The sequence below is a fragment of the Serinus canaria genome, chromosome Z, assembly GCF_022539315.1.
Source record: "Serinus canaria isolate serCan28SL12 chromosome Z, serCan2020, whole genome shotgun sequence".
NCBI lineage: Eukaryota > Metazoa > Chordata > Aves > Passeriformes > Fringillidae > Serinus > Serinus canaria.
In genome coordinates, this window is record NC_066343.1 from 18,680,981 (window position 1) to 18,749,069 (window position 68,089).

Here is a 68,089-nt window from a genome sequence, read left to right on the forward strand (position 1 = left end):
CCGCAGCGCTGCCAGGCGCAGTGGGAACGCGCACGGTGGGGCCTGGCCGCCGGGGAGACTGCGCACGGTAACGTGGCCCCGCTCTTGAGGCCGGGTCGGGGCCCTGGGGAAGGGCGTGGAGCGGGACCTGAGGAAATAGAAGCCGTCGCAGCGGTCCTGGCAGCAGTGTCTGAGTGCGTGTGTGCGTGCCTGTGCGTGTGTGTCTGTGTGTCTGTGTGTGTGACTGTCTGTCTCTCTGTGTCTGTGTGCCTGTGTGCTTTTTGGTTTAGAAACCACGATTATTTTTTTCACACTCAGAATCTTCATTTCCACAGTGATATCTTCTGTTCCTTAAGCCTCTTTAAAATTGGCTTTGATTGTTGAGGTAAAGTTTCACTATGTTTAGAGATGGGTGGGACGAAGATTTAGAATAATAATATCACACCAATCACAAGAATTTCTTGTGTCTGTATTTTTGGTAATAATACTGATTTTCTGTACAGTATTAAAGTTCGATCTTTTACTTTAATCGTCTTAGTAGTGGGAAGTATGCTCTCTGGCATTTTTTTTTCTTTCTTTTTTTTTTTTTTTTTTTTTAATCTTAGAAGGCGCAATGACTGTCTTTGAAAAGAACCTGCATCAGGACATGGTTTCTCAGCTGCATAACTTTGCTGCTGCTGGAGACACAGCCAGGCTGAAGGTGCTGCTCAAGCACTCCCCATCACTGGTCAATGCAGCCGCAGGGAATGGCTGGACAGCCCTCATGTACGGCGCTAGAAATGGACACCTCGAGGTTGTGCAGGTTCTTCTTCAAGAGGGGTAAGCTGTTTAGTAGAGCCCGTTCAAGAGCTCTGTTTTGCACCCCCTTTTTGCCCCTATCAGTTTTGTGTCAGAAGTAAATCTACCAGGCAGATAATGGCAGAATTTTCAGGGCTAAAACTCAGGAAAATGTATTCTGTATCAGTTTCTAACTGGGTTCTGCTATTGCATCATGCTTTTCATATTTGCTAAGAAAGTCTAAAAGTTAAAAGCATCTCTAAAGTTACTCCTTTGACATTCAAGGATATGTTGTTACTTTTCACAGAGGCCAATAGAACAGAACAAAGTTCGCACCCTAATTCCAGCCACTGTATTGAGAGTAAATTGGGTGTATTTGATCGTTCCACTTAAATTTTTTCTCTAAACTTGATTTGTAATCCACTTGAATCTTTGTTAGTGTAGAATGTTTGCTGGCTCTTCAGTAGGAAATCACAGACTCACCTTTTCCAAAATTACTTCAAATGGAAAATGCTTTAAAACTAAGTTAGAATCAAATGCATTTAACTGAGTTTAACATTAATCAAGCCCAGGCTGTTCCATTCTGAACTCCTAGTTACAGCGAAAAGCAAATTTAGTTCATTCTGTAGTTAATGACTAACTTCAGGCATAGCATTCCACATCTTCCAGTAATCATTCCACCCATTTGTTTTTTTTCAGTCATACCCAAGACCTGTAGCCTCTGCTGGGGCTCAGAGCAGGGCGTTAGTTGAACCACTGGCTTCTACTATAATCAGTACATTCCAGTATGTAGAGGGTATCTTAGTGCAAGGTTTTGTGTATTGAGGAATCTTTTGAGATGTTGGGAAATTTATCAGTAGGTAAATAGGATAACAGTTTTTTTTAACTTAAGCTTTCCTTAAAAAAAAAAGTGAATATCACTTTTAAATGTCCTTTTCATGGTTGTTCTGTTAGGCAATTGAATGTAGTTCATGAACTGATGGTGTACCCTCATAGGTCTTCTTTTAGTTAATGCTTAGAATAATTATTTTGACAATTATAGTTGCTGGTTACACCAACATGAATGTCTATGAAGATAATATTTCATAACATTATAGAGAATAATTCTAGAAATCTAGTCAGTTGGTTTTGTGTCACAGAATTGTAGCATCATAGAATGTCCTAAATTGAAAGGGACCCACAAGGATTAAGTCCAAGTCATAGTCCTGCACAGAGCTGTCTCCAAGTATCACACCATGTGCCTGAGAGCATTGTCCAAACACTTCTTTAACTCTGTCAGCCTTGGTGCTGTGAGCACTACCCTGGGGAGCCTGTTCCAGTGCCCAACCACCCTCTGGGTAAAGAACATTTTCCTAAGAGCCAACCTAATCCTCTCCTGAGAGAGATTAATGTCATTCCCATGAGTCCTGTTACTGGTCATGTGAGGAGTTGCTTTAGCCGCAAAAACTTGTAATATAAGTTTTGAATAGTTTTCTAAACAGTATACTCAAATTCTCTCAAAAATTACGGAGTTTAATATAAAATCTCAAAATGGTCTTGCCTGTGGTACAGTTAACTGTGTATCAGCAACATTAATATTACTGGCATCTCCTGGTTTTAAAAACTGATGAGTCTAGTATTTATAACATAATTTGTAATTTACAGTGACATTTCTGTCTTACTTGCCATGTTAACATTAGCAAATAATTAAATTGTGTTATTTTGACCTCCCAGTCAACCTCAACCTATTTAAAGTTTCGGTTTCTTTTTGGTTTTAGTATTTAAATGTATGTGATGAGGCAGCATTCCCTTACCTGTTTCATTTTACAGACTTCTGGGTAACTTAAAGATCTCTACAGGAACCAGCTTCTGGCACTAATGAGAGGCTGTATTCTTGATTCTTATTTTATGGTAAATCGTCCAATATCCTGAGTTAGAAGGGACCCACAAGGATCAACTCCTGCAGTTGCGCAGGTCTTCCCAAGAATCCCGCCATGTGCCCATGTTTGAAAGCATTGTCTGAACATTCCTTGAACTCCGGCTTTGTGTCCTGTCACTGGTTATGAGAGTCAAAAGATTAGTACCTGCACCTCTGCTTTCTCTTTTGAGAATGTTGGACACCCAGTGAGGTCTGTCCTCAATCTTCTTTTCTCCAGGCTGAACAACCCAATTAACCTCAATGAAACATTTTCTGGTAAATGTTTTTTGCTGCTTCCAGTAGGTTCTAGAAAGTAATGCTTGTTAGGCTTCTTTTTTTTCTTTTTTTTTTTTTCCCCCCCATTTTGATTACTGATTATGAGGAACAGACCTATGGTCTGACTTTCAAAGCTCTGGTTTTGAGCCTTTTTTTAATGATACAGTACGTGGAATTTTAATAAATTCATTGCCTTTGTACTACTTCATGTATTGTGGTGAATGATAATCTGAAAGGATCAACAAAAATGTGAAATAAAGCCTTGGCAAAAGAAGAAGTAAATTATATTTTATTACCGTGATGCTAAACATTTTGCCTAAAGTTTATCCCAGTATAGAGTGTCTAGAAATTCTTGTACCTTAATAGTGTCAGATGCATATGCTGTAAGAATAATACCAGCAACAGGACCTTTGCTAAACATATTTACTCTGGTAACCTCAGCTCTTTTCTGTTTATTCAGGTGTGACACATCCATCATTAATAAATCAAGGCAGACGGCTCTGGACATTGCTAAATTTTGGGGGTACAAACACATAGCTAATTTGTTGGCTAATGTGAAAGGTAATCAGAAACCTAGTTTTTTGTCAAATGATGTGAAAGAATATGAAAATTATTTCGGCATGACACTTCTTGACAGGAGGAGTGATAAAAGAACAGATTCTAAGTGGCTAAGTAAAAAACAAAGCCATCCAGCTACAGTGTACATCCTCTTCTCAAATTTAAGTCCCTTGGTTACTTTGGCTGGGGGAAGAGAGAGCTCACAGCAACCAGAAGTAAAGCTTTGCAGGTTGTGCCACAAGGATGTTGAACAGTGCATGAGCCAAACTGAAGAATGTACCTTGATTTTTCTTGGAGTGGACCTTCAGTCTGACATGAACCTGGCGGCTGTTTGCAATGGAAGAGTTCAGCAAGAAGATGAAGATGGGTTAGTTGCTTGGTTTGCTCTTAGCATAGATGCTTCTTCTGCTGAAAAATTTAAACAGAAGCATGAGGACTGTTACTTTCTTCACCCACCGATGCCAGCACTACTGCAGTTACCTGAAAAAGAATCTGGTAAGGTAATAAAATGCAGCAAGTACAAAATGTGAAATCAGAAAGATACACTTTGGTATTCCCTGAGGTGTAATTCAAAGAAAAGACAAAACACTGCAAAGAAATTGTGTTTTCAGTGTCTTTAGAAATATTTTGATTTTAAAAGCCTGGTAGTGGTTTTGTGCAGGATTTTGTATGTAAGAACTTGTGCATTTGCAAAGGACTGGTTTCTGCAATGACTGTATTAGACTGTAAAACCTGTTGATCATCATGGGTTTTAAACAGTACTATTCAAATATTAAGGCGCAGACATTATAAACATAAAGGAAAAAATCTGTCATTACTGAGTTTTCAGTAATCAAATTCTAATTAAAATTAAAAATTACAAAATTATTAATTATGAGAAATTAGAATCTAAGTCCTTCGTAACAGTGTGTTGGGTACTCATATGACAAGGAAATGTTGAAAAGTCAGGATGCCAAAGTGAGTTAGTGTTAGTAAGGACATTACCAACAAATGTTGTTAATGACTGCTGTTGCAGCAGTTTTGTTTTTACTAAGTATAGAATGAAAGCTGGACTTGAACTTTAAGTTTAAATGGAACAATGCTTTATTGTGTCAATACCTGTAGTAGCCATAAAATGGTCATCTGAAAAAGACTTGATACATATAATTTTGGCAGTTTGCCAACACAAAGTGACTTCTGTGAGAAACAGGGTATATTGATCTGGATGAATTTTTTTCTGAATGTATGTAAATTGCCCTGTAGCTCTTTAATACTATGTTCTATTGCATTTGCTGTGCTGCAAAGAAAAGGGTGTGCATAACTCATACTGCTCAGCTTCTCTTATAGCCATGATTATGATTCAAACCACACTCTGATTTTTTGTGTTAAACCTCAGTACTTGATTTTTCTATGCTGTTAAAAGCTTAACATGAAATAGTATTTGATCTTGTGCATTCTCAATGTATTGTTTTAAAGGAGTAATCGCCCAGGCGAGATCTGTTCTAGCATGGCACCAGCGTTACCGGTTCTGCCCAACATGTGGGGGTGCAACCAAGATTGAAGAAGGGGGTTACAAGAAAACTTGCTTAAACAAAGATTGTCCTAGTCTCCAAGGAGTTCACAACACATCATATCCAAGAGTTGGTGAGAATACTCGCTCAAACGAGGCTTGCTTTTAAATCAATTGCTTATAAATTACTATGCATGTATATCAATTTATTTCTAGCTATTTCAGCTGCTTACTTCTGTCCTAGGTCTTCCATACTTGTTTCTCCACAGACTATGTGTGTCTCAGCTCTGTTTAGGATTAAGTAGTTCAGGCTTCTCTTTCTTGCACTAGTCTGTGATACAGAATTGCTGTGACAGTGCAAACCTAATTTCAACAAGTAATATCATTTAGAAGTTCCAGCAGTATAAATGAGATATCGGCAGTAAAAAGGGTCACATTTTACTTTTTTACTTAAAACTAGATGACAATAAAAAGGGGAAGAAATCACAAGTTAATAGGGTTGGTTAGACCAATAGGAGAAAATATTATGTAAGAAAGAAAGAAATTCAATGACCAGAAGTTAGAAAATTTGTCAAAGTGCATCATCATAAGAGAAACTGATAGCAAAGAGTAAATGAAGTCAAAGGTGGAAAGTAGTCAGTATTTAGACAGTATTTACGTTGTCAGCAAAGTTATCCAGTTATTTGATGTTTAGTCAAAAAGACATTCTTCAGAAGATAATAATAAATAAGTTGGTTGCAGAAACTGTTGATATATGCTGGATGCATAGGTTAGTACTGCTGATTAGTACTGACTCTTAGCAGATTGTGTCCTTTGGTTACAGGTAATTTCTGTCCTGCATTTCAAGCCTTGGTTAGTAAGCTGCTTCTTCTAAGCATGTATGTGGCACAACCAAATAAAGAGGTATCTTGCAATGGATGGTAACCCCAAAGTGAAATGAAATAGCAGCTTACTCTGGGCACAGACACAATTATTATTTCGATATCATTTTTGTCTTTATATGCATTGGTATGGAATAGACTAGAAGTTTTTACTGCATTAAGTCTCTCAAATGTTGAAATATATTCATTTCTTGTCCTTTGCAGATCCTGTTGTGATAATGCAAGTCATCCATCCAGATGGCAACCATTGCCTTTTAGGTAGGCAGAAGAGATTTCCCCCAGGAATGTTTACCTGCCTTGCTGGATTTGTAGAACCTGGTGAGTAATTTCATTTTCCTTTATCAAATGTATTTTCTCAATGAAAGTCTTATACTTTTACAGTTACAGAGAAATATAATTTGTGTTATCTCAAACTGAAATTTTTTTGCTTCCTGATAGATGAGTTATTAAAATAAATACACTCATTCTGTACTTTGCAGCTGCTGATTTATTTTAAAAAAGCAAAGAGAAACTTGAGTAAATAAAAATACTGAATAGTTTACAAATCACGTAGTCTTAAATCACTACTTAAATTAAAAAAAAAAGTTTTAAAACACGTCACCTTGGCTGGTGATACTTAGCAAAGGATTTTAGTATAGGAAAAAGTAAGTGCTAAAGTGTAAGTTAAAGCTAACATTAAGTTAAGCATATGCTTATGTGTTTAGGGCCTGATTGATTCTGTGGAAGATAAGCAGAAATTTCGTAATTCTGAAAGAAAGATAAAGAGATTTTTCAGTAGCTATGTCAATCAATAATAGTTGAAATTAGTTACAGTTATAAGTACCTGCAGAACAACTTGCAAAATATTCTTCTATTGTGAATAGATCTTCATCACCACTGAAATTATAGTGAAGAAATAGTAAACATGTGCAGGTTGACAGAGAGTAACAGCATGAACAAGTTTATTCAGGTATCATTTGAAAGAAGTCAAGATATTTATTTCTGATGGATGGACCATGTCCTTTAATTAACCTGTAATCAGCGGTTACAGCACAGTACATGTGTGTCTATGTAGGCTGGTGACCATCAGCATTCAACACACATGCATGTACAGTTTTCTATGGATATGGAAACAGAGCTGTCCATTGCAGTTAAAATTTACAATATTGTCTACATGTGTTAAGACAATGAAGAAGGAGTCAAGCAAAGGGAATAATACAATGCAGAAATGTAAGCACGTATTCTAAATATCTATTTTCTTACTATTGTAATTCTAAATACTGATTTTTCAAGTTGCAGTACCTGCTGTTGCAATCATACTGAAAATCCAGAAATTAACACAGTGCTAGTTACAAATGAATATTTCAAGAATAATTATAGGAATTATTTATTTTCTACTTAATTTTTGACATTTTAGGTACCGTGATGATGGTTTGTGTGTATAATGAATTATCAATTCAGGAAATAAATATTTTTATGGAGAAATTACTACACTTTATTTTCAAAGTTTCATTTTGCTTTTGTGGCTGTTTACTTTATTAGACTTTTGTGTCTTGTGTTGAGGTCTTTGCCCTGATCTGTGAACTAGATCTTTATAGATAATTGCCTTGGGCAGTTTCAAATCTTTTGAGTCAGTTCAAAGCACAGCGTGTGATCGTTGCTTGGAGTATTTTCATGAGCTGCTTGCTCTTTGCCCTTTTTGATTAGGCGAAACCATAGAAAATGCTGTTCGAAGAGAAGTAGAGGAGGAAGCTGGAGTCAAAGTTGCCCATGTTCAGTACGTCTCTTGTCAGCCGTGGCCAATGCCCTCCTCCCTAATGATTGGCTGCTTAGCTGTTGCAGTGTCCACAGAAATTAAAGTTGACAAGAATGAAATAGAGGATGCCCGCTGGTTCACTAGAGAACAGGTAAAGTTCAATTTCATTTTCTTCTTCTATTGATTAGTCTGTGACTGTACTGGTTCTGGCATACAACAGACGCTTGCTTTTTCAGCAAGTCAAATAAGCATGTGTACTCTTCATTTTGTTATACTACAGTTCCATTATATTGTCGTTGTAGGTTAGACACAACTAGAAAAAGACAGGTATTCACAGTAACGTCTGAGTTACTTGCAAGCTCATTTTATGATGTTTTTGCCAGTTTGCTCTTCACCTTTCCCTTCTGTGAGATAGTCAAGTTATTTTAACCCATGTCCTTAGCAAGCCTGTGCTTTTCATGTAGTAGTAGTATTTAATAGCATTATTCATTCATATACAGTGTTTCCAAACAAGCATGCTACCAGATTTGCTGTGAGGGTGAAAGTAAAAGTAAGGACTCTGGGAATTCATTAGATTGAATTACCTTTTTTTCATGCAGTACTATTTTAATACTCTGTTATTAAATGCAGCTTACCGTGCATTAATAAGAAATCCTACACTTAGCTTCCATCGGTAGTTAAAATATAGTCACATAAAGTGGGTGTCGTGGTTTGAGAGGATAGGAGTTTTTTGGGATGCTGTGGTAAAAACCAGTAGGTGCTCAGATTTGAATATTGGCATCTGGTGTGGCCACTGAGGACATGGATACGCCTTTGAGAACACAGGAGGTTTAAAAGCTGAGAACTCCTGAGGGAAGATCTCTTGGTTCCATCAGGGAAAGAGGTCAGACGTCGCCTGCCTGGCTCTGAGCTGGGCAGGAGAGGGGAAGCCATGCGGCCTGAGGAGCTGGGCCAGGCCTTGGACAGAGAAGGAACTTGAAGGCCCCTGCAAGATGGAAGGGTGGAGGAACCCTGAGAGGCTTCAGGCAGCCCACAAGGGAGAGAGAGCTGGTGTCTGTGCCTGTGCCACCTTGAAATTTCATAGCATGGCCAGCGTGAAGGAGAAGGGGGCGGGGGCAAAGGTGCCTGGCTGAGCAGCCGAGTTCTGGACAGGCAGAGCCTGAGACTTCTACCTTGGATGATGGAAGCCTTACAAATGCTGATTCCTCCTGGAGTTGAATGGGAAGAGAGACAGAGATGAGATAAGAGGAAATGGGCCATGAGAGAAGCTGAAAAGAATCTTAGGTGGGAGGAGGTGATGGAGTGGCCTTTGGCTGGACTTTTCTTGTATGGCCATGGACAGAACCATTTTTCCTGTGGCACAGAGACTGCATTTAGGGGGAGGCAATGGCTTGGAGCCAAGAGAGTGCAGTGATGTGATGTGAAGGAGTGTGTGAACAGAGATGATGGGTGAGGAGGGTGGTGGTGGTGCCCTCCATCTTCAGAGAAGAAGAAGAAGATGATCTCTGTTCTCAAGACCCCTCGGCCCCAGGGGGTGAAATTGGAGGGGGGACAGGTGTCCCAAAAGTGAGAGACTGTGCTCTTTTTAGAACTGGGCAAAGCACCCTTTAAAAAGGAAAACCCTAGAAGCAGCTCTGGTCCATGCACAGTGGTGAGAGCACTGGGCATGGAAGGAAGATGTCAGGATGGCAGATGATCTCCGGGCGGTGCCACGTGTGACATGGAAACACAAGAGGTTTCAACTGTGTTTCCTGGGGAAGCCAGGAAAAGTACAAGAGGAACTCCTCTCTCCTTGATGAATTGAGAATTAATAATCTGAAGGGTGGTGCTGGACTGAGAGTGGGTGATCTGAGGGGTGAATGTATTGGAAATTTTGTGGGGGGAGGAGGAATTATTTTGGAAGGTTTTCATCCTGAGTTCTGTGTGTTTTCTTTTATAGTTGTAGGTTAATAAAGTTTTTACCCCTTTATTCCTAAGCTGGAGCCTGCTTTGCTCTATTTCTGATCACATCTCACAGCAGACACCAGGGAGGAAGCATTTTCATGGGGGCACTGGCATTGTGCCAGGCTCAAACCGTGACAGTGGGGCAGAAAAGAATTTCACAGAAGTATTTCAGTTCATGAGTAGAAGGAAAGATTTCTTGCACAACTTAGTTTTCACAGGTTTTCCTACAGGCAGCTTAGAAGCTAAGCTTTTAATAACAGTAGACATCTGCCTAGCACTTCAAAGTGTTTTGACTGTAAGTCACCTTGAAGGCAAAGTTAGTCACCTACAATCTCAGTATGTTTCTGTTAATACTGGGAGCATTATTTTAAAGGAATATCAGTTCTGAATGCAACTAGTCTCATGCAGATTGGCAGACAGCTGGAAATATGCTTCAAAAATGTATTGAAAGTGTATTCACATGTTACTTGCAACTGCTTCAGAAGACCAAGAAAACACATCTCTGTGGCACTACATGTAAACATTAAAATAATTATTTTTGTCACAGTGTAGAGCACCATCTGGTGGTCCTTGCCATAAAAAGGTTTCACAGAAACCTTAAATAGTATATAAGCAGTTTCCACAGTTCTGTTAGGAAGAAGGTATCCTTTGGAGCACATTAAGCTCAAAAATGTCATCATTCACACAATGTTGGACTTTCTCTGCATTTACCTTGGAGAATCTCTTAGTAGCTCTTTAGTAGGTATAGCAATGGCAGACTGGTGGATAATTATAGGAAGATAATTTCTGCATTAATACAATGTTAGTTTCTATATATTTTATAATGCCATCTTCTAAAGATAAAAAAATCTGCTTTTATTGCAGGTTGTGGAAGTTCTTGTTAAAGGAAACCAGTGTTCTTTCTTTGTACCACCAAGTCGAGCTCTTGCACACCAGTTGATGAAACATTGGATTGGAATGAATGCTAATCTTTAGTTCAAATAATTGATTTATTTAAGTTACTTATTCTGTTGAATGCTTAATTAGGAATAAATTCGAACTGTTTGTCTAGTGACTGTGTAACCAAGTAGTTTTCTGAGCCTTTACGCTGGTTCATGAGCTAAATTGTGCAAATCTTTGTAGGCGTTTTCAGACCTGAATTAGATTTGGACAAAACCCAATAATTATCCCAAGCAAGCAAGCACCAAATAAGTAGAATTGGTACCTTGTTGAGTACAGCCTATGTTTCTTATTCTAGAATGAAATTATTATGCCTTCTTTACATTTTTTATGTTTGATTTGGTCTTCTCCCACTGGAAGGAGTCACAGCGTTACAAAGATGGCTGTCTGACCTTGCCTGCTGTTTGAATTCTCTACCTACATCCTCTTCTTTGGCCTTAATTGTTTCTCAGTCTTACATATCTCCATTCTTTAAATTTGACCTGTCACAAAAATCTACATTCAGTGCTGAAAGCCTTGCCAAGTATGGTTATTTGAAAGTTAATAGCATATGTAACTAGTGAATATGTGGTACTTTGTATCTTTTACATTAATAACCTAATTTATGTTCACGCTCAAAGCAAAGCATTTACTCGTCCATTCCGACTTGGACTGCGCTTACCCAATTGTATGTCAGCCTGAATTTAAAGGTATAGCACAGTACTTTGTTTTTGAAAAAGGTGTTGGAGAACCATCCCTGAATGCTTGAATATTAGTGTTTTTATAAGATAATAATGTATTTATTGATGCTAGGCAGTGAGTAATTTCATTCTCTGATAATTAGAAATGAAATTATAGAATAATAGAGAAGGAGGAACAAGACGTATCTCAAAATATGCACAAAGTTCTTTATGGAAATAAAGATGCCAAGATTGTTACTGCTATTAAGAATCTTACAGTTGAAAGAAGTATATTAGCTGCAGCTATAAGACTGCAGGGAGAGCAATATGGTAATTAAAATATTTATTTATGTGTTTTTAATGCTATAATTCAGATTTGTGCCTTAATTTATCAAGTTATTTAGGATAGTGCTGATATTCTAAAAAGAAAAGTATACTGATTTAATATTAATTTCATTGAGTAGTAGTTCATAGTCTGTCATTCTGCAGTCATTGCAGTGATATCAAAGGAAATTCATATGACCTGAGGAAATTGTAGTGACAAATGTAAACTTACTATTTTATGATTTGTTTATTTGGGGTAATTTTAAATTGTTTTTAACAGTGAATGGTGTCACTTTTTTCCCAAATTCTCAGCAACCTGGAATCAGTAAAACTGATTGTACAAATCCTGATTGTTCTTTGTTTTCCCCATCCATATCACACTATGCTCGGCATTTTTCATGGTTTTTTTTTTTTTTTTAAGGCAGTATGTAAGAAACTTTAAAGCGAGAAGTCTTCCTGATTTGGAAGTATTTGACATATTATGTTGCTTCATTTTCTTCCTTGTTTTAGCCATATGAAAAAATAAATACAGGTTATCTCTTGTCTGGCAAGGAGAAGGAAACAATACACTGCTTCCCTTAAAAATTGCTTTTACAGAGAAAGTGAGTTATGGAAAGCTGTCATAGGCCACATGTACCAGCAAGACTGTATGGTAACAATGGCAGTTATCAGTTGCAGGTTGCTCATAGAATAAAGGAGAATATTGGAAAATATGCAAAAAAGTGGTGGAAGCTAAGCAGTTAAAGGAAGTTTCAACTAGTACTGTGGTGATTGCATTCAGAGAGATGAGCAACAAAGGAATGAGGAGCCAGATGGAAGAGGGAGGATAAAGCATGGAGCAAATATAGGTAGCATAAAAATAAGTAGTTTATGGCTTTGAGGTAGCTAAATGTACATGACTAAGACCCATAGGAATACTTTTGAAACTATTGGAATAGTTTTTTGTGTAGAAAATTATGGTGAGTGGCTATAGAGTTGTGCTTCCAAAAGTGAAACACAAACACAGTATTCCCTAACCAATACTGATTAATAATCTGCCTAATTTTTTTTTTAGAATCTGTATACCAGTATATATATGTGCAGTTACAGTCCTAATAAATATATTTAAAATGTACTTTTCTGTATGAAGAAAAACAGAAAAATAATTATATGTCAGAAGGAACAACACTTAAATAATCTTTGATTTGAGAGTAATCTTTTAATGATCTTTCAAGTTTAAGAACTTAAGTGTGTCAACAATTTTTAGTCTTTATAGATTTTCAAAATCTAAGCCAAGCTTTTGAAAAAGGTTTTGAAGCTTTCTTTTCCTTTTTCCCTTATGAAGAGAAGAATTTCATTTGCAGGGAAGAAGACAAATCTAAGAAAACTAGTTAGGTAAATTTAATCTATTCAAGAAAATATTTTTTCCTGGCTTTTTATTGCCTAATTTGCCCTATTTGTAGGTCAGGGTTTGAATTTATTTCAAAATTACCTATACATTTTTTGAAGGGCATTTACTGTTTGCAGTTTACACAGGAAATGTCAAATTGAAGAGCCAAATCCTGTGGTTATCTGGCAACTACAGCAATCCAGGAAAATTAAATTTAGAAGCAATTGAAGAGTGTAGTGGTTCTGACAGGAGTATTGTATGGGCAACACCTCCAGAAGATCTCAGTAGTTCAACTTACTTAAAAGATAGCAGCAGCTTTGGAAGCAGATTGTTTCTTGCCCCAGAGTTAATGTAGTAGATAAGAGAATAGTGTTGCTTACTAAAAAGAGTGGGTTTTTCTGCACTGTGAGTAATGGTTTGTCTCTCTTCTCCCTTGCTTGTACAATGGCATCAGACCAAAAAGAGTACTCATGATATCAGATGTACAAAGCAGAAAATTATGGAGATGACTTTTATCCCAGTTTGCCTGTGTATTAAAGAGAACTACTTTCTATTCAATACATAATTTGAAAATATTATGTATTTTATCTATTTTTATAATAATTTACAGATAATAGAAATAGTAGCTTAATAAAGCAGGAAAAGATAATTAGGTCTTTGAATACAGACCAAAACTGATACTTCTAATGAAACTATAATCTCATGCAATGTAATGACATTTTATATAAGTATAATACTTGTTATGATATTTTTATAAACTTTGCATTTGTCCTAATAAACATACTTCTTTTAACTCATTTTGTATTCAGGATATATGTAAACATGTGAAAAGTAGAATCATTCCAGTGTTGATTCTATAATCTGAGCATTATATTTTTTATAGGAGGATTGGCAAGTCAGTAAATGATTACGTTGAAGTCTGCAGGATGTGAGGGAAAAATGGGTGGATGTCAACAAGGTGATTAAAGGTAGACCAGTCATGGTGCTTCATGGAATTAAATATACTAATCAGATTCTGAGCTTAGCAGACAGAAATAGAAAAAGAAGTGGAACAAGGCTGTGAACATTGCTCCCTCTTTTATCTTTAATTTTAATTAGGTATCTGATTGATTAAGACTTTTCAGACCGAGCTGGCATTTTGTTGCTGCTGGATAATTTACTTGTTATTTTTGTTATCTGCTTTAGCTGTAAACAGTTAAATAAGTGGTAGTCCTTTATTGCTTCATTTGAAGAATATGTAAATACTGTATATCATTGCTGACTGGGTTTGATGGTACTGACGGGGATAGGTCTAAAGAAAAAAAAAATTGAGCTTGTCATCCTATTAAGCCTTAGCAAGACAGCCAACTCATCCTTCATGAGCTTAGAAAAGCAAACTGTTCATTCAGTCAGTCTGTAACAGCAAGCATCTGAGAAAAATGAATATTGGCTCGTGGCAGTGGTAAGTATAAACCATTTTCTGGTAAGTTAGACTATTTTAGTTAGTATTCTGTAGCTACTAATTGTTACAATTCATCATAGATTTTGTTAAATAGGAATTCTGCAGATTTTTTTTCACGGTAAGAAAATATGACTGGTTTTTTCGTAAATGATAGATTTTTAGGATGGATATTTGATTCCTAAATCTGTATTGGTTATCTTATTTAGCATATAAGTACTTTAACTCTAGTGGTATATCATTTTGGAAATTAAAGCCTACCTGTATGAACTTGCGTTTGTTAGAAGTATTACCTTTCTGCAACCAACATTTCACACTGGATTATGAAGAGTGCTATGGTAAGATTACAGAATTAGTAGTCAAAAAGGAATATTGAGAGTTGAGTTGAGAGAAGAGGATGCTGTTGACTAGGGAAGCTTACATTTTTATTTTTCAGCACTTAAATAAGCCTGGATAGAAATTTTTTTCCTCCTACCATTTCATCATCCTGCAAACTCATCTAGCTTTGGTAAGTATATCCCTACTTCTTTCTAAGGAGAGAAGCATTCTAACATTCAGCCAAGAAATATAGGTATTTTCTCAAGACCTCTGCCAAAGCTTAAAAAGAGTGTATGAAGTAAGTGTCTCAAATTCTTTTGTCACTCTAAGTCGAAATTGCTCCTTACTTATTTTGTGTGAATTGCTCGTCAGGAGAAAGTGACCTTGGAAACTGCATGATCAGAAAATATGGTTCCCAGAAATCAAATCCTAGAAGTTAGGATGGGGTGACAGATTTTGCCTATATTGCATTCTATGAACAATGCAATATTTTTCATACATAATGGTAGTTTATATTTTATACTCCAGACATTTTGAAAATAAAAAAACTACCTCATTTTGAGATAAAATTTTTATAGTGTCCATTTACTCTGCAGGGTTTTTTTGGTGGGCTGAGTTTCAAGTATAAGCAAATATTTGAATTTACCTGGTTTCTGTTAAGAGGGACGAGGAATTCTGATGCTCAGATAAATTGGATTAATTCAGAGACTGAGAAAGAATTATAGTGTTACACTGACAGCAACATCTTTCAGTATAGAAACTACGTTTCATTATTGGAAATGGTTGTTATTGTTCATGTATGTTATAGTGAGATTTCTCCTAGTTTTCACTATCAATTGTTGCTTCACTTCTGCAGGATATTCCCATAGCTGCTGTCATTTTTGATATTGACAAAGCATGAATTCCATAGATAGCACTCTAAATACCAGAATGACAAACTCACTGACATGAACAGGCTAACCCAACTGATAACTCAGTTTAGGAGGTTTTCGTTTGGTCTCTGAAACAGGAATAGCAGATGTCCAACAATGCAAACAGAAACAGAAGTTTATGTGATTTTCAAAATACATTTTCAGCGCTTTTGATGAAGGAAAGTTATTTTATACAGTAGAAGAGAGAGGTCATGCCCAGCAAATTCTGTTCTCTAGTTATAAATATGTTTTTACGTATATGATAATAAATACATGAACATCCATTGTCGTAAAGTGAGGAATATTATTTAGTAATTACGTTAAAATAATGATGGAATGTATTATAGACTATTTACAGGCTACCTTCTAGTCTGTTGTAGTGTAAAGCAGTGCACATTTTAAAATGAAGGTAAAAATGAAAAATGCTGCTGCAGAAGTTAAGTATCTCCAACATCTAAAATAAATTTTATCTTTGTAAAAACGTTATTTTGTCTTCTGTTGCAAAAGCTCAAAGTAATTAACCAAAAAGCAAAATTGCTAATAAGTAGACAGGAACTTTACAGGACATGAGTTTTACATATGATTTAGCAGAATTAAAAAAAAAAACCAAAAAAACTGACTTCACTTCTCCCTAAAAGGGTAGAAATGCCTATGTATATACAGCCCATGATTGCTAATCTGTATTTCACTACAACTTTGCTGGCACTTGCATTTTTAGTGCTGAGTTAAAATAATCTTGAAAACATTTGACTGACTGCGATTGTAGTAGCATTTTCTGAATATAAAGTGAGGCGCCTGCAGGGAGACAGCTTTAATATATTGGAGGGAATAATATAACTATTATTTCTTTTCAGAAGATTGGTCAAAATCTATTGAACAATTTATATTGTGTCCATTTCTGCTTGTATAAAAGTAAAAAATAATGCAAAATCTAATTACATGGGGTTTGGTTTTCCTAAATATGTGGATTTATGGCATATCTTAGTTGTTTAGACAGTAACCTTCCATCTGAATCAGAACCAAAGATATACTGACTGGTGTTTGCAATCTTTTCGTAGTCTGAAAAAAAAAAGGATCCTGATTTGGTGTGCATATTAAAGTGCCACTGTAGCAGTGAGGAACAAGTGACATGGACCCCCTTATGCATCCGAAGGAGATCCCTTTATTCTAAAAAATCACACCCTTTTTATACCTTTAATCTCTACCTGACATAACTGAAACCAAACTGAGACTTAACAGAAAGAAGGCACCCATTGGCTGGTTCAGCTGCAGGGCTGCTGTCCATGCGTCCTATCATCTAATCAGCTTCCTGCTCATAAGCTGTCCATGTGTTCCTCCGGCCAATCATCTTCCAGCTCATACACTGTCCACGCATTTCTCCAGCCAATCACAATCTCACTTCCAGCTGTCCCTTTCCTCACTCATGACTGTAACCTCTCAACTGACTTCCAACTGTCTAGCCTGCAACTGTGCCATGCCCATGGGACCTTCTGATGAGCATAAGCCTTAGCAGCTTTAATAATTATAACCCCATATCCTGTATTACCCCATAATAATATATAACCCCATAAAATCTTTTTATTAAGCAACGAAAACCTACTAGGAAAAACCTAAACAACTCCTAAGACATTAATAACAGTGACAACAGTAACTTCAAAAACTAACATAGGCTTATAAGGTAGTAACTATATACACATCAATTCAGGATGGCGTGACAAGAGGCCGCACACACCATGACAGAATCCACTACATATGATGGGCTGTGGAGAGGCAGGCATTGCCCCTCCCCCAGGTCAACAAGTCTGGTAGTCCTTTCCATTCTGCAGTCAGTAGGTCCTTTACCATCGCAGGAGGTTTTAGATGGGCCTTTGTGTCAAAAGGATACTGCCTTTTACATGCAGTTTGTCCTGTCTCATAGCAATTTTAAAAATTGAGAACCTACAAGACTTTAATTCATGAGGGTACCCCAACTCCCCCCTCTTGCTTGTTTTCCAAGCATGGATTTTAAGGTTTTATGAGCACACTCAACAATAGTACAGTTCATGGCAAAATGGTTAATCAGTGGGGTCCCAGAAAACACCTGTTCCAGACTGAGCTCACTAATCCATGGTTTTTTGTGTGTTTCCTTTGGATGCTCTGTTCTCAGAGCTACGTGTATACTGCCATATATCTACTGAGTTCAAAGGGCTATGTGGTACTGTTACAGTCCCTGTAAATGGCTACCTTCTTCCTTTTTTCTAGACATTTTGCAGACATTTTTGTAAAGGCCAGTTTTTTCAGAAAAATACATAGGTGAAACTAAGCAAGTGAAGACAGGATCCATTCCAGCTGAGGCAGAGAGTGAGAAACACTGCTAAGACAGGCATTTTTGATAACACATTCTTTATGTGTTTGACGTAAACATTCTTTGACATGAAATATGTTTTATAGCACTTCAGAAATGTATGTTCAGAAATTATTCAAATACAACTCTAGTGGAACCTTGATAAAGAGAAAAAAGCAAAACTAGAAGGTATTTCAATAAGATGTATTTCAATGAGATAAGTAAAAGGTAAATCAGTGATGAGCCCTTTTTGCCTACTCTCTGTGGAACTCAAGACTCTCCTATACTACTCATTCTAATGACATTGTAAATTATATGTGGGGCACCTACCCCAGTGTATGAAATTTAAAGCAGGGAAAATGCCACAAACCACAATCAGTACAGAAAATAAAAAGAAGAAAACAAGTAGTAAACCTTGGCATTTGCCTAGACATATTTGAGAATCTCAGATGACTTTGGATAATTTTATTTAGAGTTTCTATGGTTTTAACTGTATCAGTTACTTCAACGTGAGGCACTGAAACAGGTCACTCAGAGAAGCTGGGGATACCCCATCCCTGGACGTGTTCAAGGCTTTGAGAAACGTGGTCTAGTGTCTCCCTGGTCTGGAAGGTGTCCCTGTCCATGTCAGCAGTGTTGGGATGAGATGATCTTTAAGTTTTTTTCCAGCCTGACCCACTCTGTGATTGTCTAATTCACACTGGAAAGCTCAAACTTTGGTAATTAGAGGAGAGGAACTAAGCAGTGAGAGACTGGACCACTCATAGCTAGCAATTTGAGAAGAAAAGTCAAAGCAATGATTAGTATGGAATAGAAGAATATTGTGAAATACAAATTGACACAATGGAAACAAATGAGAATTAAATTCAGTGTTACTAAGTTCGTCTAGAGACGGACAAAAAAGTAGGATTCTGTGTCAAAAGGGAGGAAACAGTTGGAAGGGTTTAATGTTGAAATGCAGAAGGAAAGAGAAGTAAAATATTCTTGTTTGAGAAAGACCTGTTTTGGTATGCTGTGACATCATTACTCTAAAGTGTGTGAGCACTGTAGAATTCAGTAGGGAGGTATTCAGTGAGGTGCCACTGAACATATTAATAGCCAAAACCTTCATAGGTTTTGGCTATGAATAGCATAGCATTCTGAATTATAAGAAAGAGACTTACAACCTCAAAGGATAGTTTATATCATCCTGAAAGAACTTAAAATATTTTTCAAATTTATTGTGTAGTCACACTATTCTGATTCAGCATTAGCAAATATATTCTCTGTAGTTTCCTTTCTTTTTTTCTTTTTTCCTTTCTGACTTTCTCATCTTTATAGGTTCACTGAACATGGTTGTTTAGAAAATGAAAGAACACATGTAGTTTCACATAAAATCTCCATTATATAAATATATAAACAGGAGCAAAATAGCTCCTTTGTTTTCAAATTTACTTCCAATCAGTGTTTTTAAGACAAGTTTTCCTGCATAACAAGATGAACTCAAAGCCATTCATTACATTGGGTTTGTTTTTTTTTTTTTTTTTGCTTTCATTATCACAGAGCTTGTCATCATCTGCATTAACCTGAAGGAAAAAGCATTACAGATGTTATCAACAATGAAAATAAATACGTTCTCGACAGGGATTTACCTGTATTTATAGTGGGATATAAATATAAATACAAACATTTCTAGATTGATCTTTTACTCAAAATTATGATGTTGTTATTCTGAGCTAACCCAAGCACTAATCTATGTACTAAAAGTAATTTATCATGTAAGAAACTGTGTCAATGGACTTTGGCTTCCAGCCAGGCAAATGCTGAATGCCTCTATTCCCAGTTAAGCTAATTTGTCTCTTGTGCATCTAGTGTCCAGCAGTGGACAAAATACTTCCTAAGGCAAGGTCTTACCCTCCAGACCTGATGCATACAACTAATCCTTGCTCGAGTCAATAGGTCTACTTATGAATAAGATTCAAGTTGATGAGATTCCTAATTCTCTTGTCACATCTCAGCCCCAGGACCAATGAGAAAAAAATAGACCAAGACAATGTGTGGGTCGAACGAACAAAAAGCAAAGAAGGGGTGCCTCTTCTGATATGGTAGACCTTACAGAAGAAGGGATAAATGAACATACAGAAATGTAGTATGGGCTGCAAAATTATTTGCATATGCATTAAGTTGTTTTCAATTTAAGTTGTTTCCAATTAAGTTGTTTTTTTGAAATTTAAGGTATCAACAATTTAACACACTGTAGGTACGTAAAAGTAATATGTAAATACTATAATTAATATCCAAGAGCTGATAGATTGAATAATAAAAACATTAGTTAGTAAAACTAAGCACAAGCGAACAGTGCAAATAATCATTAAAATTTTTATCTACTTACTGCCAAATACAGAAATTATTTTAAAAAATACAGCCTAATCATCCTATTAATCTGTATCATAAATCTCGTTTTCAAGAATAAGGCAAAATCTGTAGTCCTACTTTAATAAACAACTGTGACTTTTGGCCATTTCTGTTGCTGGTTTCACAGCTTCTTGCTCAGAGTATTAAATTTTAGAAGGTATTAGACCATTTCCCAAAACCCTCCCATGGAGAGAATCAGCACTATCTACCTTCAGTACTTTCAGAGTGTCCCATGACCCCAAATACACATAAATTTGAGTAGTAGTAGAACTGCTGATCATCTCAGACACAGAATTTATTCTGTAAAATTGAATTATATCTTTGCAAAACCTGGCAAAACTGGACATTTCAGCTATGAGGAGAAACTGAAATTAATATGATTTTCTTTATACCTGATCCACAGTCCTTTCTATCTCCTTAATATTCAAGCATCTTTCTTGCAGTGATTCCTTTGGGTACTTTAGGTACTTTTTTATTCGTCAATCCATCTTCAGCCAAGCAAACCTTATCCCCAAAGCCCTCTTAATTCAGATCCACTGCTAACTGATTAAGATATGCCTGTTATTCTTTCCTAAAACTGAAGCCTTAAATACTTAATCTAAAAATGTGTCTCTGAATGCATTCAGCATTCAGTATAATTCAGAATTTGTTTAAAGAGTAAACTGTGGTGCATAAACTGTAAAAGTAACCATCAAATATAAAGAAAAACTGAAATAAAACAGGCAGCCGTTTTTGATCTGCAGACAGTTTTAAACAAAGTTTTAATAATGACAATTAGAAATCACATTTCTTATATAGAGGTTAACCACTTCATTACTTACTAAAGAAAAGGGGAAAAAAACCCCATGGAAATGGAATTCCCAGGGAACAATTGAAAGTAGTATGTAAGTATTTTGGAAATATAACCATGAAGGTCAGGAAGGTGAAGGGAAGGAATTGGGTGTGTAGCATCTTCCTTATGCTGAATTGAGGAAGTTCCTTGAAGAGAAGACATTTTCCCAGTTTCACTTTAGTGAAATATAACTGAAATGCCAGCTGTAACAGTCATATTAGGGTTCTCTTAATTCCTAAAGCCATGAATATATGTGTCAATCTGCAGCTCTTACATATGACTCCTCAAATATGAGGTTGCTACTCATGACATATTGCATATGTAACTCTTAAAGACAATACTGACTTTTATGTGAAACTTATGGGCACTCCCTTGTAGTGCTACACTACAAATAGGTACCCCTGGTACTAGGTATCAGTACTAGTTCTTGCCTCTGTGTCCTTTGAAGCCTTGTATTGCCTTTTAAGCTCATTCTTCCTTCTGAGAACAGAGCTCAGTTGGTGGATTTGGCTGTCAAGCCAAAAGACTAAAGACTAAAAGCTCCTGGGAAAAGTACAGGTGTATCTTCAAACTGAAACTGAGAGTGTAAACATTTCAAAATACCTGCTGTAAAAAATGAGTCTACCATTTTCACAGTCTGCCTATAGTGTTTTCCAAAAAGACAGAGAAGAATTTCCTGCATTTTGCAGCCAGCTAATGAATTTATACTGGCATATTCAGTTATTCAAGCCTCACATAAACTTAAAATTTTTCAGAAGAAGAAATGACTGTGTCTTGAAAAAATTTCATCCCAGTTGTTTGGCTAACTATGTTTCATGGCATACAGTGACATGTAACATGGCTCTTAAAATGTCAGTGTAATTATTTTAAAAGCTTTATCCATGTAATAAGATTCATATATCCTCATCATTCCAGGTAAGTTTGTGGCCTTAAAAATTCACTCACACTCCTTCCACAGTGATGTATTGCATTTTCTGGTAACAAACATCAACAGACTGTTATGACTAATAACACTTGTGATTAGTTGATTTTTCCCAACAATAACTCTATTGATTTCCAAGACCATGCTTATGAATGTATTTGGTGTTCAAATACTTCTTACTTCAAAGAATCCCATCTCAAGAGGAGAAAACAATTATTATTAAGTATTTTGTTACACATATAAATAAGATTGAATTTTAAATGAATGCTTAAAACAAAGTATTAATCTCTAAAAATCTGAATCAGATAAAATCATAGACTGTAAAAGATCACCCACTGCTCAAAGCTTCCACAGACTTTAAAGGGTAGTGGTTCAGGCCCTATAACTGAGATCATGAGATCTTGATTTTAAGATATTATTTGAAAATCTTCAAAAGTTGTTCTTAAATAACCAAAAGAATAAATAAATGCATTAGTACCTGCTCTAGAACTTTTCTATTTTTTATTATAACAAGTTGTAATAAAACAAGTTAGTAAGCCTGAGAGTAGAGGGCAAAACTATTCCAGAGAATCTTCCTCATTATCTATTGTTTGCCTCCCACACAGAAAACTAGAACACAGATGCCCTTGGTTCTTAGAAATGAGTAGAAAGAAAAGAAAAAGCTGCAAGAGCAGAAAGAGCTCAGATTCCAGAGAATGTAAGTTTACAGAAATATTTAATATAAAATAAAATCAACAGAAACATATGTAGCTATTCTTTATTTACTCATCAAGATAGAAATTCCCTTTTGTACCCATAGCTGTTTGTCAGATTGGAAATATTTACACTTAAGTGTGGATACATATAGGTAATGTATTATATAATGGTGAAGCTAGTTCTATTATTTTAGTTAAGCTGCTATCCTGTTTATTTCTGGCAAAAGTTTTCCAAATATATTGTTGTTCAATTGCCTCAAAATGTCGTAATTCTTGGTGTAAATCTCAGTATTGTCTTATTTTAATAGTTTGTTCCAATCCTGTTTAAGTAGATGTCACTATTAAATTGTTACCCTGTAATGCACATGACCTTTTCTTTAAAAAAACCAAAGCAAGACAGAATTTTATGTCATTGTGCAAATGCCATGAAATCTTGCCTAGTACAGCCAGGAAACATTATTTTATTCTACTTAGATCAGGTAGCTGTGATTCACATCTCCTGGCAATGTGCCACTGATGTGCTGTGTGATTGTATTAATTAATCCCTTTGTTTGCTCATCTGTAAAAGGATTAAAAAAGCCAACTTCCATAGAATTTACCCAGACTGCAAGCAGAGAGTAAGATATTGATTGACCCAGTGTGTTCACAGGAACAAAGTAAATATTAGGAGGAGTAATAAAATTTAAAATGTAGCTCTTATTATAAGCAAATAGAATATCTTATCCCCTAACAAAAGAAAAATTTATTTTAAAAAATTGCAAATATATTGAATTTCTCAGATCAGAGTGAATTAATGTAGCCCACCCTGTTTATCTCATTTTGCATTACTTATCAGATAACTATGACAAAACTAAAATTAAAAAATAATAATTGGAAAAATAAAATTGGACAATGCACTAGATTGTAAAGATAGTGTAGGCATTTTCTATGAAAAATGTCTCAAAGCTAATCACATATTTATGATACTGCTTACCAAATCACGGGAAAATGATTTTTTCTTTTTTTTTTTAACCTTGAATTAGATGCACAGTTGTCACAGTTGTCATCATGCTGTAAATGCCAGCAAAGTGTAGGAAGCCTTGAAAATAAAGCATATGAGGCTCTGTCTCACTTCACAGAACCACTGGATGTGAAGGGTTCTGAAGAAGATGGAAAAGATCATGAAAACAAGAATCAGAGTAGCTCAGATGCTTCTGAAGATAGAGACCTTGATAATGGAGCAGACATTGAAAAAGAAGGTAAGAAGGAAAAGAACTGCACTCCTAAAATGATCTCACCTCAGCAAGATGAAATCCTAGCTACAGTAACTTTTGGTGAATCAGAAGGCTCATCCAAAGGAAAAATTACACTGTGGGGCAAACCAGATTCTTCATACTCTGTTAGCTTGGCCGCTGGAAAAATTTCTGCAGAAGTAAAATATGGCTCTTTTAAGACTGAAGTAGAAATTAAGAATATTTCTTTGTTTGATTCTGGAACAAAAGTTAGGGATGGAAAATGGAAGAGTTCAAAGATACAGAAACGTCATGAAAGACAATGCCAGAAAAGACAGCGTTCAAAGTGTTCAAAGTACGAGTGCCCTTTAACTAGACATCCAGCAGAACACAGGGGGAGGTATAAGGGATCCTCTATACATAAAATTCAAACTGCCATCAGTGAAAGTCCCACCCTGGAAATGAACATTGAAACTAAAGACATTCAGGTGGAATATACAAGCAGAAATAAAAATCTGAAGGTTAACATCAAAGCTGGTGAGCAGGCACAGAGCAAACCACCCAGCAGAGAACACAAAGATATGTACTGGAGTGAAACAGATTATTCTGTTACAGAGGCATGTTGTAACACAGACTGTGAGTCATTGTTTAGCTTTGATGAAAAAGCAGATTTTACATTCCCAGATGGATATACACTTCTTCCTCCACCTAAAGAATTTGCTGACTGTGACAAAATGCACCTGGATACAATTGCAGAATGCATATCTTCCTACCCTGTTAATAGGAGAAGGGAATCTGATGGTCTCACTACAGCCTTGAGTATTTGGGGGGAAGAAAATTATTTCTGTAAACTTAACACAGAGGACTATGAAGACCATACCAATGAAAACGAAGATGTTTCTAAGGATAAAATACTTTTTTCAAAAATAAATAATACTAATTGTCTTGTAGCTATTAATACCTTGCATAATCCGAACAATGGGAAAGAATGTGTTAGTAAGAGCAATATATTACATCAAGAAAGAAATAACTGTGACAGAGACAGAGGACCAAAAACAGCAAGAAGAAAGTCTTTCCCAGATACTACCCTGGAGGTACCATCGCCAGTTCACCCTAGAAGGGATTCTGGCTTTTACTCACTGCCATCCTTAAATGTATTGCTTAAGGAGACAAAAGCAGATGTCCATAACAGAAACACACATATTCCTTCCAAATATAAGGAACTTTGTAAGTGTCCTGCCCTGACCTCCTCTCTGATAGACCTTTGCAAGTATCCCGACTTGACCTCCTCACTGAAAAATTTGAGAAATCTTAAGTCTTCATATCAGTATGCTTTCACATCATTTGATCATAACATTACCATTTATCCATCTGAGCGTGAAAAAGGTGTCTGTCTAGATGGCACTTGTTTACTGAAAGACTGTGTAGATTGTGTGGTGCAAGATGAAGAAACAGAAGAAACATTAATGGAGAGTCTTCATTCCTGTGGTACTATACCTGACAAAAGAGAAAATGACCGTGAAGAGCCTCTGGGAAACCTATCCATGTGGGAAGACGACTCAGAGTCTACTGAAGTTTTAGATAAAGAGAAATCAGAGTACAACTCTGTAGAAAAGCGTGTTGAATGGCAAAACAAAGCTCATCTGGTACAAGCCTCTCCACTTTCTACAAGCCCTTCAGGTGAATTCATTAATGATAAAAAAAATACTAATTATGCATCTACAGAAAGCATCCCAAAACAATGTTCAGTTTTACAGTTAAATGTTCACCCACCTTATGTAGAGTCTGAGTTAAAAAATAAAAGGAGAGAGTCAGTACTGACTGACCCTCCAGAGATAACTGGAGAAGTAGAAGGAAGACTTGTCCAAGGCAACGCTACATTGATACCTGAATGTTTTGTCTCTGCGGTGAAGAAAGAACCTAATCTTACCTGCAGTATTCAAGAAAAATCCTTGATGTCATCCTTATTGTTAGATCACAAAGAGGATGACATGAATAAAGCATTGGAAAGCCTTTCTGAGGTACAGGATGTATATGGGGATGTCCACATTGAATCTGACTGCCGTAATAATTCAGCAAAAGTCTCCATATTATCTGCCTCTTCAGTATGCACAGAAAAGAAAGAGAATTTCACAGAACATTTAAACATTAAGCAAAGGTTGGAAAACTTTTGCAGTAAACAGTCAATTGATGACAGTTTAAGAGGAGCGCCTGGAGTAAATCAACTATCTCTGTTAGTCAAGTCCAACTTTGAAGAAATTGAGTCAAATTTTGAAATGAAAGAAGATTATTATGATACTGCAGATATGTCATCATCAGTAAGACATATTAGTCAGAAAGGTAGGTGTTACAAGACTTTTCAAGTTAATATCACTTACATACTTTTTGCATAGGAGCTTTTGTGATATCTGTTTTCTTGGAAAATAAATGTATATTAAAAGTTTACAATGTTGTTATGGTATATGTTTGGCCATGGGGTTATAATACTGAGTTATTTTGCTGAGGATTCTAGGAACCGTCTTGCAGAGCCAAAAAATTTAAATTTTAAAAACACCAAAAAATTGATGCCGCTTTGATCAAGAAGCAGTTTTCCTACATTAAACTGCCCCCCTATCCTGTACATCTAGTGAGAGAAGAAAATATCATTGCCGGAAGTAATAGTAAAAGAAGTTGCCACATGATAGGAACTCAGAGCACAAGTCTGTGTTTAAAACCACATAAATCTGGCTTTCAAGTCCATGTGATCGATGTGAATACTGACTATATATGAATACATATTGGTCTTAATTCTGGCTGAATATTTTCATAGAATGACCAAAAGGATCCTTTAACGTTCTTTTCTCCTCTCTTTTATATGTTTGAAGAAACTGCATATGAAAAAGGCTTATTTTTAATGGCTAATATTTTTCAAAATTTCATGCCTTTCTATAATCCATCTACCTATATCCATAACTTGTCTTTTTAAATGAGTGTTTTAAAGTATATAAATTTTAAGCCATCCTGGGATATTGCACGCTACAATGTGAGCCCTTTACATTATGAATATGTACACACATACATGTGTATGTGTTGTTAAAATATCACTCCAAACACTTTAATTTTTTTTAATAGTAATCAGGTTATATGCAAATATATCTCAGATTTACTTATCCAGAAGTTGATGTTTCCAGCAGATTTGGAGATTAATAGGCTTTTATCTTTGAAAAATATACATTTTCTTACGGAAAATGTCTTATATAATCCTAGTTCAAAGCAGCTGAAGTTTTTAAAAAATCTTTTAATTCACCATACCTGCAGAAAGACTGGTATGACCTCCGTGGTGGTCTTGTTTGGCATTGGTAATGGAAATTTAAAAAATACCTGGAGTATTTTATACACTGTATAGATATACTACATAGATTCATATTGCGATATAGAGACCAGTGTCTCAACATAATATCTCAATACCAATATCTCAGTATCAATATGTAAACTAGAGAACTGATGAAATGGAAATCTCTATAGAAGAAGGTATAGAATTAAGATACTAAATTAAACTGTATCCCAAAGTCCTTGACTTCTCAGACATTAGACCTAAATTGTTAAGGACACAGCACAGAAGTGGGATAGAGCTATGTTTTTCATTTTTCTTTTCTTTTATCTTCTTTTATTCTCTCTTCCCTTTTGCCCTTTGCTAAGAGTTATCTACATATGTTCTATCTCATACCTGTCATCTTGCTTTGATCCTGTTTTGGTTCAGGGTCATATTTTGATTTTCCTTCATTCCCAGCAATGCTGTGGAGACTCTCCCTTATTCTTTTAATAAATGTGTACATCCAGAATAAATTTTACAGCCTACTTTGCCAAGACATTGGGCAGTGTGGGACTTACGGAGTTTAGTAATCCAGTGACACTGGAAAGTAAATGTGTCATTTATCAGCAAAGAATGAGAACATCTACAACAGAGGAGAAGAGGTGCCACTGTGGTAAACAAATGGGGGAAAGGCAATCTAGAAGTCTCTAGTGTTCTGGGGACTTCATGATTGTATCAAGGAGGAAAAGACTCCTGCAAAGGGTGCTAGAAAGGCTTTGCAAGAGATAGGTTTCCTGAGTCTCAGCAATGGTCTGGAATAGTACCCTGGAATACCCTTGCTGAGTTGCATGTGATGAACATCTGGCTGAAGCCAGAAAAAGGCTCTACAGCCATGAGTGTATCTACACAGTGCTCCAGGGAGCCTGTGAGGTTGGACTTTCTCCCTGTCTGTCTTTGCCAGTGGCTACAGTCACAATTTCAATTCAGCATATAATACAAGATCTGTTTTACCATTGTTGTTTTATCTGAAATAATAATGCAACAATTAAGTTTATTCTGCCTTAATTAGAAAGAAGTCTAAACCAGTAAAATCTTCATGCATATCTTGCAAGATTATTACTATTCAAATAGGAGTTTATATATCTACCCATTGGCAACTTCAGAAATGTATGGTGTTAAACAAGATCCATAAGCAATTTACAAGTTTCTGCATTAAAATACTGTTGTACTATGCTATGTTGGTATTCAGCTAGAGATACTTCTACTCAATTAGTCTAAAATGTATCTTTTCAAAATACTTTCAGTATTATTTGGTATTTTCATTTATATATTGGTTAGATTATTCTTGTATTTAGAATGTGGAAATATTACACAGAAAAATTATTTGTTCAGTTGTTTGTAATTTGTGTCACATATTTCTCAAAACCTTCTGGTTAAAACTTAGACTTGAAATCAGAAATGAATAAAACCAGAAAATTGCCATTGAAGAAAGATGCCAGAGCAAGTGACAGTTCACAGGAAGATGCAATAGACCAGTGGGCCAGAAGACGGAAACAGTTCAAAGACAGCAAAAAGTGCAGTTCAACTGGAGGAAGCTCCATAAACAGCACAATCACTGAGGGATCAAGTGAGTACTTTAGTATTACACTTGGTATCTTTCCTGTATGTGTAGTTGGTAATATGACAGGCTTTTCAGCTGAGGAAATTGATCTCCAGTTCACTATCTGAATGTCTATATTAGTCCATATCATGAGTAGGACAAAACATCCTTTCTCCTTGGTTAAGCAAAATCTGACTAAAAAAAAGTTGATTCTACCATGCATGTTCATGGCAGGACATGTTCAAATTATATGCTCAAATAATATTAAGACAAATTTTAGGCACAAACATGTAATTATGTGGCAGCAGGTTTGAGGTTATAACAAAAATCATAATCCTGATTTCTGCTTATGTCAAAGCATGCTGAGCTGAGAGTCTTTCCTTCTCACAAAGGTAACCACCTGCTCCAACTTTAATTTATGCTTGTTGCCTAGATTGTTATTCACTGTGACTCATAACTGTCTCTTTAAGAAATCTGTCACCTTGCCCCATGCAAATTCATCAGCTTAAACTTCATGGGAAGGAATTTTTAAGATGAACTGATTAGTGAATTTACATTGCATGCAGATGGAGCCACCAAACAAGGATTGCACAGTTTAGGGTGAGCATATGTGGATAGGTGGTACTTACTTTACACTGCCTTACCTCCTGTTTTGCTATTTTAGTAATATAAAAAATACTTTGTGGGGATGAAGAAATGTGCATTTTCCTGTGGAAATATTTTGTGCTACAATAACTTTTGGTACAGGAAATTTTATTTGTCGGTGTATAGCCTCCTCTTTGAAGAAGGGAAAATATGAATGTATAGAAGACTCTGAACTCTGAGTCTTCAGTGGAAGTCCAATAGATAATAAACTATATATTCCATGTCTGTACCAAAGAGGTAAATCCTACATTAATTCGCTGCTTATACATAGATTTCAGTTGCCAGCTGGGTTACCAAGAGGGTCCTGAGATATGTGAACCAGGAGGGAACCTAAGCCTTTTTCAAGTAGTAATTGAAGAGCAAGCAGGATACCCTGAGGTATCTAATATGGTACAGGCCACCTCTGTTCAGGTAACTGAGCCAATCCCTAAAGTTTTAATGTCTGTTAACAAAGGAGAAGTCATGACTAATATTTCACATGGAAATAAAGAGGCTCTTTATTGGTAGCAATTTTCATTGCTTGCCCCTAAAACAGGTACTGTGCCATCATATTAAGACTAGAAAGTTACCATGTCAAATCACCTGCACTCAAAAAAATTTACTGGAAGCCATACACACCAGGCTAAACTATTCCTTGTTTTCAACAGTGATGACTCTTCAGTATAAAGCTGGACCATAAATTTTACTAAGTTAGACATGAGTTGGTTTTATTGATAAATCATATATATATATATATTTAAGAAATCAAACAAGTCAAAAAAGAGCAAGTTGGAAGAGCTAGAATTACTTTCCTTGAGACAAAGTTTTGGGTAACAAATGGCATAGACCCAGAGTGGTCTCCGGAACAGGTGTCTGGGCAGACAATTCTGTGACAGTTTCTCACATCTAATCATTTTGGATAGTAGCCACAGGCCTGAGATTTCTGTCTCCTTTGGTTTGGTAGCTTGACTGTTACCCTCTCTTGGCAGACAACTCTGGTTGACATATGGAAGTAGCAGCTCCTTACATTTTTACTTCCAGCATCTGGGAATAATTTAAGTGTGCTTCTTTGTGACTCTCCAGTTTGACATTTGTTCTAAAAACAAAAGGAGTAGAGAAAGGAAATGTTTTGGCATAATTCCATACTGTCAGCATGGCAAAGTATATGGTTTTGCCTATTTGTCACATTTTAACCTACTCTTACTCTACTAAAATTATAGAAATTCAGCATTAAACTGGCAAAATACTGTGCTGTACTGAGTTATTTGGTGCTAGTCTAGGTTTTAATTTATGCATTTGAGGTAAAATGAGATTTAAACATACCAGCATAGTAATATTTCTTTATTTGTCTGTTTGCTAGTAGCTTCTTAAACAGTTAAGCATGTAATCTCATACTTTCTGCATAATAAGGGAGGAGTCAGTGGACCTGGAGTATTTGTCTGGATAGAAACAACTGAGCACATTTTCTGAGAGACGAAAGGACTGCCACTTATGTTTGTTCAGGAAGTCACTTCCTGAATACATCTAACTTTAAATAAAGGTATATTTTTATCTTCTCTGTTTTTAAACTGGGAATCATTTTACATCAAACATACGATAAACAAAGCAAACAGATCCTTCCTCCAGCTGCTTTAAATCTAGCTGCATTATACCAGGCATTTCATACTGAAAGGTATATGATGGTTTTTTCCTCTCAGAAAATTTATATTTTCAGTCTATTTGTTAGCACAGCGTCTGATGATGTATACTTATATATCACCATCCAGTCTTAACTTTGAAGTTCCAGCTCCTGGTCTGCTTGGGATATTGTTAGACTATTTATTTACATTCAACTTGCTGTTTATAACCTGTCACAGCCAGCTGCCTAACATCCTATTGCCTTGAGAGTCTCAACTTTAGCAGAGATCTAGAGCTCTCCTCCATCTCCATGTGAACTCATTGCAAGATATTGTGAATGTAAATTGTTATAAGGTATGAATTTGAAAATCCTCAAGACAACACATCATACACATATTCAACAGCCAATTGAGGAACTAGCCAGGAATTCTGTGGTAAAAGAAAGATAAACCTCCACCAAACTATTATTTCCTCACCTCCTTTTTAAAAAAACTTCATGTCTGGAAGAGCTAAGATTAAGCAAACAGAAAATATGGTCATCACTGCCCCTGTCATGGAAGATGCTTTTCATCTTCTCTTTTGTCTTCTGATATGAACTGAACTCATACAAAATTTCTAGAAGATTTGTTTGATTTCCTCACCAAATGGGTCACATTAGATAGCTCAAGAACTAGCTAAAGTCAGATTTGTCTTAAAGGGTTGCAGCTCCTATTTTGACCACTTGCATTAAGACTTCACTTCTTACTCAAGTCCAATGGGCATTAGCCTCCAGTGTTATGATCTTATATTTGGAAATCCTTGCGGACTTCTCCTTTAACAGCAACAAAATTGAGGAATTCAGTACAAACATTACAAACAGTTAATTAAGAAGTTTGTGACACTTCCTGCATGCTGAGTGGCTGAGGTCTCTTATTCTTCATACATTTTCCCTCCTGACATAACTTTTACTTGTTTTATCATCATGACAGTAAATTCAGAGGATGCTCGATCAGTAGATCTGGGACTATATTCTGAAAATGTGGACGGAGGTTTTTATACAGAAAACTTTCATTCTGCTTCCTGGGTTTTCAGAGGAGATGATGTCTCTCCAGATAACAGTCCTAGATGTCTCAGCAAAAGACCTAGACCAGTGGCAAGTAAGTTGGCTAGAGGAACAGGTAATAAATGTCATAAAAATTAATTAATTTTGGGCACTGAGAATTTCAGGGGAATGCCATTTTGGAATAGATGCTGGTCTCTTATGATAAAGAAAGGAAAAGGAGCAACCCAAGAATCTAAAAGCTTATTTAAAAAATAAATAATTCTTATTTAGCTATTATCTTGCAAAATATCATAATTACTTGATAAACTGGCTAAAGTTCATAACCAAACTATGAGATAAGGGTAGAGGCAATGTAATTCCATGACTTTTTCAAGCATGGCAAAATCATAGAGATATCTCTGGTCACAAAGCATTATAATAGACATAAAATCTGTTTTACATCAAACTTTCAGGCATAGTTGATCCAGAAAGAAAATTTCTGGATCAACTAGTCTAGTCATTTCTAGGAGTATGGAGGATTGTTCTATTTGTAGTGTAAATCTGTGTGAACAGATATAGTGAACAACTTTTTCTGTGGGAGGGGAGGTTTTCCTTCACTTCTCAGATGTTAAGTTACTCAAAAGTAAGACAGTTCAAAGAACTAAGACAAGCTGAAATACCCCTATAGCTTTCCAGGAAATTGTACTTTGTTGGAGCTCATAAATCTTTCAGAATATGAGAGAAAACAAATGTCCACTATAAAACTTCTGATATGAAAAATTTCCCTTAACACAGATGGGAATATTCTGGAAAACCATTTTGGTTGGCTCTTCTCCTAGGGGAGAGCTTAGAACTTCAGCATGATCATTAAAGTCAGTATTGAAGTATCTATTTTGGACAGATAACATCAGTTGGCCTGCTATTAAAGTAACCTTGAAAGCAACTTCTGTCTTCCAAATAGTACACAATTTTAAGACAAAACAGCTGTCAGAAATTACTATTGAATTGGCCTCCATTAAGAAAAAAACACAGTCAAATGATCAAAAACAGACACTCCAAGAAATCCAATTTAAACTGAAATCGTTTTTAAGCATATTTGCCAAAGAACCAGCCATTTAAGTTGTAATAATAATACTAATAGACCCTGAGAAAAAGATGGAAGTAGGCAATTAGATCCTGATCTTCCTTTTTACAGAAGCTGATCCCTTTAAGCATTAAATTCTGATGAGCTGAAAGACATTTCAGCCCCCATTGGCAGAAGATGCCACTGTGGCTGGGGAGGCTGGACTACAGGACTGGAAGGCATTCTGAGAATGTGAAGTGGAAGGAAAAACAAAAGGAGAAGAAACAACTATCCAAAAGATAGAGGCCCTCTGAAATAGAAAAAGAACGAAACTACATGCAACAGATTTAAACTCATTTGAGAAATTAGAGTGCATTTTGTGTTTGCAGCATATAGGTTTGACACAGAGGGCATGAGTGTTTTTCTCTCTCAAAACACCATCAGTAGAGTGGAATACCTGAATACTTCAGCTCTTCATTACAAAGTCCAGGCATTTAATTTAAATTGCTGTCTGCCGGTGCCCTAACATGAATGATATTTGATTTGTTCCAGTGTGAGAAGTGTCACTGCCTGAGGACCAGCACTAAACAGCCAGGAGTGATACTGAAAGCACCCCAAACATTTTTAAAATCAGTAATGCTCAGTACCTAGAAAAAGTTTTAAAAACAGACTGCTTCTTATTAAATTGAATGTGTAAAGAAAAAAGGTATCTTTCTTCCTATTTCCAGTTCGAGAAAGAACAGTGAAGATTGCTAAAGGAACTGGCAATTACCCTTGGGGTTTCAGGATCCAGTTCTCAAAGCCTATCCTTGTGACTGAAGTTGACACAAGTAAGTTGTGTTTGTACTGGTTAATTTATCCTGTGGAAATATATAAAAATAAATACAAAATATTTTATACACTGATATAATTATATATATTTACATGATATGATCTACATAGTATAGAACATCTGTTTTTAATTCATTTATAATATTGAAGTGTGGGTGCAAGGTGTTTGAGAGAAAGAGCTGCTCATGAGCAACCAGCTTAGAGCCCCACTATCCCTAGCAGTAAATCAGACTCCACTGCCCTGTCTTCTTCCATGTCAGTTCATACCTTGTGCAAGTGCCTGCATTTTGCTTCCCTTGAGATGTAAAGTCTAAAAATTTTGTGGGCTGACATCAATGAATGACAATAAGCCATTAAAAATTAAAGTGAGGATGCAGTGTTCCTTCTAGTATTTCCAAAAATCTTATTGGCTAGGGACTCTTCTGCTTGGATCCATCGAGCCATTGGTCAGTCCTTACAGGTGGACTGTTAACTTCTTCTGGGAATTATGATGATTGTAAGAAATCCCAAAAGAAAATCCAAAATCCAAGTGAGTGAGCAAAGAATGGCAGATGATTTTCAGGAAAGATGAAATGTAAGATACTTCCTCTAGAGAAGAATGAGCTAGCTGTACCATGCCTTAATAATGGTGTTGGCACTTTCGCTCAGGAATGAGATCTTGGGAGTCACCACTGAAAGGTCTCTGAAATTATTGGCTCTGTGCATAATTTCTACTTAGAAATCTGTCTAAAAGTTGACTCAGCCAGTTACAGCAGAGAGAATGAGACACAGGCAGGTTGTAATTTTACTGCTGCATAAGACCATGGCTCATCCAAATCTACACCACTGCTTGCTCTACTGGTCTATCTCAAGACAGGCACAGTAGAATTAGGAAAAGAGCAGAAGGTACAGGATACTATCATAGATTCTTACTTAAAATAGAACATAGTATGCAAAATGTCGTCCCGTACAGAGAAGACTAGTGCATGCCTTCTGGCATGGCATCTGAGAATAGCTCTGTCACTGTTACCAGGCTTATGTATTAGACTGTCCATCATCCTGACAACACTGAGAAAGCCTGTGATTTCAGGAGCCTGTGAGTTCATAAATTCTTTACCTGAGTACAAATAAAATCATACATAATGCATACAATAGCTCTGACAATTACCCGACCAGTTAAAATTAAGTATAGCAACTCATTTTATATCACTCTTTAATTTGTATGTTGTTTTGCTTTAAAACAATGACAACATTAAAAAATAGGGTTTTTCCAGACAAGCTTGTAGTAAAATTATGTTTTTTTCAAAATATAACTCATTTCATTGGGAAGAAATTCTTCCCCATGAGAGTGGTGAGGCACTCACACAGCTTGCCCAGAGAGGTTGTGGATGCCCTATCCCTTTGAAAGTTCAAGGCAGGGTTAAATGGGACTTTGAGGAACCTATTCTAGTGGAAGGGGATTGGAAGTAGATGATCTTTATGGTCCCTTTCAGCTGAAATCATTTTATGATTCTATAATGAATATTTTAATAATATTTTTACAGTCCACTTATGGCCATAAAGTCTGGTATGGCATGCTCAAGGCCAGCACAACCCAAGATGTTCTGACATTTACAAATTATTTTTAATACACATGAGGGTGGACCAGGGCTTTATTGTGCCTGTTTATTATCAATCTTTTACTAATCTTATCCCTACAATATCTAAGCATTTTCAGAAATACACTGAAGGACCACATTTACAGCATCATAGGGTGCAAAATCTTTAAAAACATACAATAAATGTTAAGGACATGAAATAATATTTTCCAAAACTAATATTTCACAGTACATTAGGAATGCTTATTTATAAATGAGATGATAAATACTGTATCTGAGAAATTTGTAACTGGGTTTTAAGTAACTGTGTATTGGTGCCCATGAATAGAGCATATTTATCACCTCCCTAATTTGTTTCCATTTCTGGCTGGCATATGTCTGAGCAGTGTTTATTAGGAATGCATGTGCTTTGCAACGGTTAACAAATAAAAAAAAGTTGATGCCTTAAAAATCTGATTCAGTTCTTCCTTCACTGGGACCATTTCAACTTACCATGTAATATCTTCCTAAAACCAAAAATCCTCAAAATGCTATATCCAAATTCTATTAACCAGCAAAGATAAATATCAGTACAGAAGTTACTCTTTTGGGGTTAAATTCAAAGTTTATCAGAATAATAGATTTTTTTTTTCTACTGACTCTACTAAGCTTTGCATCAGGTCTTTCTTTGCACTTCAGACTAAAAAACTCTCAGATACTGAAATGTCTATTTGAATCTTAAAGCATTTAAATCCTAATGGCATTTTAAATGGAATTTCTCCATTGCCAGTGATTATCTAGGGTTGCACCCATATTCAAATCCTGAAACTTCATTAACAGATTGTGGGGTCCGGCTGTTTGTCTCCGCTCCCACACACGCTTAGGATGGTTCTGGCAGCTGTGTCTCAAAAGATGAGTCTGGACTCCAGGGTTTTTCGGTCTTCAGAACTGTTTATTATATCTTATCTATAAAGTCCCTTCTCTGCCCGACTGGGATCTGACCAGCACGGCAGCCAAAGGCACTCTGGCCACCCCCAAGGCGGGCACATCTTTTATAACAAAAACTACGTATAACATATTTACCTTTTATCCCCAATACCTATCACCCTCATCACCGGATACACTCTCACCCCAGACCAATCCCCAAGTGCCAACACCACAGCAGAAGATGGATGACAAGAAGAAGAAAGAAGAGTCTTGTGACCTGCCTTGTTTCCTCCATCTTGTCTCCATAACCCCCCGTACCAAAACCCCAAAATCTGTAATTTACCCTATAACTACGTTTTCCCTTCACCATTCACACCCGGGTAATTCCCACAGGTTCCATCTCCTCATACATCGGTGGTGCATCCCTAGGTGGATCAAAATCAAGCCACCAAGTGCTTTTGGCAACATTCCAAGACCCCCGAGCCCCCCAAGGGTTCTCTTGGTAGCTCTGGACATCAGGAGTGATGTGCTGAGCTCCCACACAGATGAGTAAAAGGTTGGTCAGTAAAACTTTTTCCACCTCCAACTTGACATCATGAAGGCCCTAAAACATAATCCTTGATTGGTTGAACAGATACTTGTTCTGCAAGAAAAGCGTGATCTTATAGACACTCTTGATATCTTAGCGCTAAATAAATTTTTGTGTTTGTTTTTTGGTTTTGGTGGTTTTCTTTTGTTTGTTTTTTGTTTTGTTTCTTTCTCTTATCTCTTTTCTTTTTTTCTTCTTTTTCTTTTTCTTTTTCTTTTTCTTTTTCTTTTTCTTTTTCTTTTTCTTTTCTTTTCTTTTTTTTCTTTTTCTTTTTCTTTTTCTTTTTCTTTTTCTTTTCTTTTTTTCTTTTTTTCTTTTTCTTTTTTTCTTTTCTTTTTCTCTTTTTTTTTCTTTTTCTTCCAGATAGTGCAGCGGAAGAAGCAGGGCTTCAGGTTGGGGATATTCTGATAGCAGTAAATGGAACTGATGTCACCAGCATGCCACATTCAGAAGCTGCAAATCTGGCAAGGAAAGGTAATTCTGAGATCACAATAAATTAAATGAATGGGTCAGGTTTTCTGTTGAATGCTCCAAGTACATACAGAGAAATGGGGTGATGTATGCAACAGAAATCTCAATTAATAGTTTAATGCCTTACTATTCCATACAGTAGTATTGCTCAGGTAACTTTTTTATTTAGACCTTGGTTTTTAGACACTTTGGAAAATTATTCCTCAAAGAGCATGTAACTGTAATGGTTTTGGCTCTCCTGTTACAAAGAAAGTGACTCAGAAAGCCCTAAAAGTGACTAGAGAGACACAAATGCCTTATTTATGCCTTATACTTTTCAGAGAGAGACTTCACATCATCCTTCTGTTTCTCTGTTGCCAAGATCTGAAGTCTAGTCAGGAGGTTAGAGAGTTTATTTCATGAGGCATTCTTTTGTACCACCACAGAAATAGTCAGGGATATTAGTCCACTATATCCTTCCTAGAATTGGGATGACTAAAACCCAAAGACAGCCATGTTTACATGCTGAAAATTAGTTTACTGCTATTCCCTTATTTATCCCAGATAATGTTTTGACAAAGGATCATGGGAAATTCAATAAATTAAAATACTTTTACAAGGCAGTGACAAATTTGTTATTTAATTATGGAGCTGTCATTCACACTGTTGTATTTAAGAGAATGTTGAGTGTTTTAGCAGATAGATCGCTAATTACTGGTATTTTCAACTCTTCACAAAACACCCACTGGATTGAATCTTCGCATACCAAGATTCCCAAAGTCAAGCGTCCCCCAAAAAGAAACCCAGCAAATGTTTTGCAGATGAAATTGTGTTGCAGTCACATTTCTCAGTCTGCCTTTAGGCATTACCACCTGCTCTTATGTGTTGATACAATCAGAATTTCAGGCCTTTAGGGTCAAAATCATAGATATATTGTACTGTTAGCAAACATTGTGACGTTGCATCTCATTGATGATGAAGATAACATTTTTTCTTTAATTTTGCAACCTATCATCTCCTCCGAGTGCTTACCTTTTGCAAATGATAACTAGATACTTTAGCACAGGTTAGCTTCCAACAGCCACCCTCCTCGGTGAGGGCCACAGAAAAAGTTGCCATACTCCAAGGCATGGAAAATGAGGAATTCTCAAGAGCACATGTAAAATGACAGAGCCTGAAGGTGTCCCTAAGAGAATTTCCAGCAATTTTTTGTTAAACTTCAATTTATGTACACCCATTTGAGCAATGAAATTTAATTACTTCTCCTAACTGATAAAATAGACAAGTGCCAAAGATGCTGCTTGCAAAGATAGGTCACAAAAATTTTTAGATGTGTCTTCAGATAGCTGGCTCCATTTCTAGTTCTCAACACAAAATTTGTTTCATTGCTGAATTTGTGTTAAAAGAAAGCCAAATATCACTTGATTTAATATGCTTCCTTGGCTGCTCTGATTCTTTTTACTTCTAGAAGCTACACTGGGAGGACATGGACATGGTATAGAATACTGCCTTCCTTCTCCCTACCTACATGGGTATTCAGAAATATTGACACATTTATAGTTTTGACTTATGTTTTCACATGTAATATTTTAGGTCCTGATATCCTGACTATGATAGTGGGATCAGACATCAGCCGTTACCCCAACACCCCCAAACCTACCTGCCGAGGATATCTGCACAAGCGAACACAATCAGCAATACTGAAGGGCTGGAGAAAGAGGTGGTTTGTGCTGAAACATAATGGTTACCTACACTATTATAAACACAAGAAGGTAAGGAGAGTGGCTGGTGAGGAGTCAATAATTCAGGAATGTGTCCTGAATTATGAGGTGTACCAGTTCTGTACTCAAGTTTACAGATCATTGTCTTGACTTAGGGTATTTACAGCATAACATCAATGCTACAGGGCTTTGCATGAAGTGTATAAAGGAGGCTTGTTGAGTATTCTTCTATAGTTCTCTATGCATCTTACATTTCCAGCAGAATAGCTGGTAGTCTTGTTTCTCTGCATCTGTCATGATAGACACATGAGCCATCTAATCAGGAATATGCTGCAGAGCCACTGGGTATGCAACAAAACAGTCTGGCCAGTGCTTTATTTCAGCACTAGCTATTCTGGTGTCAAAACAAAATCAAGTAAGAAACTTCACACTAAAAAGATGCAAACATGTCAGAAACATTCTTTTGAAGAGATTTAATTTTATCATAACCAAATCCATCATCAAACTCTTGAAATGTAAAAATCCATATCTAGTTATACTTTTAAACACTTTCCAGTTTTGATCAATTAAATATCACAAAGTGTTAGATAAAGGAGTGAGGATTAGAAGGTGCCCCATAATCTTATGATCATTAAGATTTAATTACATTTTTGCTTCTTCCTTTCAACTAGTAGGTTTCTTTTCATCCATTTGTTCCTCAACTACCTTATTTGTTGCACTAAGAAAATAAATATTTCAATCAAGCAAACTATGTGCATTTGCTTTTTCTTAAAAAGAGAAAATACATTTAAAGCATTGCATAAATATTTTATAGAAATAGCTAACTACTGCTTATTTTCTTGCATTATCCAAGACTAATGCCCTTCAATTACTTTTAAAATTATTTCATGCTGGTTTTTTGCTCTCTGTCCCTGGACACCAAAGAATATATTTCAGCATACTGAAATATTGAGCTGCTATTTTAGCAGATGAAAATGCAAGAATTTTCTTTACTGCCTCATGCTTACGGAGTACTCTGAAGAATCATTTAGTAAGAGAGAGAGAGAGAGAGCAAGATACTTAAAACAAATACAGTACTTCACTACTGAGAGATCTAATGCCCAAGTGAAATAAGAGGGAGCTCAAGTGTATTTGTATTCATGGGCACTTTTTGTTTGGTATGATTTCTCTCAGGATGTAAAAAGAGGACTGCTCATCCCACATTTTTTTCTACAGGAATTACAAATAATATTTTTCATTTAACACAGCTTTTTATGTTTTATGCCAGCTGCATGATTAAATTGGCAATATTATGTTCCTGATCTTGCCTCATTCTGGAGGAAAAAAAATTCACTTACTGTATCTAGGAAGTTTTTTGAAATAGTTAATTAAAGGCAAGAATAATTCAGGAATAAAAAAAAACTTCAAGAAAAGCTGTCACTATGCAGCAAAATAGCCAGGATAATCAATTTACTCATCTTCATTGTGTTGTTAAGAACCTTAGCTTACACTGATGTATTTCCAGTGACTCCAGCAAGGCTGTGCCTGGTTGCCGGTTGTGTAAGAAGACAACATGGCTTTTTATTTAAGCCTGAAATGTAGCATATAATGTTTTGTAGTGGAGAAAGGAGAGGGTGATTCATCTCTACTTCATATCAAAAAACACAGGGAGCTAGATTTCCTCATCATTGTAATCTACAACCAGAAATCATCCATTTTGAATTTTTCTATTCCTGCCTACATTAAAAAGAAGATTCCTATAGTTTTTTACATTTGACTCTCCCATGTAATTGCTGCCCTTTCTGAGTCATCTCTAGCCAATCACACAGTGGTGAAATAATAGCTGTTGGAGAATATTCAGTCACTTCCCACGCAAGGTTACTTTCTTTTCCCTCAAACAGATGCTGCCAACAGATATCCTTGAGTCTACAATCCATATCAGTAGCTAAAACATATTTTCCACCTCAGTGGTTGTAGCTGTGTTTGCCACCTCAGAGCAGAGATATTTTTGTGTTAGAACCTTGGTTTTGGTAAATTACTGAGATCAGCAGAAATAAAATATTTATGATACTTCTGCCTATACTTGGCAACCGTGGAGTTCCACTATATATTCTACAGGTCTGATCCCTTGTTGTCCAGAATACTGGATCTTCTCAAACCTGCTAAATCCTTATTTTTCAACATGCAAAGTTTTTCTCTTAAAGGAAAGATGTCTGGAAATTATGAGGAGGCAGACATGAATGTACACTTAAATCCTTCCCTAAGGCAAGTATAAGCAGACAAGTTTCTTGTGCTTGAACTTAACACATTTTTTCAGGGAAAGCTGAAAACAAATCAACATAGTCACACATGGATCCTTTCTTTACATATAGGAACAACTTCTCCTCTAAAAGTATCATTTACTGCTCATCACAGTAAAGGGGCTGCAAAGTCACCACAAAATGTTTGTAGTGGACTTCAGTATAGGACAAATAAGTCTTAATCAGCTTTACATGAAACCAATAAGATAGAAAAAACAATCTATCTCACAGCAGCAGATCATCACTTCAACATGTTAAATCTCTGAGCTGTCATCAGCAAGTCACTTTTAGAATATCACAGCTAACTTGAAAACCTTAAAATTGTTTGCAGTCTTCAGGATAAAAAAAAACTGGTCTTGTGACTTCATTAAAGAAAAGGAATATAATTTCCAGGACCCAAGAACAAATGGGCCATTAAGGACTGTGGAGCATGCATTCATTTATCATGGGGAAATACCTGCTAGAGTGCTAAAAGTGTTCAATGCTTAATAGGAAAACACAAGGATTAAGAAGGCATTATAGTCAAAAACTTATTTCATAAAATTCCTCATTACAAATATCCATAATGTAAGGAGTTCAACAAATTTAAGACTGGCTTTTACAGAGCCACTAAAAGTGCCAGTGAAAGCCAGAATTTCCTAAAAAACATTTATAACAAACTCCTCTCTGGTGTTTATCTTGCAGTGTTTCTAGGAATTGTTTTCAGCCCTTTGGACATAAGTAGACCCTGGTAAAGAGGATAGCAAGACAGATAACTAATCTAGCTCCTGAAATGTAATGAAGAAATAAATATCATTGTGGTTGTCATCTAGGAGAAACTCTAAAAAAGCCTGTCTCCAACAGGAAAGTACTATCAATGTATCTCCATGCAGACTTCCTTTCCAGATGTCAGAGATTGATTAATTCCAGTCAAACCAGCTCTATCAGGTCCTTGTATTGCTTTTGTAATTTATTCCATTTCACTGTCCAATTCCCTCAGTGAAGAATGATGTAGAGCTATAGTAGTTAGAAATAAAGATCTAAAGAGTATGGGTTTGTTGCCAGCATTTTGTATGGACTCCAAGCAGGAAAGTCAAAAGAAGAAGCTGTAATAGGAAGGAAGTAGGAGCAGTTACATAAGAAGGAATAGTCAAGTTGAAACTATTGCCCTGACAATAGAAAATAGCATGCTTTAGAGATTCAGCTGTAGTGAGAGACTGAACTGTGAATAAAGAGAAAATCGACTTTCCTGTGTAGCCCCAAGTCTCAGAAAAATGGCCTTCATGATAGTTAATGCTGGTAATGCTCTGAAACATGATATAAAAAAACTACAGCATATACTCTTGAAGAGCACTCTTCCTGTGGCAACATTGAAGCACAGGAATGTGCTTCTTTGTAATCATATATAATAATGTCACTTTTAAAAAGAGAATTATAATTTGCATTTCTTAAGCTCCCAAGCCTCTAGGAAGTCCTTAGGCATAGGGTGAGTGACTGAGACAAAGTATCTCAAAGCTGAGGGGAGGTCAGTAAGAACAAAAACATGCATTCCTTATCATTGAAAACAATTATACCCCAACCTGGTAAATAGCTATTACATCACTTAAATCATCAGATGTTAGGTCATATCCCTGTTTCCATTAGAATAGAATAGAATAGAGAAGAAAAAAAATGCTTTTAAATTATTTTCATTTCTATGGTATACAGAGTCCAGTTATTACACGAAGAAAGAAACCCCCTGCCTGCCATGTGCAGAGCCTTCAGAGCATTTCAATCTATGACAAATACTCAGTCCTTTATTTTCTTGAACAAGCCTGTGTGTTCATTGCTAAGTCTAATCACTTTATATAAATGGCTTAGCTAGAAATAGATTTAGGTCTGAGCTATTTCTCAAAGAGGTATCACTTCTATTCGTTCTTCATTCTTGCTTGCAGCTGTATCACCATAGTCTGGAAGCAGCCACTTTGTATAGAGCCTGTGTATTATCTGATTTCTTAGTGTTTACCATGATTCCAATGGCTCTTGATTATATTTTTCAGTTGACATTTAAGAACCTGCTGAATCCCATGTCTCCAATACATCCTCTGTATTATTTCTATTGAGAAATGAGAAATAGTGCTATTTATATTTATTTTGGTTTTAAAAGATTGCATACCCTGATCCAGAGAAAGTCAGACACAAATACATTATTTGATCTCATTTAAATTGTTCAAAATTTTAACTGAATATTTCTTTCTGTGAGACTTGGTCTTGCAAACTGTTCATTACCTTTTGTGGAATTAATTGCAACAAATTAGAAAGAACCAACTGGATCAACTGGAATGTGAAGATTAGCCATTCCATGAGACTGTTTGTTTGTACTTCATCTGACAGCCAGTACTGTTTGGTGTAGGATAATTAGGTTCTTCAAATCAGAGAAGCTTTTAAATGTTTTTCCATATTGTTTTGTTCTTCAGTGTATTTCTATTCTCTCTAGTTTATATGTAAATTATTTAAAGCAAAACAAAATTAAAAACTAAGTAAATTCATCTCTACTGGCAAAAAAAAGACATACAAACTCTTCTCAAGTCTAGAGCTTCCTGTTCACAGGCATATGCAAGCCCTTTCCTCAAGGGCAAAGGAAATAGATGTAAGAAAAAAAAGACATAAAAAGCATTCATCTTTTCTCTGCATTGATGTGTCCAGCTCAAAGAAGGAGTAAATGTAAAAAGGATTCAGCTGTAATTTCCTTAAAGAACCAAAAAATGAGCCTACCACCAATACAGTGATTAGAAAAAAAGACACAGGAAGAAGAAAATTTTAATGATGTACTAAGCAGCAGCACGAGACCTCAAGGAGAAGCTGGTCAGAGAAAACCAGAAAATAAAAGATAGTGAAAATTCCAGGGAGGGTTGTGGACACATCAGTTATGACGGAGAAAGCTAGGCAATTAAGAAATAAGCAAAAAAAAAACAAAGTTTCGTTTCCTGTCTCAGTTAAGAGATGTCTATTTTAAGAACACTGAGGGACATCCAGGAAGATATTTTTGAAAGACAGTCAGAATTCGGTCAAGCCACTACTGACCTGAAACCAATCTGAACTAGTGACCTCAGGGCAACAGCGTCACACTTCCTACAGCCAATCTCCCAAGCTAGCCAAGACTTCCTTTTCTGCTTTCTAGCCCTGCTCAGTTTTCACATTGTCTTTTAGATTCCTTCTAGGATTTGATATTGTTTTCTGTAAAGTTACTTTCATTCCCTCTTACTAGTAGTTGCAGACTATTTTGTATATTACTTTCAAGTTCATTTCATAGTTACTCATGTCATTACTTTTTATATTTTTTTACTGCTAATAGCATGAAATGTGCATATATTTTCTCAGCTGCTTCTTAATCATACATGAAGAAATTTAATTTGTATAGCAAACAGAACTGTGCTTGAACAAAATTTGAGTGCAATAAATCACTCAGGAAATACTGTGAATGGCATTAACTGGAGTTCTGGAATTACCTGTACCAAATTAAATAGGACTACATGCACTATCTTAATGATCATTTGATACAATACAGGAAGGAAACATCTAACATTCTATTTTTGTTTCTTTCTGATTTCAGTTTCTCATCATTATACATTGTTAATACTCTAATTTTTTTTTGCAGAAACATTTAACCTAAAACTCAGATCATCTTAGGAAAACCAGCAGTATAGGAATGTTTACTACAGATGTTTCCTCTGTTCATAGAATATCATGTACCAGAGAAGCACCTGCTTCCTGCCTTCTACCTAAAAAACTTCATCCATGTTTGATATGGAAGACTGCCTAGAATTCATAACCTAGATGATCACAACCTTGAGGAAAGAAAAAAAAATTAGCTTAGTGCAGAATGGAACAGTAGTAGCTAAAATCTGAGTTAGTTTATTTAAAATATTTGTACAAAACAGATGATCATCTCAGGCAGCATCACATAGGTATATAAGGTTCCATAATGGCAGTATCATCAATGGGTTGAACTTCAGTCTCAGGCATAAGAAATTACTTTCTATAATTTTTTTATTTTTGGCAATATACCTTTGGCACTTCTTGTAGCAAAGGGTTATTTTCCAAAGGAATGATCTCTTATTCATGAAAGCCACATGAGTGAAAAAACACCCCTTAAAAACATGTGGATATGACACATAGGCCATGGTGTTAGCAGTGAACAAGGTGGTGCTGGGCTAATGGTTTGACATGATCATTATGGAGGTCTTTTCCAAGCTTAACAATTCTATGATTCTCTGGTCTAGATTATCAGAATTAGGGGAGCATGGCTCTCTATCATTCAGTGAAGGGCATTTTGTCTCCCTTTAAATGCCTCCAATCCATCTTATTCCATTCCTCTATGTATTTGAAGCCCAGTGGACATAAATAATTCTTGGTGCCACAGAACTTCTATTTCCATTCATTCTAGACACCACAGAAAGTGTTTACAAAATAGGTTTATAGGGATGTGCAGTAATAGTGATCAGTCATTTCAGTATCTAAAGTGACCATTGCCTTCAGGACCATGGACAGGATCCTACTGACTAATATCTCCTTGGCACGGCGCAGGCCGTGCTTCACTGTAGGAAAGCGATTTGGACCTGAATACACATTTTGGTTATGCTGTCTTTGCAATGTTATTTTGTGTCTGAAGTCATTATAAGTAAAGTAGTCACACAGTACTAACAATTTGCAGGACTGCCTTCATCTTCTTCAATGTTACATTAAAAACTTTATTTGGCATTAAAAAAATAGGAAGGCAAGGAAGTGTAGAAATCTAAATGTATTCTTGAATATTTATTTGTACTGTTGTCATTATTAGGGACTATTTTGTTCCTACAGAAGAATTATATGTAACAAAGTGGTAATTACATGTTCCAGTGAGAATACAATCAATTATTTAACTATTTAATTCCCACAACAGCATTTTTTTCATGGAAAGCTCTTTATTTTTAGGCTGAGAAAAAAATTACGTCAAGCAATTACAGTTCAGCTTCTTCTGACTAAATTTAATTAATTCCCAGCAATCAAGCAATTTTATTCTATGAGACTCCACCATCTGTGTATTTTGCAGATTGCACTCATGCTCTTCAGAGGCCCCAGCATTAACTTTCTTTTTTCATTTTATTCTCACCAAATTTGACGCATTTGTTGGAGCTCCAATCACAGATCATCAAGGAAAAGGGGCTGAGAATATTTTTTAAAACACAGCCAGAGTTCACTGTCCAGATGTGTACACCTTTGGTTTGAGTTATGACATGTATTAAAGGAGACCTGGACTGGGAAATTGTGGAAATAAACTGCTTCACCTACCCATGTGCATAAAGGAGATTAATGGCTCTTTATCCCTAACCACAGGGAAAGACATTTGCAGTCCCCTTCAGTCTTAAAGAACTTTGATACAATCAGAAACAAGCAAAAGGGTTTTGAAGTGCTCTGCATTGAAGGTTGTCTGAATTGTGTGAGGAGGTTTATGAACATAATAATATTTACAGCAACTTTGCAAAGAAACTGAAAGTATGCTCACTATTTTCAAATATAAGTCTTTTTTGCCTGTATCTATGCATGTAAGGTGAGTGTTTCTGCATCAACCAAACTGCAACCACTGCATTGATTATCAGAGAGACCCAGGATCTTAAATTCTTCAGTGCTCTTTGAAAATCATGGTATCACTCAGGATATTCACCTCAAGTTGGACTTAATTACACATACCTAGAATTGTTTTTGCAGACAAGGATAGGTTTTTCTGATGTGAACACAAAAAAACAAAAACAATTAAAAGAGCAAAAATAGATAGCAAAGTTTAGAGGGGGCTTGATTGATTAGTTTCATTTAAGGCTCTGACCTTCGGCATTTTTTTCTAATTGCAGGATGAGGGGAAAAGGCAGACACCTTGGAAGTAACAAAAGCTGAAGGAGCCGAAATTGGTGTCGTGTCGACACCTAGCTGGTTAAACATTTGTTCAAATGCATACTAAGCTTGAAGACAGGGATTTTTAACTTTTGTGCAACTTCCAATCAAGAAATGAAGAGGGTAAGCAAGCTCATTTTAATGGCTTCTGTTTTGCTCCTCCAGCGGGGATAAGAGGGTTAAGAAGGAGGTGTGAATCTTTCGGGAGTGTTCACAATACCCTACCGTGATCATTTAGGGAAAGAAAAAAATTAAAAAAAATCTATCAGCAACTTAAGGAAAGATAATGTTCCATGTTCTCAATTGCAGAAGCTTCAAAAATTATTCCAGTTCATAGCTTTTTCCTTTAAATAAAATCTTGAACTATGCAAAATTTAATTACCCCTGGATTTCTTGATTATCCGGAGAACAAAAACTTCACCCTATTCTACGCCTTCTGTCCACTTTTATATCAAATAGAAATGTAAATTTACTGATGTGGATGTAAACTTGTTATCAGTCTATCTTTGCGCAACAAGGGGATAGGCTAGGAATAAATACACTCCAACTCGTCAACTCCTTTTCTTTCTGTACATTTTCATTTAGGTATTTTAAAACTGCAAATGGCCACAAAAACAGTTGGTTCTGATACGAGACAAGTTTTAGGGTTATGACACAGAGGTTAGAATTAAAAAAAATGTTTTGCATTCCCAGCAGAAGATAACAGGTGACAAAACAAAGAGACTAAAATCACCCATAATACAAAACAATTAGGAGCAATAAACTTTCAAAAAGTACTAATAATCAAGTTTATTTTCTCTTTGTTTTATTGGGAATTGTCAGAAAAATAAAGTTTGTGAATTAAGTTGATTTTGTATTCATTACAGCTCCATTTTTCATTAGACCATCTACTACTAACATAAACCCACTTGAGAGCAGGCATTTCCATTGCCAAATTTGTATTACAGCACAACAGATAATTGCAACGAGATAGCTTGGTGTATCTGAGTGAAGTTTCCAGTTTAAGGGTTTTTTACGTTTTATCCACTAATTAATTGTCTGAATTATAACAAAAAGACCAGGAGAGTAATCCATCTAGCCTCACCATTGTTCGTCCACCCCTGACAAGTGAAACAGATGGAAACTCTACTTGTGTATATAATTCCTTGTTTGCATATATGCTTATTATACAGTGTGGTATACTGCAAGGTTTGAGACTTAAATTTTTGAGAGCCAGCAATATTTGTTTAGATGTAATCCATTAGTTTTCTGACTTAAAGCCTTAAATATGTTCTGAAAATTGCGCATCCCTTTAGATGCTGCGTATGTCAGCAAGAATTAGAAGAGGCAGTGAAGCATATTTGTTCTGATCAACCAAACTAATCTATTCTCACTTTTCATTATATTACAGGTGGCTGGAGGCTATGGATAAAGCAGTGCATCCCATCCATCAGGTAATGCTGTATTTAGGTGTGAAGCATATGTACAGCACATTGTGCAGACGACTGAGAGAGAGAGTAGCTGTGTTTGTACGTGGTCAGATGCAGAAAACAACATGGAAGCTGCACACTTTTGTTCTGTTGGGCTGTGAACCACTCCCAATCTAAGAACCATATACAGAATTATGACTTAGCTTATATGCTTTGCTGGAATATGGTGGAATTAATAAAAATGCTCCCTCTCCAGATTTGAGCAGCTTTAGGCTGGTTTGGAAACACGACATGAAATTAGTGCAGCAGGCAGAAAACAAGGGAAGACTCTCACAAGTGCGTGTTAAGCCTTAGGTAATATGTTCGGAGTAAAAGAAGGGAAGGGACATATCTTCCTAAGTATTCCCCACAGTTCTGCCTTGATTGCAGGCAACCCACTTTTTCTAACAGAATATTGGGTGACAATGAGAAATGATTGCTGAGTTCTTATTTTCTGTGTTTTCAGAGATAAATAAAGATAAGTATGTTGATAAAAATTGACTTAACCATCTCTTTACACTGTTATGGGTTTTTTTGCTGGCCCCTGTGGCTGGGAAAAATACAGCCATAATTGATCTTGAGCTGCTACTTGGAGACATTGCTCAGCCCAGCATAATTCAGTATCAATGGTCTCTGGCTGACCCCTGAACTGGGAATTAAAAAGCTAATTTTAATATTTCCAGACTTTGAACTATAGAGGTCAAAGACATTTTAGTCTGCCCTTTACTGGCCCAGTGAGTCCTACTCGCCTGCTATAGACAGACCATCTTTATAAAAATATGAAAATTGCAAGGTACAAATTAAAACCTGCATTAATGAACAAAAAAAATTATATGAGTGATTCATGATAGGTTTAAAAAACCTATAATGAATGGTGTTTCTTGATGTTTTAATACCTTTTGCACTGAAGTAAAATTGATCGAACATATATTTCTTTTGGCTTTAGCTTTCACATGAAGTTATAAGTGCAAAACAAAACTTGTTTCCAAGTATATTCTTCCTGAGCATTGCTCAATATGAAGGAATTCACACACTTGAAAATAGCAAAAATAGATCAAATAATTGAAAGTGTATGTCCTAACCTAAAGAAACATTGAAACAGCCTGAGCCAAAAAGGATAATAGAGGCTTACACAGACAAAACACATCAAAAGAGTCAATCTTTAGTGTAGCATGCATAAACCTGTTATATAAAATTTCCTAGCATTTTAGACCATACAGAAGAATCATGTTCTTGCATCATTCAGTCCATTACCAACACATGTAAAAAAATAGGGACCATGCTGGGAAGGGAAGGGACGTTCCAGGAAGGGAAGGAAGTTCCATGAAGTTCCGGGAAGGTGAAGGGAAGGGAAGGGAAAGGGAAGGGAAGGGGAAGGGAAGGGAAGGGAGAAGCGGAAGGGAAAGGGAAGGGTAGGGAAGGGAGGGAAGGGAGAAGAGGGAAGGCGGAAGGGAAGAGACAAGGCGAATAGGAAGGGAAGGGAGGGAAAGGGAAAGGGGAAGGGGAAAGGGAAGGGTGCGGAAGGGAAGCGGGGGGAAGCGTGAAGGAGGGAAGCGGGACAGGGAGGGGGGAAGGGAAGGGAAGGGAAGGGAAGGGAAGGGAAAGGGAAAGGGGAAGGGAAGTGGGAAGAGAAGGGGAAGGGAAAGGGAAGGGAAGGGAAGGGTAAGGGAAAGGAGAAGGGAAGGGAAGGAAGGGAAGGGAAGGGAAGGAGAAGGGAAGGGAAGGGAAAGGGAAGGGAAGGGAACGGGAAGGGAAGGGAGGGAAGGGAAGGGAAGGAAGGGAAGGGGAAGGGAAGGGAAGGGAAGGGAGGAAGGGAAGGGAAGGAGAAGGGAAGGGAAGGGAAAGGAGAGAAGGGAAGGGAAGGGGAAGGGAAGGGAAAGGGAAGGGAAGGGGGAAGGGACAAGGGAGGAAAGGGAAGGGAAGGGAAGGGAAAGGGAAAGGAGGGAAGGGAAGGGAAGGGAAAGGAGGAAGGCAGGGAAAGGGAAAGGGAAGGGAAGGGAAGGGAAGGGAAGGGGAAGGGAAGAGGGAAGGGGAAGGAGAAGGGAAGGGAAGGGAAGGAGAAGGGAAGGGAAGGGAAGGGAAAGGGAAGGGAAGGGAAGGGAAGGGAAGGGAAGGGAAGGGAAGGGAGGGAAGGGAAGGGAAGAGGAAGGGAAGGGAAGGGAAGGGAAAGGGAAAGGGAAGGGAAGGGAAGGGAAAGGGAAGGGAAGGGAAGGGAAGGGAAGGGAAGGGAAGGGAAGGGAAGGGAAGGAAGGGAAGGTTGGGGAAAGGGAAGGGAAGGTTTGGGAAGGGAAGGGAAGGTTCGGGGAAGGGTGGGAAGGGTGGGGAAGGTGGGGAAGGGAAGGGCAAGGGAAGGGAAGGGAAGGGGGAAGGGAAGGGAGGGAAGGGAAGGGAAGGGAAGGCGGAAGGAAGGGAAAGGGAAGGGAAGGGAAGGGAAGGGAAGGGAAGAGGGAAGGGGAAGGGAAGGGAAAGGGAAGGGAAGGGACAAGGGAAGGGAAGGGAGCAAGGGAAGGGAAGGACGGGAAGGGACGGGAAGGGAAGGGGGAAGGGGAAGGGAAGGGGAAGGGGAGGGAAGGGAAAGGGAAGGGAAGGGAAGGGGAGGCAGAAGGAGAAGGGAAGGGAAGGGGAAGGGAAGGGAGAGGAAGGGAAGGGAAGGGAAGGGAAGGGAAGGGAAGGGAAGGAAGGGAAGGGAAGGGAAGGGAAGGGAAGGGAAGGGAGGGAAGGGAAGGGAAGGGAAGGGAAGGTTTGGGAAGGTTTGGAAGGGAAGGGAAGGTTGGGAGGGAGGAAGGGAAGGTTTGGGAAGGTTTGGGAAGGTTGTGGGAAGGTTTGGGGAAGGGTTGGCGAAGGGAAGGGTAAGGGAGGGAAGGGAAGGGAAGGAAGGGAAGGGAAGGGGAAGGGGAAGGGGAAGGGAAGGGAAGGGAAGGGAAGGGAAGGGAAGGGAAGGGAAAGGGAAGGGAAGGGAAGGGAAGGGAAGGGAAGGGAAGGGAAGGGAAGGGAAGGGAAGGGAAGGGAAGGGAAGGGAAGGGAAGGTTGGGAAGGGAAGGTTTGGGAAGGTTTGGGAAGGTTTGGGAAGGTTGGGAAGGGAAGGGAAGGGAAGGGAAGGGAAGGGAAGGGAAGGGAAGGGAAGGAAGGGAAGGGAAGGGAAGGGAAGGGAAGGGAAGGAAGGGAACGGGAAGGGAAGGAAGGGAAGGGAAGGGAAGGGAAGGGAAACATTTTGTGTATGGTATTGCTTCCATCCAAGTCTGAATGCAGTATTGCCACTGACAGACACCATGACATTTTCTCTGAAACCCAGAGAGCAGATTGTGAGTTTTCTCTTGCCAGATTATATAAAGACTACTAAGTTCAAGCAATCAACACGATAATTTAAAAAAAAAACCTTCATACAGCTGTGAAGTTGTCCTGTTTGTTCCTACAAAGCATATACTGAAAAATAATATAGGTGCAGAAAAAACAAATAATTATTTTAAGAACAGAGTAGACATTTGGATATTTTCTACCACCGACACAGTTATGTAATTTCATTTTCAGCACTGAATTTTGTTGTAAATTAGCTAGTCTTCTCACTTCAGTAGCAACTCAGCCCCACACAGCTGCCCACTCACTAGCTCCTAGTGTGAAGGGGGAGAAAGAATCAGAAGACCAGAAGTGGGAAGACTAGTGGGTTGAGATAAGGGCATTTTAATAGGTAAAGCAAAACCTCCACACAGAGGAAGAGCAAACGAAGGGATTCATTCACCCCTTCCCGTGGCTGGACAGGTAGTCAGCCATTCCCAGGAGAGTAGGGCTTCATCACATGTAATGGCTACTTAGGAAGAGAAACAACACCACTCCAAACTTCCCCCCACTTCCTTCTTCTTCCCCAAGTTTCATGTGCTGAGCATGTTGTATGTTCTGGGGTATCCTTGTGGTTGATTAGGGTCACTTGTCCTAGCTGAATTCCCTCCCAACTCCTTGTGCATCCCCAGCCTCCTCACTGGTGGGGTGAAGGGCAGAAAGCCCTTGGCCCAGTTCAAGCCCTCCTCAGCAATAACTAAAACATCCCTGTGTTGTCAACACTGTTTTCAGCACAAAACCCAAACACACACCATTCTAGCTACTGTGAAGAAAATTAACTCTATTCCAGCCAAAGCCAGCACAACTTTTCAGAAGATTTTCATAACAGAAGCTAATTTCTTAGCAGAACACTAGACCTTGTGTCTTTTCATACTGGCATGTTCTCCTTAATTATTTACCAGAACATTTCATTACATACTTTACAGAACCATGTGTGGGTAGATGTCACACTGCATAACACTACACTCCCACCATTGGCTATCAAGAACCCTGAGTGCCTGGGGCTTCTCCACCAGCTGGACAGGAGCAAAGATGTCTGGATTCAGCACTACTGCATTCTGAAGGATGGTTGTTTGTACTTTTATGCCACTCTCCGGTCTACACCTGCCCAAGGTAGGGATGGCTGCTAGATTTTAATTTATTATTGAAGTAGAAATGTTTCACTGCAGTTTCCAAGTAGAACTTTTATCATTAATGGGAGTTTCTTATCAGGAAATTCATGCTGATCCCTGAAGGTGAATGAAGGAAAACCAGACTCAGTCTCTATTTATTTACTAGCCAACTAATTCCAGACTGTAATATTTTTAACTTTTCATACCACATTTTCATTTTTCTTTCTGAAATTGAGTTATTCTGCAGACATTACCTTAGAAGCAGTTGTCAGAAACAAGAATCACCCTTCTAAAGCACTTTATGATGGGTTGAGGCAGTCCCACTGATGGCACTCTCCTGAAAGCTGTCAAATCCTGCATGTTAGGAAGTATCCACAGATATCATGAACTCTGACTGATTGCCCTGAAACTACCAGGTTTTCATATGACCTTGTTAAAGTGATTCCATCCCTCAAAATTTTCCAGAAGTTTCCTGCTGCTGGAGAGACTGTGGTTCAGGATGTGGCTACAGTCATTTGCGCTAAAGCTGCCATCTCTCATGTTACAGCATGAGAGGGTGGCTGCCCACACTCAAAGCAGCAAAATGATGTTACTGGGGTCAATTGCAAGCAGAGTTTACTTCACACACAGAGGGGATGCGTGAGGATCAGCAAGTGCTTCCTCCCTGTGCTAAGGAAGCTGCCAATCAGAAGAACCAGAAAGAAAATACTTTTCTTTTTACTTGCTAGCCAGTCTTCAGACCAAAAGGGAAAAACTTTTCTTAACACTTACGCTATTATGATCACGCAGAAGGCATGTCATTTGCATAACACTCTTCATCTTCCCAAGGTCATACTTACAAAATGACTAAGGATTTCCTCTTTACATTAAAACATAGCTAAGGTTTTCACAGAGAAAAACAATGAATTATCAGAAATCCAGAAATTAAGTTTTATGCATTTATGACCCTGAAGTTTATGTTCCTACTGCCAAATATTTTCTTTTGGTGTTTAAATATCCTACCACATAAAAATTCTTCTATATGGAAGTATTTTTTCCTTGTTAGTGCACTTCTTTTCTATTTTCACCACATATTGTCATTCTATCATTCTCAATGCTAGAACATTAATTTGGTGCTGTTGTGCCTAAATATGAGACTCCCCAAAAATAGACCATGTTCTGTAGATCTGTCTGACTATTCACCATGTATGTATAAGGTGAACTTAAACCTTATGTTGCACTGAAGTCTGAAGGAAAAAAATAATAAAAAGAACTAAACAAAAACCAGTTGAAATGAAAATGTCCAGAATATCAGATTCTGTCTAATGCCTCTCCTTCACAGCTGGGTAATGTGGCTTGCAATGACACCTCAGTTACTAATGGCAGCAGCAGTAACCAAACCTGATTTTAGGCATGTTTTTGTTCATGTTGAAATTAATATCCCTTTAGTTTTTAAAGGAATGAAAAAGAAAGTATCAGCGACAAGAGCCCCCCTTCCAAAGAACTTTACAGTAGCTAGAGATAGCCTCATAAATGGTAGTCAAAAATTGGGAAAAATATTTTACCATGTCTTATTTAATGAGAAGCTAAATAAATCTTAATTGCTCATCATTTGATAGATAGGAAGCCTGTTTAACATCGTTGACAATTTTCATAAAAGAAACAGAACTTTCAGATTTTTAAATGTAAAGTATATAAAACTCTGTGAAGACATCAATCTGAAAATCCAATTTGCCAGATTTGTTGGTATGCTTGTAATTGGCAGTAATTCTATAAATGATATCGGCAATATACATAATGCATCCTATTTTATTCTGTCCAGGTGGCCTTTACCTGCAGGGCTATATTGTAAGTGAACAGTCCCTGGGCTCCAAGAGATCTGTCATTGAACTCAGACCTCCATCTGAAGAATTTAAAACTTTTTACTTATGTGCAGAGAATATAAATGAAAACAAAAGGTAAACCAAATATTTTTAACTTGTCTTTTTTTTTTCCAGTTTATTTACCAGACTTTAGGAGACCAGGAACTCTGTAGCTTGGGAAGACCTAGAACAACTTTTCAGTCTGTTTTTACTTTCCCCCTAGATTTCCCTTTAGCTATAGCCATAGTCAAACTGCAGTAAAATATATCCTCTAACATGTGAGTCATCAGTTCTGTTCTTTTCAATGCTGGAAAAACAGCTGGCTTGAAGAGGTTTGGAAATAAACCTGGATAAGGTGTCTTTCACAATTGTGTGTGGGTGATTATAATGAACACAAAAGCTATGGCACTTCTCATTCATGAAAGTAGAGTGTATATCCTTCTCATTCCCAAGAATTATTGACTTTGATCAGTGACTATTGTAATTTAATTCATTTAAACAAATTGGACAACAGAAACACATACTGAAGGTAAATTCCCTCACCATAATCCAGTCAAATTCCCACATCTTTTTACCCAAAGCCTATTAAGTACACTTCCTAGGCTTTAATTTAATAAACAGAAGACAAAATTATTCAGTATGTTGGAAAATTGCTGTTAAGCTATATTGCTTTTGTAGCCAACTCCTCCACCTTCTGCATCTCTCCAATCCACTGATTATCAGTACACATGTAACAGATTTGAATTCCACTTATTACAGATATCTCTTAAAGAGCAGAGAAATGCATATGTGACACTTGATCAGGGACAATTGTTGGTCTTTTATTTCTTCTAGGTGGATTACAGCTTTGAAAGCTTCAATTAATAAATGGTTACCGCTACACCAGGCAGTCCAAGATTTCATGAACAGACCACTGGAGGAGACAAGGATGTGAGAAGAAAGCTCAGGTTTCCCCCTGTTTCTGTTTTGCATTTAAAATTCCATGCTATATCTTTTGAGTCATCTCAAGAGATACTCTAGCAGCAGCTAATCTTTAGCACTGCCATACATTCAGAATTTTTGCAAGCATTAAAAAATAAATGCAAAGCAATGTTGCCTTCTTTGTCACAGTATTTTGTGTTTCTACTTCAACTCAGACCACATATAGAGTCTACTTTACAGCTGTGATGTGACATACATTCCACTTACATTTTATACTTCCTGCTGGGGGGTTTTTTGTGGGTTTATTGGTTTTTTGGGGTTTTGGTGGATTTTTTGCAAATGCAGTCTTTGAAAAGTGTTCTGCTTTTTCATCCAGATGATTCATATGTAGGTTTGCCTATAAGTTTCTAGGTGTTGTGGTGCTTGAGACCATCTGGGTTTACTGAAGGGTTAGCAGCTACATACTATTGTATGGAATAAATCTGTACATTTTTGTTGTACTATTATACATTCTGTCTTAAGTTTATGATTTTTATTTGGTCATCTCCCATCACATCACAGCGCATTTGTGAACAGAAATTAATTCAAGAATCAAAGGATGCTGTTTCCTCCAAAGTTAGCAGTAAAAGACAGCAGCATAACTCTTCCTGTGAATAAATCTGGATATTCAGTTTCCAAGCTTATCAAAACACTAATTCAAGTAAAATTACAAAGGTTAGTTAAAAGATGCATCCAATGCAAGCAAAAAAAAAAAAAAAATTCCCATCTGTGAAATTGTAATTCTAAAAGCTGTGATACTTGCTTTTCATATGATCTTTAGACCTTAAGATTTTTTGAACACACCAGAAATGCAGTTACTCACTTGTTGGTACCATTAGCCTAGAAAATATCAATTGCAATGCAGAAAAACATTTAAAAAAAGCAAGTGGTGCTCCTCCAGCCACTACAAATGTATTCTTTTAGGAGACAGATTCATTAGCCTTACGTGCTTGAAGCAATAGTACTGCAAAGAATGCTGCTAAACTGTTCAAATTTTTTGAAACTGTGACTTGAGTGATTATTTCAGAAACAAGAATGGTTAGTTAAACAGTGTAAGAAATTTTTTGAAAACAGGCACCCAACCCTAGATATGTTACCATGTTTGCTTTGTATAAATTTGCATTCTGAGGTAAAATGCACAACTGTATTTGAAAAAAAGTCATCACAGCCGTATTTTACATTCTACAGTATTTTAAAAATTTTGTGTACAGAAATGCAATTTGTGTTTATGCTACAAATCCAAGAATAAACAATAAAACAGCTATGAATTACTTCTTTTTCTTACTCATTTCCACGATGAAGAAAATAACACTTATGGGTCAAGTACAAATGCTGTCTACTTGAGACTAATAACTTTGCCTGGGGAATAGCTATCCATTTCAGAGTGACAGTTCAGAGCTAGGAAGCAGAAAAGCAAACAAAAAAACCCAATATATAAAACAAATGCAAACAAAATTAAACACAACAAATGCATTTTCTCTTAGAAACAGTAGAGAGTCCTGAGAAGAGCAACATAACTATACAAGGGTATGGAGTACAAATCCTATACGGAGCAGCTGAGGGAGCTGCGGGTGTTTAGCCTGGAGAAAAGGATGATTAGGGGGACCTTAATGCATCTCATGTTGCTAGTGAATAGCCCTTCCCAAGAATGTCTCTTTAAGGTAGGAAAGAGAGTAGCAAAAGAGCATCCAGACTGATCACTTTACCCTTCACTAGCTTAAACTTTTAATCCAAATACATTTCATATCAGAGGATATGTTATTACTATGCTCAAAGTACAAATAGAAATGATTAAGAAGTTATGGGTAAGTTGAAGAAAGTTAAAAACCACAAAAACCTGGATCTCTTAGGCAGGGAAAAGCTGGGGATTGGATGAGGGTGTTTGATGGAGAAATTGTAGCAGTTCAATAGCAAAAAATACCTTATTCAAGGTCTTATTCAAGGGCAAGCACTTATTCAAGTACTTATTCAAGGGCAAACATGGTACCTATAACCAGAACTAAAGTTACTGGATGGCATGTGTGGTGGAATGTAGAATTAATTTCTAATTCTTCTAACAGGTTTGATATTTATTACACAAGTAAGCTTCAACATGCATGATTTCAGTAATATGCAGTCTGTATTTGGGCTCTTTATATTGGAAAGCTTTAAGGCCAAATAAATAAATAACATGCCTTTCTTGACAAGGTAGGGTAAAGCCATAAGCAGAACTGTCACATCCATTCCCTTCCTGGGTAACTGTGCCACAGCATAAAGCACACTGCAATGTGCACATTATACCAGAAAAAATACTTTTCCTCTAGTTTTTACAACATAATACATGCAGTCTGAAGGCTGAGATATGAAATCTTCAAAATACACCAAATCCAATCTTGACAGTCAAATAGATGGTTTCATTCCTCTCTCTGTTTAAAATTAAACATGTGATTACAAGTTAGGAGCATGCCTGATGGTGCTTAGCACTTTAAAGTCCCATGTCTGTGGCCTCAGTTTACATCCGGTTGATTACATCAGTGGCTTTAATTCACACTAGGCTAGAGCACAATTAATTAGGAGTTGAAACTAATAGTAAAAATGTTTGAGTTTAAAATGGGTTAGAAATTGTCCTGGATGCAAACAAATAAAATTGTTTCCTCATTATTTGATCTGTAATTTATAAAAGGTATTTTAGGAAATTCTCATGTTTAGTAATTTGTCAGCATCAAAGCTCTCAATTTTCTTATATATATAGCAGTTATCTTGTAATAAATCTTTTATCACCTTAATGACACCAAAATCATAAACAAAAGTGCTTGGTTGTTTAAAAAAAGCCAAAAACCAAAAACACTTTCAGTAATACCTGTAGCACAAACAGAACACATGTGAACTTGTGAACCTAAAAAGCATCAGTGTTTTGCTAATTAAAAAATGTCTATGCACTCGTGTTACACCGCAAGTCACAGTTTGTTATTTATGCATTCTATCTCCAGTTGCAGCAATAAATGGCAAAAACTGCTGAGCTGTTTTTACCCTCAGGTGTTTGTTACCATCCTCACCTCAGAGACAGATACACATTAAAATGCTACATTTTATGAGCCATACCAATTGTGCAATAATTCCTCATTTTCTCTAATGAAAAATCACCTGGAAGAGTTTAAATGACTACTAACAGCTTTACTGATATATGAAAAAATGTTGGAGAGCAGTGGGAAAAATCTGATCACAGCAAAAACCCTGCCTCCATCCTGGGAAAATGAAGTCTTTTTAGGCCTTCCCACTGAACTGAGAAAGAAATACACTCCTGGTCTGAAAGAACATGAACACTAATTTTTCCAGTCTTCAAGTTATTTCAGTATTGTCAACAGATTTATATTGTCTTAATACTTACAATGCTTTGAACGGAAACTCAAGAAAGTAGATTGGGAATCTTTTTGAAGAACCAGGGAAAGAAAGACCCCCAGAAATTAGACACATCTTAGATAATACAATTGAAGAAACAAAACAAAACAAAATAAAAAGACTAAAAAAATCCAAACCAACCAACCAGAAAAAAAAAATAAAAAAACATAATAAAATCCCACCAGTGGTATATATTTTTCTATGAGACAGAACACGATTCTGAATTTGCCACCAAAGAAATAATAATCAATCCAAATCCAGATTTCTATAAAGGCCATGGAAGTTTGGATTTAAAATTTTATTTAAAGTTCTCCTTTGGAATTTAAGTTTTAGTTCCCTTCTAATCTTTTGTTGCAATTCCTTCAAAATAAGTGAAACTGAGGTGAGTTACTTCACTGCATTCTCAGGGGCCAGCAAAACTGTGCAATCACTGTATTGTCAGTATCCCGCTTACTGCTCATTTTTTTGCAATGAAGGCTTTAAAATTATTATGAGGTTTGTCTGCTTTCAGGGTTTTCTTTCCACTACCAGGAAAAAGATAACTGTTGAAACCAGAATGCTTCCACTAACATAGTGTGATATTGTACTGAGAAGAAATGGGGTTGTGTTCTTGAAACATGGTTTATTCAGACAGTTTTCTGCCCTCCAAATTGAGCAATTATTCTGCTCTGTTCAGCAGAAAATATGTACAAGGTTCTCAGTAGGAAAGCCACAGAGGGTCACCAAGGCATTCTTCAAAGGGATGAGTTATTTAGCTGGAAAGAGTTTGAATCCACAAAAATATTTTTGGGAAGAGCATAACTACCTTTTGTAGCAGGTTTTTGAAGGATAAAGGCAGTGGGATTAGTTTTTTTATCTTCTTTCTACCAGACACTGGAACCTGAACCACTAGCAGCTGAAAGTCATTTTAGTGGGCAATTATTTTTAATTTTCACAGTTAATCCACTTTTCAAACACAGCAATTATGAGATACACATTAGCAGAAGATGAAATGCTGCAGCACTCTAGGACAGAAATCTGATTAATACTCTGACTTTGCTGATTCATGAGCACATGACCATTCCCTCTGTCAGCACCACAACTCCTCACAAGACAACACACTAATTTTATCTAATTTCATTCATTGAAGGGGAAGGACTTTAACAATATGTAGAATGTGACAAATCTTATTCAAGATTATCTTCTCAAGGGCAATTTATGCCAACCAAGCCAGATATTTACTAACAGGAAACATGCTGACAGAGTCAGGAAATACATTCATTTTTCTGGGGAAAAGGAGCTGCTTTGATCTAAAGTCTTCATCATTTGGAGAAAGTGTCCCGTTAATGAAAATACACAAGCAAAAAGACCTAAAGTAATTTCTCAATACTGTAGGACAGCTAAAGGTTTTGAAGAATATGTTTAATGGGGGGGGGTTCATTGGCATGTTTGATTAGACTAACTGTAGTAATGTATAATATCATATCTATATTTATCATTTCTAACAGTGTTTTCCTAATTTACATTTCTGAGAACATCTTCTGTCTAGCACCATCTGAAAACATTATTTTTGTTACAGCAAGTTGCGGTTACTGTGATTAGGAAAAATATTTGAAAAAATGAAAAAGTAGATTATATATTTCAATAAAAAATAAATGGTAAGAGGTTTTTACATTTAAAAATAATAAAATATTCAATGTAAACTAATTTCTACATTTCTAAATGAAAATACTTGGAAGGAAGAAAGACATCCTGCAAGAAATTGAAAATGCACTTTCACTTGTCCCAGTTAGGAATGAAAAACAAAATTCAAAATGTGATTACTGAGAAATAAACTTATTAATATTGAGTCAATACTCAATATGCTATATGCAATAAATATACAATAGGTATACAATATACAATAAATTGCAGCTTTGTTTTTTTATTTAAATCTTCTGTTGGATTTGGCCTGGATTTTTCTGTAAATAACACCATTGTTCCGCATTCTGAAATAAGACAACATGCAACATTATTTAGGAACTCTATGAACTCTTCAGCTAAATATTCTTCTTTAAATTTATTTATTTGAATTTTTTTCCTGTAAGGAAATTTGGCATCATGCATGTGTTGGTCAAATCACTCAGAGTGAAAAGACCATGTGCTGTGGCCCAATGCAGTTTGTTTGAGTGCTGGAAGCAAGATCCAGCATGCCCTTGTGCAGCACCACAGGAAAGAGCCAGCAAGCCAGCCTGTACTCTGTGTTCCTATGTGAGATAGAGAAACCTCAAGTTATGATTCACAAACAAGTGTGAAAATTTGCCAATGAGATAGACTTCTCTCCACATAATTAGCAAGGTAATCTGATGAAGGAAAGGATTGAAGCAGTGAGAACCACCAGGAAGAAAGTTTTCAAGCTCAGTCTTCAATAATTCAAGAAGCAGCCCTAGACAACACACTCATTATAATCCACTGTCAAGGAGACAACATGAAAGCTAAAATAATATTAGTAAGAGCTATTGTGCAAAGGTAGAAGAAAAAAAATACCATAAGTAGTCACCAGTAACTAAGTGAAGAGCAGCAGTATACACAGTGACTGACAATCCCATGGGAAAATGGGATTCTCAGAAAAAAAACACGGTAGATATAGTAGGGTCAAGGAAATCTAATCCTAGCTTTGTATTTTAAGACACAATACAAGCTGGCACTGTTTGGAAATAAGAAGAAATGCATATAATCCCAGTGAAATTGAGTTTGAGTCTGCTATTCTTTCACGATGGTAAATACCTATAGCACCAAGGTAGCACAAAACAAGTTTACCTATGTCTGCAACAGTCTCTGCCATGTGTTCTGGGTATGTTCACTGCTGCAAAGCTTGTTAATCTGCAGTTACTTTGTTCCATCACTAGGTCATTGCCAATTTCAGTATGATTGAAAAGCAACTACAGCATAATCCCAACATTATCAGCAAGTTGTAACAACAGAGCACAGAATATGGCCAGATGCTTTTAAAAATCATTCCAAGGACAATTTGTGGGAAGAAATGTAGGCTGCAAATAGGACAGGACTGTTCCTTTGAGCTGATTGCAAGTATGGATTTGAAGGAGTTCCACCCACATCATGGCAGTGTAAACAAGGTAATACCACAGGATATATTCAATGCTAAAAAAACAGTAAGAACAGTCATCTCTCTCCATCAAGCAGGAAGATGGATCAAGGATCTTGATTTCAATCAAGAATTTCAACAAGTGGACAGAGTGGGATCAGCAAGACCCACCCCCGCTTCCTCACACAAACAAATATGCAGGAATGACAGAAGAGGTAGTGCATGAAGAACTCTTACAGAAAGCTCTATGTGCTGATTTGCTGAGATAACAGCTGGTTGCTAAAATTGCTGAGAAGGAAAGGCTGCTCTGGAAGACTTTTAAAAGCATATTCTGACATTGAGATCAGGGTATAGATTAGTAGCAGCTATATATCCTTTGTTACAGGGTGCTATGCAGCTTTCATAGGGAACTTACTTGACATCAGGTTTGGAGATGAAATCTCAATACTTGTTATCAGCAACTGAGATCTCTCAGAAGCACACCTCCAGCTTCAGAGGCTTCAGATCAGAGGCAAAGGATAAAGAACAGAATTTAAAAAGTCACGTTTCCATGTCATTAGTCTTTCTCCTAATTTGTTGAGTTTTAGTGGTTACAATGAAGCAGATATTGTATTGTAAGACTTTTTAACAGAACAATATTATTTTCAGGTCCATGTAACAATGATATAAAATATTTTTCTATTTTTATCTGCCACAGTCTTGAGCTGTGAAATTTATATATATATATATATATTATTATGTGTATCATACTAGTAATTACAAAATGTAAGTTCTTACCCAGAAGTATAATAGCCTGTAACAACTACTCAGAGCTGCCTCCAAAGAGATAAACTGACTGTGATCCATTAAAAATAGCCAAGTAACAGCTCCAAAGAAGTAGTGATTTCTCAACCTTAGTGGTAAAAATAAATATACAAAAACTGCTAAATATGAAAACAAGCCTATGGGTCCCCACCGCCATGTGTGGACACACAGCATGCTGCCATGCGGACCCTGAGGCTGCTCCAGACAAGCTGATTTTGATCTCCAGGGCAGCTTCACTGGGTGTGCGCAGTGCTGTGGCTGGGCTATGAGGTGACAAGCTCATTCAGGTATGTCTCACTTCTGGTGTGTTGCACATGCAGGCTTTTCACCAAGTTGGCTGAGGCTTAACAGTCTGGGATATCTAAGCTCCTGTTGATATAAAATGAAAGTTTGCAAACTTCCCTGTGCAGAGCATTATAGCCACTATGTATGCAAAATATACTTCTGGTTAACAGAAAGAATGGTGGTTTCCTTTAAAAGTTTGAGTTGCTGCATCTAGAAATAATAAAAGAGAATAAAATAGAAAAGAAAATTCTTTCAGAAGAAAAACTGAGCACAGCACAGTTAGTAAACCTGCTACTGGAGAATTGCAGTGCCAACAGAAAGTAAAAAGAAAACTTGTTAGCAAAAACAATTTCTTCAGCAGTCAATGTACATTAGGGTATGTACAGTATGTGCATTACTGTCATATTGTTTGGATCCTCAGGAGGAAGAAGAGATGAAGAGCAACACAAAGTAAGTATAAATACATTTAGAATTTATTTCTGGATAAACAAAGTTATCACTGTGACAACATATGGAGCACTAAAAGACAAAGAAAGAATCGGTGAAAAGAGTAAATTATTTAAAATCTTGGAAGGACTGATAAAGACATAGTCTGATGCATCTGTATCCCAATTTATCCCATAAGTTGTTTAGCTTGAGGTTGCACTAATGTTAAATAAAATATTTCTAGTCAGCATTATACATGACATGTATACAGAGACTCTGGAGGGATTGTATTGCTTGTCACTGCTTTTAATTTTATCCAGATCACCCTAGACCCTGTAGGACTAAACTGTTCTTTACTGTCTAGAAGATGGACATGGTTTTCTCTGGACATAACTTCTCAGAAAGAGCCTTTTGACCAAATGGAAAGTCTCTACCAAGAAACCCTTAAGGAAACAGTTTAAAGACCTCCATACTATCGAGGATAAAAATTTATAGTACAAAGCCAGGCCTCTCCTAATTAAAAGCATGATTTCTTTTTGGTTTCAAATTTTTTTCCCCTCATTTATTTGCTTAGAGTGCCAAACTGGCATTCTTACAAAAGCATTGAACCCTAGAAATTTTGGTTCAGAGGGAGGAAAATGGGTAGATTGAAGTGCTTATGGGATGGTTTTCTTCTCTTGTTCCTTTGCAGCTTCAGTCTAGTTGATGGATCAGTGGAAGAACAACAACTCAGAAGAAATATCTATACATATCCACAGTGTGTAGCTGCTTGACCTTAAAATCTGCAAGTGGCACTGCAATGAAAAAGAAATTTCTTGCATAGTAGGAGGTAAAATAAAGGGGGCACTGGGGATGGTCACTGAAGGAGTATTCAATGGTGACAAGTGATGCACTGCAATTGATGAAGATCACACAAAGAGAAATACCGTTTCTGATCCCATGATATTCACTAAAACCCCACAATTTTTCTGCTCTACCCTCTGGGATATTTTGTTGTTGTTGTTGTTTTATATGTGGAAAGAGACACACTACTTTTGCTTTCCCCTCCACATAACCTTTCTTCCTATTACTGATTCTCTTGTGAGGGAAAACTAGAAAGCATTAAGCACTAAATCATACTGTAAAATCTCTTATTCCTAAACAAATAAAACTCATCTATGGGACTTTTTTTTTTTTCCAAATTTTTAACCACCAGCCTCTAACATCCTTCTCTTAAGCATTCGGGAAAAGGATTCCTCAGAGAATAAAAACCCTTCAAATCAATTATGGTGCCTCTACAATATATGCCAGAGAGCTAGCATAGAAAATGCTTATGTGTTACTGATGTAAATGCAGACTGTAAGACAGGAACGAATAACTTCATGCAGCAAAAGCAGCTAAACTCAGCTACAAACTAAAACTAAAATTCCTGATGGTATGCACAAACTCCTAGAGAAACAGTTTCAAAGGGATCATACACATAGGAACACATACTGTGTGCAGAGAACCTCACAGTCAGCTTTGAGAGTGAAACTGCAACTCAGGCTTTATAACCATTAAAGCAAACAACAGTCTGTCAGCTTCAAAGAGTACAACAGATTTGCTAGGGGTTATACAAAGAAGCAAAGGTATCTTTCAGATGCAATAAGATGTCTTTCAGCAAGTCAGCTTCAAGTTTCCAATCTTCTGACCCCAGCAGCATCTCCACCACCTTTGCCTTCAGTGTCTCAGTAAGGGAACAGCAAACTGCTCTGGCCCTGTGAGCAGTAAGAGCAAGCAAGAAAGTGTGACGAGGAAGCAATCATTTGTGGACTTCATGTATCAACATCATTAGAGCCAGGCTTAAAACTGTACATTCCTCCCAGATCTCCTTTTAATTAAACAGCCAATTGTGACATTGAAAGGAGGGCTGCAAATACATGTTGTGCAGTTGCTTTGCTGACCAGCTGATGGAACTGCCAGAACCAGAAGCATGAAATAAGAACTGGAGTTTTAACAGCTTTGTATCTTTGGTGCACTAAGTAGAAAAGGCACTAGACACTGCAACAGCCTTCAGTAATGCACAACAGAGTCACAAGCCCAGATTAATGTATTTTCTGTGACTCCTGTTGCCCCTGCACATAAGATCCAGTAGAAAAGGGAGAGGGAGGAAACCCAAACAAAGTAAGTACAGAGACTACAGGGAAAGCAAATAAACCAGAAGAGTTCCTTGAAGAAAATTAATTTTAAGGGTTTCATTGATGATTTGGATTTGACAGATACAGGCAGCTATCCAGGCCAAAGGGACTGCACAAGAAAAAGCACCAGCCAGAGACTGTAGAGAGACAAAGAAAGGAGATAAAAAGGAAGGAGCGTGACAAGCAGAAACAAACCAGGGAAGAGAAGGAAAACAGTAGCAAATGGGGAATTTTTTGAGTACAGCAAAGTGAAGTATGATGCCAATGAAGAAACACAAGAAAGTGGTGGTGTAGGTTAAACTACAGTCTCTAATGTCCCTCAGCAAAGCTGCTACTTCATAGGACTGAGGGAGCAAGGCTGGCAGAAATGCAAAGTAAACAAATAACATTATAACTCATTATAACTGTAGGCACAGCACAGACATCTTTAAAAGTTTTGGCAGCGATGGGGAGAGGAATATTGTGTTTTGACAGATTGCCCTTGCTTGAGGCAAACTGTCATGTTTGTCTAATAGTGGGTACCATTAAAACCTGAAAACTGACAACATAGAAAGTGTCTTCAACCTTCCTCTGTAAAGCAAGTCTGGAAAAATAGTCATTAAAACTCTAACCTATTTAACCTAATTCGGTTAGCTAAATAGTACCTCAGTCAACAAATTTTTGAGTTCTTCTTTCATCTTCCATATGCCCTTGGAGTGTCATTGTGAATTCATGAAGATGACAGCAGGTTATGTCTTACAGAACAAGCCATTTATTGCAGAAAGCTGTTGTCAACAAGCCTGGTAAAAGCATCTGGCCTGCTCTGCAGAGAAGCATTATTCCCAGTTATTCTTATCTTTAAATCAAGTCTGTGTACACTCAATGTTTACTGACAGCAATCACCAACAAATGCTTAACTGTGATACCTCAGATCTGCAGATTATCTGTAGTGCTACCTCAATGCCCAGAGGTCTCTCTTATAACAAATAATTTGTATTGTGTTTTTTGTGGTCTGTCTTTTGTGTTTTTGTTTGTCTGTCTCTTTCTTTGAGGGTTTAACACAAGAATAACCTCCTTTACAGAAGTAAACAGAAAGAGAAATGAAAACAGTTTCTACATCTGTCATGTGACCAGAAAACTTGTCTTGCCCTCTTTGGTATAAAATTTTATATAAGGAACTGTATTGGCTCTTTGGTATAAAATTTTATACCAAAGAGCCAATGCAGTTCCTTATATATTCAGCTATTTGTATACCTTTCTAGGTATATTTGTAGATAGATACCTTTATTTAAAAGAGACAGAAAACAGTAGATCTGAACTTCACATTGAAGACAAAACCAAGCTAGTGAACTTCACGAAAGCCATGCTATGCACTTTGGTGATAAGCAACATGTTACTTTCCATCTTGCAACCAGAAAACCTAGACTGTAATCAGGGAACACTCCCTAGTCAGCCTTCTGCAAAATAAATCAGATGTAAAATCCCAAACATCAAAGCAAAGAGACTTTGTTGGTGTCATGTAGGAGAAATGTCAATGTTACAAGAAGGTGAACATGAAACTAGGCCAAAAGCACCTATCCTTCATGTGTAGTTCAAAATGCACACAGCATTCCCTAGCTACTGAATGTTTCTTGAGATTCATGCTCCATGCCTCTGACCTCATACTATAGAGCTACGATATTCCTGTACACTTTCCAGAGTATAGTTTGAGAGCAGATTTCACTTACCATTCTGGCAATTACATACGTAATTATTGGAAACATGGAAAAGAAAAATCTCTGTAATCATAAACCAAAATGCAAAACAGTGAGCCTCTTCCACAATGTGTTGAAATCAAGCCTCTGTTACATGTCATTTTCAAATGTTCCCCTCTTTACCAGCAAATGTAATGAGTTCTGCCTAGCTTAGCTGGTGTCTCATCTTAGATTTGGATTTGTATCTATTGGTATAGATATAAAACACTGGAGGTTTCCCGA

General features: G+C 36.9%; 2 protein-coding genes across 2 annotated transcripts; both read left to right on the forward strand.

Moving 5' to 3' along the window:
* Positions 1-592: 592 nt before the first annotated feature.
* On the forward strand, positions 593-13,624 carry NUDT12 (nudix hydrolase 12). The gene is made up of 6 exons (XM_018922845.3): positions 593-798; positions 3,390-3,982; positions 4,943-5,110; positions 6,062-6,175; positions 7,544-7,743; positions 10,401-13,624. The coding sequence occupies exons 1-6, from the start codon at positions 593-595 to the stop codon at positions 10,509-10,511; spliced, it is 1,392 nt and encodes a 463-aa protein (XP_018778390.1). The 3' UTR covers positions 10,512-13,624.
* Positions 13,625-13,760: 136 nt separating this feature from the next.
* On the forward strand, positions 13,761-39,312 carry LOC108963239 (uncharacterized). The gene is made up of 7 exons (XM_050987354.1): positions 13,761-22,662; positions 23,683-26,211; positions 28,608-28,790; positions 31,973-32,140; positions 33,817-33,918; positions 37,355-37,465; positions 39,035-39,312. The coding sequence occupies exons 1-7, from the start codon at positions 22,605-22,607 to the stop codon at positions 39,310-39,312; spliced, it is 3,429 nt and encodes a 1,142-aa protein (XP_050843311.1). The 5' UTR covers positions 13,761-22,604.
* Positions 39,313-68,089: the final 28,777 nt, after the last annotated feature.

Excerpts from the sequence above, each read along its gene's own strand:
- NUDT12 (XM_018922845.3), top strand. The coding sequence starts at position 593 with ATGACTGTCTTTGAAAAGAACCTGCATCAGGACATGGTTTCTCAGCTG. Across the intron at positions 799-3,389 it reads CAGGTTCTTCTTCAAGAGGG|GTGTGACACATCCATCATTA; the intron begins GTAAGCTGTTTA and ends CTGTTTATTCAG. Across the intron at positions 7,744-10,400 it reads GCTGGTTCACTAGAGAACAG|GTTGTGGAAGTTCTTGTTAA; the intron begins GTAAAGTTCAAT and ends CTTTTATTGCAG.
- LOC108963239 (XM_050987354.1), top strand. The coding sequence starts at position 22,605 with ATGAGTAGAAAGAAAAGAAAAAGCTGCAAGAGCAGAAAGAGCTCAGAT. Across the intron at positions 26,212-28,607 it reads AAGACATATTAGTCAGAAAG|ACTTGAAATCAGAAATGAAT; the intron begins GTAGGTGTTACA and ends GTTAAAACTTAG. Across the intron at positions 33,919-37,354 it reads TGTGACTGAAGTTGACACAA|ATAGTGCAGCGGAAGAAGCA; the intron begins GTAAGTTGTGTT and ends TTTTTCTTCCAG.